This window comes from Callospermophilus lateralis, chromosome 7, assembly GCF_048772815.1.
Source record: "Callospermophilus lateralis isolate mCalLat2 chromosome 7, mCalLat2.hap1, whole genome shotgun sequence".
Classification (NCBI taxonomy): domain Eukaryota; kingdom Metazoa; phylum Chordata; class Mammalia; order Rodentia; family Sciuridae; genus Callospermophilus; species Callospermophilus lateralis.
This window is the reverse complement of record NC_135311.1, coordinates 119,094,137-119,164,550: the sequence shown is the minus strand read 5'-3', so window position 1 is coordinate 119,164,550 and position 70,414 is coordinate 119,094,137. Positions and strand designations below refer to the sequence as shown.

Here is a 70,414-nt window from a genome sequence, read left to right as displayed (position 1 = left end):
TAATAGTATTTATCTTATAAAGTTAGGGGGGAAGATTAAATAAGGTCATTAATTCATTCAACAAATGTACATTGAATGCCAACTATGTGCTTGAAAAAGACAACAAACGACTCTACCTCCGTGGAGCTTATAGCTAAAGGCAGAACGATATTGATCTATAAATAATTTAGTGCCTGGCACCTAATACCACTCCACAGCTATTTTTATTGCTGCATTTGAGGAGCTTATGGCACCCCCACGTGGAGAGTTTCAATAGTCAATTCGATATTCAGTCTGGCTGTCCCAGGAGTGGCTCTCATTTCACTGAACACCTACTAAGGGCCAGGCACTGAATCAGGCTCTTTCGTATCTGCTAAGCTCCTAGAGCTTCCAAACAGTGGAGCTGCCAAGAGTTTGATTCCTCAGATGCCAGGATGAATAATTTATACCAGGCACTCAAAGGGCTGCAGACTCTGGCCTCTGATGTGTCACAGGCGCAAGTGGGAAGGATCAAAGCAGTTTGTCACACCCTCTTCCTCTATAATTTATATTGAATGTGGTGCCCACATGCAGGCCACCATTTTAAACAGTCCGTGTGTATCAGCTCCTTATATCCTCACAAAAACCTTATGAAATAGGCACTCCTGTCATCCCCAAATTACAGATGAGAACCATGAGGCCCAGCCAGAGTCACAAAGCTAGTTAGTAATTGGCCCACCTGGAATGTAAGCCCAGACGGGGGACTCTGGGCTCTGCTAGCCTTCAGTGCCATCCCTCGGATACCTGAGGATAGCAGAAGACCCCGTGGCCTTCCCTATCACGCAGGCCTCTCTGAGCCCAAGGCTGCCACTGGCCAGAGACAGCACAATGTCTTGGGGGAAGAAAGCCAGCCAGGGAGTGACATCAACTGGGAGCCAAGGTCTGGCCTATGGCTCAGCCACCGACCTCAGGGAAGAACCTGAGATTCCCTGGGCTTCAGCTTCCTCTTGATGAAACAGAGGGCCCATTCATTCATTCACTGGACAAATATGCACTGGGAGACTTCATGTCCTAGGAAGAGTGCCACCAGTGAGACACACACTGTCCCCAGTCCCCCAGAATCTGACATTCTAGCAAGGAAGACAGAGGAGAAAACACGGAAATAAGCAAAGTGAGATGAGCCATAAGGAGCCCCCTGGGAGAAAGCAGTAAGGGCTGAGGGGGAGGGCAGGGGTGCACGCCTATTTTGAAGGGGACCTCCTTCTCACCTGACCCCTGAGAAGGAGCCAGCCACTCCCCGGGGAGGAGCGAGAGCACTCCAGGCAGATGGAAGGCGTGTGGACACGGAGGGGAGCCCAGGGGGGCCCGGGGGGGCAGTGTGCAGTGCAGGGACCATCCTGGGACGTGCTGGTCTCTCTTCCTAGCTTGTGGCAGCACCAAAGAGGGCTGTGCCGACAAAGCAGCAGACAGGATGCCTGACATGTGGCAGACACTTGACAAATGTGAGCTCTCTTCCTCCTCCCTCCCCCAGCTGGGTGCCATGGTGCCAGAATGGGGCTCCTTCCAGGGGGACCCACATCCCCAGATGTCCCAGCGGAGAAGCTCCAACGACTGCACGGGGTCTCCGAGCTCCCAGACCGTCTCTGCCACCATGGAAGTGCACACTTTCTCCCTTTGTCTAATTATTCCTAATTGGAAGAAAAATTGTTTGGTAAATCAACTGGCATCTCCTTGGCTCCCGTGTCCTAGCAACCCGACTCTGGGGGGGGGGGGGGTGACACTGGAGAGGAGGCGACTTGCCGCCTCCGCGCTGCACGGAGTAGCAGGGAAGGGCAGACGCGACAGCTACACCCCCAGACTGGCGTGTCCCCTCCCTGTGGCCCCTGCCTGCCGCCGCACCCAGGCAGCACCCAGGAGCACGCGAGCGCACGGACATGCGCACACGCTCCGCGGAGGCCACCGAGCTCGCCCAGCCGGCGACGCCACCTCGGCCTTTCTGGAAAGCAGAAGGTGTCTCAGAAATAGATTTCTAATTTTCCAGCCACCTGCTCGGCTGAAAGATATTCTGGAGTTTATAATTACTTTTCAGGCACTTAACTAGAATCTAGTTTCTAGGGCAACTTGATGCATCTCTTAATGTGTTGATGGGTAAATTTCAGCTTCCTGCGCAGCCCACGGTGGCGGGAGACTGGTCCGGCCAGGGTCCGGGGAGGCCACCGCTTCCCTGGTTTGGTTTTTGAGGCTAGTAATCCTCATCTGATAGCATCGGAGAAGGAGTAAATGAGATAATTGGGCTTTGACTCCTGGCCCAGCCCCGGACGTTTCCTGAGAATTTTTCATCAGCAGATTTATAGTTCTAAGGCACACAGAGGGCATGACCTTCACCTTCCGGGGGCTCTCGGATCCTGGCCATGCCTCAGAGGCAGAAACTGCCTCCTCCCCCTCTAACAAATGGCTGGAGTTTGGTGGTTGGCCAGAGTTTAAATCCTACCCACACCAACTCTGGGCTGTGTGAAAATGGGCAAGTTATCCACCATCTCTGGGCCTCAGTCTCCCTAACTGGAAAGTAGAGGTGTAGTGGTTCCCACCTCAGAGGCTGGCTAAGGGGATTAGAAGAGTTCATCCATAGCTGGGTGTGGTGGCACGGCAGGCACCTGTGATCCGAGCAACTTGGGAAGCTGAGGTTAGAGGATGGCAAATTCAAGGCCTTAGCACCTTAACAAGGCCTGTCTCAAAATAAAAAATAAAAAATAAAAAGTGGGGCTGGAGACTAAGCTCTGTGGTAAAGCACCCCTGGATTGAATTTTCAGTACAATAAAAGAGAGAGAGAGAGAAAGATAATTCACATAAGCACTTGGCATGAGGCCCAGTTCATAACAAGCACTGATTCTATCACTGTTGTTAGGGAATAATCCCAGAGCTGTTGCCCAGGGTCAAACAAGTCTGGTTAGGGATACAGGAAGCAGGAGACAGTTCAGGGCACTTACCAACTGGGACAGAGGTCTCCCAGGAAAGGAGGGTGTGTATACATTATAACTTCTATTTGTAGTTCTACCTCGTCATTCTTGATTTCTATTTCTGTATGTCTGACCATGTGTGTATTTTACAAATATATATTGAGAGGCTCCATTCAAGAAAGTTTCATGGACAGGGGATTATCATCCAAAAGACGGCAGGAGAGAGAGAGAGAGCAGAACAAATGATTTGAGATGGAAGAGGGCTGAGATGCCATTTAACCCATCCCCACCCTTATCATTACACAGGGGGACACTGAGGGTCAGAAGGGGTCCTAATTAACCCAGAATCACATCAGAAACAAAGAGCCAAGCCCTGAGAAACCCACAGAAAGTCCAAGAAGCTGGAGCCTCAGAATTCCCAGGCCCCAGGGGTGAAACAGTCCTGGAAACCTTCCTGGAGGAGGTGACAGGACCTGACCTTTGAGCAGAAGAACAAAGTCACATCTGGGCCAAACCCAGAAAAGATGAGCCATTGCTTACAAACCTAGTCCCACACCACTACCGCCCAGGGTCTTGACATGGTCTGAGGACTTCCTCTGGGGCCAATTTCAAATCCTCTAGGGTTGGCAGATTTCCTGAATTACCTAATAGCTGAGCAGGCGTGAGCAGGTGTCAGCTCACCTGGGAGAGCTGTCTGTCCTCACACCGGCTCCTGGTTGCTCCCTCTGGATTGCCACCTGCCTCTCTGTCGTCCACTCTGTCCGTCTCTTTCTCTGTGTTTCTGGTGGCTTGCTGGTCTTCCTGGGTCAGTCCATCTCTCTTGCCTGAGGGACCTGGGCGGTGTCACTGTCTCTGGCCTTCAGTGGACTCCTCCCTGGATGTGTAATTGGGGTCCCTGTCTCCCCCCAGCTGGGCTTTTCGCCTCCTCTGTGCCTGACTCATAGCGTGTCTCTGGGTTTGCCTGCCGTCTTCTTTCTGGGCCTGTTTCTCTCTCCCTCTCTCTCCCTGGCTCTGGCGTGTGTGAATGGAGGTGGTACAGATCTGGGTTTCTGTCTCGGGTCCTGTCTGCCTGCTGCCCGCCTTCTTCCTGGGCCTCTCTCTCAGCCAGTGGTTCTGAGTGTAAACCCCAGGGGCCAGTAGCATTGCCTGGGCCTTCGGTACAAATGTACATTCTCAGCACCACCCCAGACCCGCGTCAGAAACTCCATCCAGGGCTGGGGGCCCCACAATCTGTGTTTCAACAAACCCTCTCCCTGGGGGCTTCTGATCAAGTTCAAGCACTAGTTTAGTCTCTCTTTCTGGATCTGCCTGAGGCAAGGGAAGAAAGGCAGAAATGTCCCTTGGCTCTGGTATGACTTCGTCCCTTTCATTCTCCCTGTGGGTCACACCTAAGGCCACTGGACCTAAAGCAGCTGTATCACCCTGGGCACACCTCACCCTGACTGCTGGAACCCAGACCAAGAGCAGAGAGGCTAGGAGAGGAGTCCAGTTAGAAGCACCAAGGCAGCATGGGCACCAAGAAGGCTGGGGGAGGCTGTGGTGGATTAACGGGGACACACACTGTTCCTCAGCTGGAGTCCGTCACCAGGCTGTGGATGTGTTACCAATCACGGGGCCTGTCCCTCCACTGCACCAAGAATCTCCTGGGTCACTGGAAAGCATCCTGGACGCAAGGGATGCACTCTCAGGGATCCTGATTCCTCAGGATATTTCAGACACTACCCTAGAGATTCTGATGAGCAGAGAGCAAAGTCCTAACGTAACCTTGACAACCTCTTTACAGACGGTGATCAGGATGCACCTTTTGCAGAAGGAGAAACTGGTACTCAGAGAGTCACATAACTTCAAACGTTAGGGCCAGGATTTGAACCCAGATCTGTGAGGCCACAGGCCCACCCTTCTCATTTGGCTCCGTGTGCGTTTTGCACCTGACACTATCATTCTTCAGGGTCTTCCAGAATGGCTGTGTCTTGCCCACCCACCCCCAACCTAAAGGCATCCCCTACCCTGTTTCCTCTGTGCAGCTCTGAAACCCTGGTCCTGGGCAGCCAGCTCCGCCCCTCTGAAATGGCTGGCCTGTTACTGCACCCCTCTCCTGGAGAGGAAGCTCTCACATCCCCCAGAAAGATTCCTATATTCCATCACACTCCCAGGTCTCCCCTGGACCCTGCCCAAAGTCCAGCCAGCAGTCTTCTGGCCACATATGACAAGCTGGAACTTGCTTTCTCTCCAAATCCAGCCAGTGCCCTGGTTTTGCAGCCACAACACCAAAAACAGAGCCGTGGGTGGGCAAGAGTTTTCCAGACCCTCTCACAGAAGCGCCTCACCCACAGGAGCAGCCTGGCCCCTGCAGGAGCCTGAGCGTTCGGGCTTTGAGGCCTTGTGTGTTCTCTTTAACCTTCGGGATAACTTTACATTCTACCCCATGATGTGTGGAGGTTTGTTTCAATATAAAAATAATGCCTATTGATTGAATTTTGACAAGGAACATGTATTACTTTTGTAATGTAAAATATTCAATTAATAAGTGACTATAACCTTTCTAATTCCTCACTATCACGAACAATTGATGATCCCAAGAGACACCGGGTTTCCTCCGTGGCTTTACGCATCCCAACACCTAGCATGTTCCTGAGGTGTCTGTAATTCTTCCTTCTTTTCCTTCCTTTCCTTGTCTCATTCAATAGGTATTTTTGGATTGCCTCCAGTGCCCCGGGCACAGTCTAGGAATGATGAGGAAAACAGACATGCTTCCTGCCTCCAGGGAGCTTCCAATCTAATCAGGGGATAGAGGGATTAAAATACACACAGTCATTGTTACACACACAGTAAAGGTGCAACAACAAGAGGCAGGAAATGCACAACAGGAAAGCAAAGGGCATGTTGAGCAAGAATAATGGGGGTATTAAAACTGTTTCCAAGGAAGTGACATTTAGAGGGAGACGTGAGGAGGGGTTGGCCAGGTAAAGACGAGTAGCAGGAGATGCTTCAGACCCAGCCGCAGAAAGGAAAGGCGCACAGACCTTCTGGAGGCCCAGTCGTGAACCTATCGTCTGCAGCAAGAGCTGGAGGCCAGAAGCAGGTGCAGGCCCTCTTCCAAGCCCTGGGAGGCAGCCAGCGATCTGCTAGACCCAGCCCAACTGCAGTCTCTGGGCACGGGGCCACCTGTGATCACACAGCCAGCTTCCAGGCTGACACCAGGAGGAAGACCTGGAGCTGGGAGAGGCGGGGACTGACAGACAGCAGATGCAAAGGCCCATAGGCTCTGGATCAGCCCATGGTGGCCAAGCATAGAACTCTGGTCAGACCAAGCCCAAACCAGTCCTCTGGGGCTTCCACGCAGGTTCCCGTGATGCCTGGTGGCAGCACCTGTGGGGCACCTGGGCATGGGGGAACGGCTTGAGGGATCTAGGGCCCATCTGGCAACCCAGGTCTGTCACAGATGCCACCTGGGTCCAAGGCTATCACCTCTCCTGTAGTCTATTGAGGGTCCCTGGCCCTAGGCACCCTTCCTGTCAAGCCTGTCCATCTAGGACTGGTCCCTCCTCTCTGGCCTGCTGCCACCCCAGCAAACCAAAGCCCATTCGGCCTGGGCCCTGTGTCCTGAGCCCTCAGCCACCACGGCTTGTTCTAGGACTGACACAGCCCCCTGCTTGCCCAGATGCCCCCCAGGATGGCACCTGTCCTCCATGGGGCCTCCCTGGTGTGCGCCCCGAAGTCTAGCTGCTGCCCTTCCCCTCCTGGGCCACTGTGCCAGCTTCCTGGCTGCAGTCTCGTATCGTGGATTCCCTGCTTCGCGCATTCCAGGGAGTTTCTATTGCCCTTGAGAAAGAGACCAAGTGCCTCTTAAAAGGGAGACAAGTGTCCCTACCCCAACTCCCCCCTTTCCCCTCTCACCTTCCAGGAAGACTTATAGAGGAGGAAAGGGCACGATGGGAAGGTCAGAGGATAGTGGACAGAAGAACTCAGGAGCAGAAGCACAGCGTGGAGCACCCCAAACCTTTGGCCTGGGTGCCCCACCAGCAGGGGCAAGCTCTGGTGGCAAGAGCAGAGAAAGCTCTGGGCTCTCATGGCGGAGGCTGCAGGAGCCCAGCAGCAGGTGAGCCCGGGCCTCTGCTGCCACCCAGAGGCTGGATGGGGAAACACAGGCGGTGAGCCAGCGAAGCAACCCACCTCCCCAACAGCCCCGCAAATGAGCAAGGTCTCGCCAAGTGTCAGGCCAACAGCAAGGGCCTCTGTGGGCAATGACAGCATCAGGTCCAGCCTGAGGAGTCCTGAACACACTCCTATTATGCACCTGGCATAATATGTTTCCAGTTACCTATTCTCACCTCTGCCTCCCCCACTCCCCCTCCTCTTCCCTACAGGATCTCCTTCCCAAGCCCCTGTGTCCCCGGGAACTATCCCAGGGCAACAACCCGCCTTATAGCCTCAGCCCCTCTGCATGCCCTGCCCCCAGAATACACCTGTCTGGAGTGGGGGGGACCCCCCACCCTACTCAGGCTGGCACTCACTCCCCAGGTGCTTACTGGGAGCCCAGTGGGTGCAGGCTATATGCTGGACCCCGGGGCCACCACTGTGGACAGATGGGTCCTCTCTCGAGCTTACCTTCTTCTTGGGGCAGAGAGCCAGTCAGATTAGCGAACAAGGTGATTTCAGACAGTGATAAACAGAAGGATGTCAGAGGGGACCAGAAAGGTGTCAATGAGGGACGAAACTGCCTGACCTGACAAGGCCTTTCTAAAGCTGGGTGTGGTGGTTTAGAAAATCACAAGTTCTTTAAAATAAGTCCACTGCTCTCAAAAAGGAAAATCTAACTGTCCCCCCAGTCAGTGCCTTAAGTGCAGGGGGTGCTTACTGATTCAACTTTCAGTCAAAAGAACATAGCAGAAGCATGGTATGTTGATACGGAGGACTTACACGGTAGGGTGGAAAGGCACCATGGAGTCCTCTCTCCCCTGACCCCCATGTCACTCACTCCACGAAGGTAGCTGCCACCTCATGAGGACACGAAGGTGCTTCCCTGGGGAGACACCCAATGACTCAGAGCCAAAGCCTCCTCCAACCACCATGTGAAGGAGCCAGCCTGGAGGTGGTCCTCCAGCCCACTGCAGCCTGTGCCAACCCGCATGAGAGACCCCAAGCCAAAGCCACCAGGCCAGGCCACTTAGGGCCGGCTCATCCACTGGATGCCCTGTGCCCGGGCCACAGCACTTCAGGGCTGGTGAAAATGGTAGAGTTTCTTTTCAGATTAGAAGACATAAAGGGCTTTTAAGTCTAAAACGTTTTAATATGTAATATTAATATATGTATCTTTATACCAAAACAATCATCAAATGTAATTTTTTAATCCTCTTAAGAGGAAGGGGCCAAAAAGACAGAAGTGTATCGTTTCCATGAAAATCATCACGTGGCCCTGAAGCTGTACTGAGTTTCCTGGCCCACAGAAACTTTGACATAGTAAGTATTTGTGTTTGTAAATTGGGGTGATTTGTTATGTGGCAAGAAAGCACGAATATATCAGCCTTGTGAAAATTCTAGGCCCCGCCTTTCTTTCCCTCTCAGTCTGCCCAGACCTCATGCCTGGAGGCCTGAGTCATCCTCCCACCAGCCTCCTCAGCCTCCTCCTGCCTGCGATCTGCACACTGCGCCCAGCTGTTAGGTCCCAAGAGGCTCCTGTGAGATTCAGAGCTGGAGGAACGGGCATCCCACAGACCGGGAGGCGCAGGGGGCTCACAGCTCAGCTTCTCAGCGCCCCTGAAGGTGCCCCAGCCTTTCCCATAGCCCCCTCTCGGATGTGCCCACGTTCAGCAAGAGTCTCCTGTCCTGCAAGCCTCCTGGATATCCTGGAAAGGCCCCTACTTTTCCCCTAAAAACCTATCATGGGCACACACACACCCGTGCTCTGCTGAGGCGGGCCCAGCCCCAGCAGGGGGAGGGCCACAGATACACACACTTACACCCACGATCACACACGTGACGCCTAACCCCCAGGGTGGGCGCTTCCCCAGGACCACGCGCAGGTGAGGAGCGGGCTGGGTGGAGTCGATCTGTCCATCACTCCTTGCCCCGCCCCATCCCTCTCCGCAGACGCCCCCTGATCTATGATGGTCGTAATGACTGTGCTCAGGGGGAGCAGGGCGGTCCACAGCCCAGCGCTCCGCTGGCGTCCGTGCGCACTGCGGCGCGGATCCTCGTGTTCCCTCTGGTGACGCGCACAGGGCCCCAGAGGCGAAGTGACCTACCTGGAGCCACTCAGGCAGAGTGAGATGCAGACCCGAGCCGTTCCTTGGCAGGGTCCAGGCTCTCGGCGCTGAGCCACACTGACCAGTGTGTGCGGCCCACCCTGGTCATAGCAGCCAATACCCGGGGGCAGCCGATCCACAGAGGAGGAGCTGGCCCAATCCGTCACTTCTCAGCTAGATCAGGAGCCACGGGCACAAGACCAAAACTTCACTGCAAGCAGAGGGGCAGAGGGGACAAGCAGCCTGCGGGGGGGAGTGTGGCAGAGGACAGCCAGGATGGGGAGACCAAGAAGCTCCCAGGACCACTGAGAGCGGATCTCCACCCAACTGGCTCCCAAGCTCCAGGCTGCCAAGAGCCTGGTGGGCCCCTGGTTCTTGCCCTGGGAGACCAGGAGGTATTGCTGCATCTGCAGTCAGCCCTCTTTGGGGTGACAGGATTTCAACAGTCCCTGTCCTGACTATCAGAAAAGCTCTGGCGAAAATATAGTCTGACCTTGGGCAAGTTACTTCATCTCTCTGAGCCCCCAGACTCCTCGGTGAAATGGAATGTTATGAGAATTCAAATCAGTGCTGAACGTGAAACCGCTTAGGAGATTTGCCAGTATGTGACAGTACACTCAACTCTACTGTTGTGTGGCTCCAGGAAAGTAACTGAACCTCTCTGGACTTCGATTTCTCTGTTCTTTGCCTCCCTCTCTGTTTCAGACCTTGCATCTCAGACTCTTTCCGTCAGACATCATCTCTGCCTGTGTCTAGTTCCCAGCCTCTCAGCTTTGGCCCTCCCCCATCCCAAACCCCTTGGAGTCCCATTAATTTTGAGAGGTTGTCTGTATGGGTTGCTGCCCAACCCAGTCCTGGGGCTCGGAGAGCCGTGTAATTATCCACTTGGAGCCAAGGGGAAGAGATAACCAGTCCGCCCTCCTCCTTCCCCGCCGGCCTCATGCTCTTCCATTTCGCTCAAACATCCCCAGGGAAGCCGATTATGGAGGGGCCCGCTGGGTAAGGGGGGGAGGGATCCTCATTACCTTGCAGAAGGTCAGAGAGAGGGAATGGGGGGCAGCCCTCCAGCCTCCATCAAAGACGAGGCTGCAGTTGGGACAGCCCGTCCTGGGCCCCGTCTCTGTGCCCGGCAGTGCAGTCTAATCTCTGGGTCCTCATCTCCAGCCAGAGCCTCCTCCTGTGCCCAGCCTCCCAGTGCAGTCGGCTCCCCCTCCCCTCCCCGGCACATCCCATGGGCCTCCAATCCTGGATGCACGCCCCCCACACCATCCCTCCCTCCTCCCTTCAAACCCATCTCCTCAACACCAGCCACCCAGGCTCTCCCTGGGCTTAGCAGCCACCAAGTCCCCCAAACCTCTTCAGCCATGACATCCAGTGCTCTTTGACCTCTGAGCTCCCTGGAGCAGGGCCAGGGCCCTTCACCTGGTCGGCCTATGGGCCCTTCCCAGGAGCAACGCCAGGTCTGACGGCATGCTGTCCCCTGCCCACCCCACCTCTATCCACACACCATGCCCCCTGCTAATCTTCTCCCCACTCCCCACCCCCTGCATACAGTGGAGGAACAGGGAGCCGAGGGGTCAGGAAAAGCCGAGCCTCACTCTGTCATCCCCTAACCGTGTGCCCGGAGCAGCTCCCAGCACCTCTGACCCACAGTGTTGTCATCTATAAAATGGGACTACCTATCCAGGGTTGTCAGGAAGTCCTTTGAGCACGTCCAGGGTTACACTATCAAAGGACTTCAGTGGCCAGGCCAGGGGCCGACACCAGGAGGGCTCCCTGGAGACCCGTGGAAAACCAGAGAGCAGACGCCCCCTACAAGGGGACCTGCTTGTCAGCTCCAACAGTGGGCAGGACAGGGAACAGAGGCCCATGTCGCTGATATTCCAGTTTTTCAAGATCATCCCCCCAAACGAGTTTTGCTGAGGAATCCCCAGATTTGAATATGCTGGCGATTAATTGAAATGCTTCTCGAGCACGGTGAAGCCCAAACAAAACATTTGCCTGCAGGTCACCAGTCTGTGCTCTCTGATGTATGGAGGCGTTGGGCCCAGCACAGGCTCCAGAACAGAGAGTCAATAAACACTGATTCCCTTCTCTGCCCTCCTTATTGATTCTCTCAAAGGAAAAAAAAAAAAAAGTCTCTGAAGTCACACCATCATCTGCATGCAGCCTCTTCACTTCGGAGTTGATGAGGCCCTTGTTGAGATCCAGAGGTGTCCCCCAAATTCAGCTGTTGAGATCTTAATCCTGAATGCAGCAGTGCAGGGCGGAGGGCCTCTCCAGAGACATTGAGGTCAGAAGGTCATGATCAAAGGGCAAAATGGAGGGAAGCTGTCCTTTTTTTTCCCCTTCTGCCTTCCGCCATGTGAGGACCCGGTGCTCCTCCTCTCCAGAGGACACAGCATTTGAGGCACCGTCTAGGAAGCAGGAAGCAGGAAGCAGGCTCTCGCCAGCTCCCGCACCTTGATGTTGGACTCCTCAGCCTCCAGAACCTTGAGAAGTAAATCCCCATTCTCTATAAATCACCCAGTCTATGGTATTTTTCATATCAGAGAACCAAGACAGCCTTCTCCCTTTCCTGTTCTCATTCTCCCCGGGCAACAGCCCCACAAGGTAGTTATTATGAACTCTGACGCCAAAGGGGAAGTGAAGTCAGAGAGCAGAAGTCAGTCGACAAACTCTGTTCCACTCCAGCTCTGCACCCGTCAGTGATAAGTGGCAAACCCAAGGTCACACAGAATATTTTTGGTTTGCAAATGACAGAAACTGAAATTCACCAGGCTGAGGCAAAGGGTGACGTGGTGGCTTCCATGCTTGCAGGAAGGAAAAGGGTCGCCCGAGCTCTGAAGATGAATAAAGTGGGGGACTCAATGTCCCCTGGGGTTCACTTGTCCACCCCTGTAGCAGACTCCCTTCCTTTTTCAAAATCATCATCTCCTTCAGCATTTTCCCACCCAGGCCACCCGCAGGGGGAGACCCTCCCCTCCCACCACCAGACACTCTCTCTTTCCTGGGTTCCAAAGTCCCACAGAAGGTCTCAGAGGGTCCCTGAGCATTAAGTTGTCATTCTGGACCAATCAAGTGAGGAGCAGGGAGAGCAAGACTGATTAGCTCAGTTTGGAGTCAGTTCCACCCCCAGGGCCAATCGACAAGAAAGCAAGCTCCGTGTGAAGAGGTGAGAGCAGAGAGAGAGGAGTCCCCAGGAAATGAGGTTGCTGCTCTGTGCAAACAAGAGATGTCTTAGTTTCGGCTTTCCCCAAAGCCAGGCCTGAGACAAAGATTTGCATGCAAATTGTTTATTTGGGAGGAATATCGGCATGGGAACTGGGAACGGGAAGTGAGCAGAGAAGGGAGAGAAGTTAATGAGGGCTGTGCGGGGGACACGGTGACTTCCATGGGCAGCCGAGCTGAATCCTGCTGCGGGCCTCTGAGGGACAGTAGAACAGGGCCTCTTGGTTGGGTCAGCCCAAGAGTGAGAAGGCTGGAGAATCTGTCCCCTCGTTTTATCACTCACAGCTCGATGGCTGTTCCCAATGGGGCATCAATTTGCTGACAGGCAGAGAAGTCCCAGAAAGGCAGATAGCCCCAGGCAGTGTGGCAGGTGGTGGCCACTGGACGCGGGACCTGCCTGCTGTCAATCAGCACGCTTGCAGAGTTCCTGTCAATCATCGAAAGGAAGCATTCAGGGAGGTGGTGGGGTGGATACCCAGCACCTGCGCCACGGACTGACCACTCGATGAAACGGGTTTTCAAATTCAGATCTGAATGTTTCCAGCAAGTCACGAAGTCCCCATCCTAAACCACGACTGAGCGGAGTTCTGAGCACCCACGCCAGAATCCAAAAGGGAAATCCTTGGCCCTACAACTTCTGGTCAGCAGAGGGGAATGTAGTGGCCAGAGCCCAAAGCTTCAGGAACTGCCCACAAGCCCCCAGTGTTCTACAAGGAGGTCACTTGCCGCAGTCTCTGACTGGGCACAAATCACGAGTCTCCACACAGCTTGTAGATTCAAACAGCAATTCTTTATTCCCGAACTCACACCGGCCGTCTACAAACACGTTCTGGGGGAATCCACGTTCTCTGCCCAAATCCACACTCTGCCCAAATCCACTACTCCTGGGCTTCTGTCTCCCAAATATACTGTCTGACCCTAAGAACTCAAGAGGAACTCAGCAGCAGGATACGCCCTATTCTAAAGGGGGAACACCCTAATCTCCTATTATGCTAAACTGCCCTATTCTAAAGGGGGAACACCCTAATCTCCTATTATGCTAAACTGCCCTATTCTAAAGGGGGAACACCCTAAACACGGATCCTGCCCTGGTCCTTGAGCAAGGTCACCTTGCAGAAGTCCTTCCACTAGACAGCATGGGAGTAAGCTGGCAAGGAGATTGTCATACCTACTTGGCTGATGGCTCCCAGCAGTCACTTGTTACAGAGGGCACTCGCTGCCTGAGACCATGGATTCACTGGGCCTCCAGGTTCAAGGAAGTGGGTCTGGCTGCTGCCACACTCCAGCCTACCCTGAGCCTCCCAAATGGTAGGAAGAGACCCAGGGGCACTCCCCAGTCCCAGCCCCCTCGAGCTGTGCTGGGAGCATAGACAGAACTGGAGGGGTCAGCCTGGAGGCCCAGGAAGAGCAGCAGGTCTTCTCCCAGGAGAAGAGCAACAACACTAGTCCCCACTGTAACCCTAGGGGGGCGGGGGGCGGGGGCGGCCTGCAGACCAGAGAGCAAACTCCTGGAGCTTGCCAAGTGTCACCCTGCTGTCCAGGGGCCCTGCCCTCACTCCCCACAGCCCCCTGCACCCAACAGAAAGGAAACAAAGCCTCAGAGAGGAAACTGACTTACCCAGGGCCACACAGCCAAGGAGGAGCAATGGGATCGGCCGAGGTCTGTGTGGAGCCTGAATGTCCGGGAGCTCTGCCTCTCCTCTGCTGTGTCTACCCCCTCCCTTCCCACCCACCTCCTTCCCACCCACCTCCTTCCCACACCCCTATGCCCCCTCCCATCTCTGCACAGGATCCATCCAGGAGCCTCCCAGGAAGCCCCCCAGGGGAACACCCCATTCCCACTCGACCATTTCCCAGAAGAAACCAAAGCTGCTTCAGCACAGGCTGAGCCGGTCTCTGTGAGGAGCAGGCTCTGGGGCTCTCCCCTACCCAGCCCAGGCCCAGCACAGAAGCAGATCATTTGCAAACAGAGATCTCTGGAGGCTGGCCCTACCCCATCCGCCAGACCCTGCACGGCTGAGCTGCCCCCACTCTGCTGCAGGATGGAAGCAGCTCTGAGGCAGGAGCATCGGCCTCTCTCTGTCCTTTAGGGATGGCCGACTGGACTTCTTATGCCACGGTGGGCCTCCCTCTCCTTCCATCCCCTCTTAGTAGAGCTGCACAGGCTCATCCAGACCCATCACCTGATAATGACAGAAAGAAAACAGGACGAGCCGGGCACCGTAGCACACGCCTGTAATCCCAGGGGTTTGTGAGGCCGAGGCAGGAGATCGCGAGTCCAAAGCCAGACTCAGCAATTTAGCAAGGCCCTAAGCAACTTAGCAAGACCCTGTGTCTCCAGGTAAAAAACATTTTTTTAAAAAAGGACTTTTGAAGTGGCTCAGGGGTTAAGCACCCTGGGTTCAATCCCTTGTGGAGAGCAGTGTCTGAGACTGGGGTCTCAGATGACTTCATGGCTGTGGCATGCTTGGTGCCTGGGAAAGTTTCTGTGCAAAGGAGCAGGATCCTAGCTGCTATGATAATGCCCTTCACCAGGAGACTCTGAGCTAGAGTCTTATCAGCCTCAACCTTGATCTCAGGCACTCAGCTCCTGGCAACAGAGGAAATTTCTTGCTAAACAACTACAATGTTTCACCAGCTCCCTGCTCCTGAACCTGCCTGCATAACAGTAACTTTAAACAATGGCCTTTCTTGAGAGCTACACAAAGCTCCTAACATTGCATATTGCAACTGTAGAATGTAACTGCAGAATAAGCTGCGTGGATGTTTCTAGTTCTGTAACTTTCATCCCTGCAAAGAATGATGCTGAGGCTGGGGTTGTGACTCAGAGCCTCTCTAGCATGTGCAAGGCCCTGGGTTCGATCCACAGCACCACAGAAAAATAAACAAATAAAATAAAGGTATTGTGCCCAGTGACAACTAAAAAGTAAATATTTTAAAAAAGAATGATGCTTGCATAGTCTTTAATCTGATCATGAGACATGTAAATAAAGGTTGCTGGAAGAATTCTTGAGACCTGCTTCTCCATCAGAGAGCAGGGCTCCACCTGACCCCAACTATATCCTCACAATCTACTTGTGTGAGTCTTTATTTTTCTTATCCCCCTTTGCCCCTTGCCAGAACCTGCTAGATTGACCATGCTGGTCATGGAAATTCCTGGTACCAAGGAAGGAAGGAGAGAGAGAAAGAAAGGAGAGAGAAAGAAGGGAGAGAGAAAGAAAATAGAAAGCAGCATAAATCCAGTCTTGCTCCAGATACTGTCCCAGCTGACAATAACAGCTCACATTTATTAGGTACTTATTACCATCCAAGCATATATGTTTTACATATTTCTATTTATCTAATCCTCACAATATTCCTATGGAGTAGGAACTTTAGTGGCCCCACATTCCAGATGAAGAAACTGAGGCCCAGAGAAGCTAATAAACTTGCCTGGATTGCACAGCCTGCAAGCAGAACTGCTATTAGAATTCAGGCATCCAGGCTCCAAGGCCCATGCTCTTTACATAGTGATGCTTCAACACTTGGGCCTAAGGATCTGGCAAGGTTCCTGGCTCCTTTACTCTTTTTGGGGGGAGGGGGAGTGGTAATAGGGATTGAACCCAGGGGCACTTAACCTAAGCCACATCCCCAACCCTTTTGATTTTTTTATTTTGAGACAGGATCTCACTAAGTTGCTTAGGGTCTCACTAAGTTGCTGAAGTTGGTCTCAAAATTGTGATCCTCCTGCCTCAGCCTCCCCAGCCACAGGGTTACAGAAGTGTACCATCACTCCCAACTGTCTCCTTTACTTTTGATAAACAGTATTATTCATTCATTCATCATCAAATATTCATTAAGCACCTACTATGTGCCCAGTAAAATACCTAATGGTTGAAGGAAACATGATTCCACCTCTAAGCCTGGGCCTCTTAAGATCAGTCTAAAAGAAGAGGAAAGACATTAAGGACACAAGCACACCAATAACTCGGAGAGCCAGGGGATTGTGTATCAGAGAACTAGACTTAGTTTGCGGGGCAGGAAAAGCTCTTCTGAGAGAGCAACATTTAAATTGAGGCCTCAATTCAATGCTGGCTCAGAGAAAATGAGGAAAGCACATCAAAGCATATGCAAAGGCCCTGAGGTGGGAAAGAGATGCTGATATTTAAGTCAGAGAAGGCAGCCAGCTTAGCTGAACCGTGAAGACTAAAAATGGCTGAGGGCAAAGAAGCCAGCTCATGTGGGACTGTCCCACATGAGCAACTCAGAGCCTTGGGAACCACCAAAAGGCCTTGAACAGATTTTTTAGTACGATTTGCATTTTCCAAAGACGGTTCTGCTGTATGTAGGGAGCTGAATGGAGATGAGCACAGCCGGAGAGAAATGTTGTTATGTAAGGCATCAGGCCTCCTTTGGCACAGGGAAGGTGCTCAACAGTGGGGTTGGTGTTACTCCAGCCGGCCCCTGTTTTCCAGCCTTTCCTCCTGTCCCAGGTGGGGGAAGTGGGCACCACCCTGGCATGCCACCCTAGGCCCACTGCCTCATTCCCCAGGAGCAGAGGGTCACTTTCATTTGGGAACAAGTGCTTTCATGGTGGCTAGCCAGGAAGAGGCCAGGGAGCACACGCACACCACCCTGGCCTGGCGCATTCACAGGGAGCTTCTGAGGATGGGGCAGACCAATTCCCACCCACAAGGGAGGATCAAGGAGGAGCAGCAGGGTGCCCTTGCCCTTGCCCTGCCCCCGCCTGAGGCTGACCCTGGGGGTGGGGAAGCCAGGGTCACTTTTCAGAGCAGAGCCTGGGGGAGTAGGTGGGTCTCATCCTAATGCACCAGCACTTTCTCTGCCTGGCCCTCGTCTCCGCCCATCTGCTGACACTGCTCCGGTGAAAGTGGTTTCTCTGCGGCCTGCATTCCCTTCCGTGATCTGCTCCCCTCCCCGGAGCAGATCCTCCATCTCTGATCATTCCTTCTCCTCCGCGGGCTCCTGTTTCTCTGGAGCAGATCCTCCATCTCTGATCATTCCTTCTCCTCCGCGGGCTCCTGTTTCTCTGCGGCTTCCTCACAGGGCAATGCTCCCCAGAGCTCTGCTGGGGCCCCACCCTTCCAGTCCTGTGTCTCCTCCAGCCCAGAGGTGCTGCCTCCTGCTGGCCGTGGGTGGTCAGTGCAGCCCCCACTGCACCAGAGCTTACCCACTCCACCAGTATCTGTGGCCGATCTGGGCCTCTCCTGCCCACAGCCGCTTCTACTCCCACAGTCCTGCTTCCTACCAGTGGACCCACCACCTGCCCGGTCACCAACACCAGGCCCGCCCGAGCCTGCCAGTTGTACTTACCAGCTATTTTCCAAATCTAGCCCTCCTCTCACCTCTGCCTTAAATCACTGCAGCAAGGACAGACGGTGGCTTCCATAGTGACCTTCGCAGGTTTCCATACTGTGAATCTGCCCACTCACTCAAGTTTGTTGATGACCCCAAAATCGATACCCGAGGCATTTTTGTGGCCATACACCTCAGGAGAAGAGGTGAGGAATTTGAGCACCTCCCCCGCCCCCATGAGATGGACTGTCCCCAGCTAAGGTCGCCCAACTGCCTTCTCTCTGCTCTCGTTCTGTAAATACGTGTCTTGCCGGAGGTTCGTTTAGTACCACATTTTTCTCATTTTTGTGCTTTTGGTTGGTGATTTTATTGCTTCAAATGGCCCCAAGCACAGAACCGAAGCACTGTGGGTGTTCCCAAGCCCAGGGAGGCTGGATGCTCCTCGGGGAGGAAACCCGTGGGGTGGATGAGCTCCGTCCAGGCCTGAGCTACTGTGGTGCTGGCCTTAGTTAATGTTAACGAATCACCGATCTCTATTAAGTAGGATGACTTTAAACAGAAACACGGAAGACAAGGCTACCTATTGATCAGCTGGATACCTTGTAAACAGGTTTACAGGAACTTAACCTTGTACTCCCCGGGAGCTGTGGTCACTGTGTGCTAACTTGGTACTCACAGTGACTGCCTTGACTGATGAGAACCCAGTTACCAATGTGTCCACGGCTTAGAACTCCCCATGTCTCTCTTTGCACCCAACAGGAATCCAAATTCCTTGGCATGACATTCCAGGTCCTCCACAGCCCAGAGGCTCTGCCGACCCACCGGGCACATTGCCATATGGTTCCCTCACTGTGGCCCCAGCTCCCTCCTCCCTCACATTTCCCAGAGGCCCTCTGCACACTGTCCAGGCCTCGAAGGGCCCTCCTCCTGAGCGCCTCTTGGTGAACTCCTACACATCCTTCAAGACCCAGCCTGGAGGTCACCACTCTGGGTGTCCCTCTGACAGAAACTGACACTCGTTCTTTGTACCTTTGATAGCTCTTCTCACATATTGTAAAAATCTGTTAATGTGTCCTTCCTCCTGTGTGTGGCAGTAGTTTTTTGGGAATGGGGTGGGGGGTGTACGTGACTCTCCAGGCACTGCTCTGCCACCAGGGGTACAGCCGTGGAATCAAAACCAATCCCTTGGCCCGTATGTGAGAGCACATATGCACGGGGCTCGCCGTGCCTGCTGTGGACACTCCGTGGACTTCACTCCAGCCCCATGTAACATCTGCTGCCAGGCATAAGACCAGCGGACTGCGCCTGCGCACAAGCCAGGAGCCGCCCCAGGCGCTCCGCCCCCTCCCACAGCCCCAGCCGGGCTCCGAGTTGGCCTTTTAAGCCCAAAGACAACGTCTGCCCAAATGAGGTGCTCTCTAGTGAGCACGTCCAGCTGTCCTCCTTTCTCCTCTGCCTTCCCCACACCTCAGAAGAAAAGGTGTAGACATTTTTAAAGGGAAGAGGAAGTGACATTTTTTGAGTACCCCTCCCCCCCACGTGCCAGGCTGGGCAGTCTGGGAGGCAGTTGTGGGAAGGCCTTCCTTTGAGTCAGAGGCCCTGCTGAGCACTTCCGCGCCCAGGCTGCGTGGATCACTGCACCCACCCTCTGAGGCAGGCGGTATTTTCCCTTTTTAGGGTGAAGTGGCTGAGATGCCACAGCAAGAAGGTGGCAGAGCCAGGACTCAGGCCTCACCATCTGTGCATCCAGTCACTGCACCCCACAAAGGCTTCTCAGGACACCCCTCCATGTCTGTCTGTACAGGGGAGGAACCAGATAAATCACCCAGGTCAAAAACCAGGAGTGAGATTTAAAACCTGGGGTGAGATCCAGCCCAGGAGTGTGGACTGCAGAGGAGGAGATGTGGACTCCAGCTGCGGAGACATTGGGCACAGACTGGACCCCTCCAAGGTTCACAGGAGTGGCCAGTTAAGGAGGAAGTGGGGAGAATGGCCTCCTGTGGGGGGCGGGGACAATTGGGAGAGACCAGAAACAAGAGTCAGAGGCGTAGGATTTCCAAAGCCCCTGAGCCCCTGAGCCACTGAGGAAGGAAGGCCACTCAGAAACAACCAGAAAGAGACAAGAACCTGACCAGCAGCCCACAGAAGCCAGAGGAGGCCTAAGAGTCAGCAGTGAAGCACTTCAGAAGAATGAGAGGGTATGACAGGCTCTAGATGCTCCCATACAAGCCCCCAGATACCATGAGCAGAGGGTCATAGTGGACCTATGTTTCCCCCCTGAGAAGCCAGGATTCTGGGTTCAACACCCTCAGAGGAGTGAACCCCTAAGTTTCCTGAGCCTCATGAGAGGCTGTCTGGGAGGCTGAAGCCCATCCAATGGCAGTGCCGGCTGCAGCTCCTCCTCCCGCAGCAAGTCTGCCACACCCAGGCTGCTCTGGAGGCTCTGACCCAGGAATGAGCTTCCCAAGAAACCCTCCTGACATGAAGTCAGGCTGCTGGCTGAATCCCACCGCCCGCTGCCAGGAGCGGCTACCAGGAGAGCCCTGAGGAGCAGCCACTCAGGTAGAGGCTTCTAAGTCCAGATGTGCCTGTCCCCGGCCCACCTGGCAGGGGAGACTTCTCTGGTGCCCTGTGGGGAGGTGGGCTGAACACATGGGCCACCCCGGTCATAGTCATGGGGGAATGAAGGGCTCCTCCCTCTTCCCTAGGCTCTTCCTGATCTCCCCAGCCAGGTCTAGGTGGGAGCCAGGAGCTGAGTGGGAGAGGGGCTGAGAGGGGGCCTGGAGCTCAGCTCTGCCTGGGCCTGCAGCGTCCCGCCCACCCCACCCCAAGCCGGCTGGACTGGGAGAGAGCCCCTGGGGGCTCAGGGATGGTGCTCCTGGGAACCTGCCCGGCCCACCCACTTCAGGCAGGACTGAGCAGACACACAGATGACTCAGAGCAGGGGCCACACGGCCAAGAAGTAGGTGGTGAGGAGACACGGGGTGCAGAGCAGAGACTCCCAGCCTCCACCAGGTGGAGGAGGGCTTGCTCATGGCAGGCAGCCCGCGGAAACTTAAGGACAGGCCCAGCCCCATATAGGGCAGTTCCCAGAGGGTGGGCTCCTGAGCCAGCTGCATGGGTTCAAGTCCCCGCTCCAGGGCTTACTAGTTACAGTGAGCAAACTGATAACATACCCCCACCCCCACCCCGCCTTCGGCTTCCCTCCTCAGCAATCATGCAGGGCCCATGATGGCCCGGGACCTCCCACTGGACTTGCATTGCGCCCCTTAGTGCAAGAGGCTGAGCCCACAGGCTCCCTGAGGTCCTGGGTGTGCAGCGGGTGAGACCACAGTGCATGAGTCTCAGGCAGAGGCCTCCCGAGAGAGGAGGAGGGCACCCCTCGCCCTGCACAGCAGTCCCCTTCCTTAACTGGAGGCCAGTCTGCCTCTGTGTGTTTCCTCGTGCCAAATGCACCAGCCTGGTTAACGGGAAAGCACTCCCGTGCCTCCATCAGACACGTGTCGGGAAGGAACGGGGTTCTGCCGTCAAAGGAGTTGAGACAATACTACGTATTTTTGGTCCCTCTTTTGGAGAATCACACAGGGGATTTATTAGCATGTTTGAGTAAAGGGACCTCTCTCATGCCGCTGAACCCAGGGTTTCACCAGCTTTTCGTGAACACAGAACCCTCTTCTCTGGCTACTCATATTGCCAGTATTGCCAGCGGGTGGGACAGGGTTCCACGGAACACTGGTTTGGGAAACGCCAGGCTACTCCCATAGGCCCAGGGCACCTCCATGTCAGCTGGCTTCCCGAGAGTCACACCTGAGCAGAGGGCACTGCCTGGATGTACTGAAGGCTGGACTAGATGGGGACAGGTTCCCCTTTGGAGGGGGCTCTCTGCAGGGAGAGGGCCGGGCTAAGGGCTCAGCAAAGAAAGAGGTCACCCAGGCTGAGGCCCCTGAGGAGGGTCAGGGTTGGAAGAGAGAGAGGGCAGCAGGTCCTAACCCCGCACGTCTTCACTCTTTACAACCTGAGAGGAGTGAGCGGCCCCGGGACGCACCTTGGCTGCCTTATGGGTAGAGCTGGGTTCTGGCTTAACCACCTGTGCCCAGGTCCCAGTTCTGCTCTGACTGGTGTAGTCTTCTCTACCCCTCTCCACCTCAGTTTCCCTCATCTGTAAAATGGGGACGATATCAGACCCCAGCTCTCTCCGGGGTAGAAGGAGTGGAACACGTAGAGGACGGCGATGTCCATGCCGCATTTCTCTGACGGTCTCCCAGTGAGTATCCGCAAATGTGGGAAATGACTCCTCTCATTTCCCTGCAGTGGCATCTGACACGTGGGTCCACCATGAACTGGGGGATCTTCGAGGGAATCCTGAGCGGGGTCAACAAGTACTCCACAGCCTTTGGGCGCATCTGGCTGTCCCTGGTCTTCATCTTCCGCTTGCTGGTCTACCTGGTGACCGCCGAGCGCGTGTGGAGTGATGACCACAAGGACTTCGACTGCAACACCCGCCAGCCCGGCTGCTCCAACGTCTGCTTCGACCAGTTCTTCCCTGTGTCCCACGTGCGCCTCTGGGCCCTGCAGCTCATCCTGGTCACCTGCCCCTCGCTGCTTGTGGTCATGCACGTGGCCTACCGGGAGGCCCGGGAGAAGAAGCACCAGGAGACAGCTGGGGAGGGCGGCGGGCGCCTCTACCTGAACCCCGGCAAGAAGCGGGGCGGGCTGTGGTGGACCTACGTCTGCAGCCTGGTGTTCAAGGCCAGCGTGGACGCCGCCTTCCTCTACGTGTTCCACTCCTTCTACCCCAAATACACCCTCCCTCCCGTGGTCAAGTGCCACGCGGCCCCCTGTCCCAACACAGTGGACTGCTTCATCTCCAAGCCCTCGGAGAAGAACATCTTCACTTTCTTCATGGTGGCCACAGCCGTCGTCTGCATCCTGCTCAATCTCGTGGAGCTGGCCTACCTGGTGAGCAAGAGGTGTCGTGAGTGCCTGGCAGGGCGCAGAGCAAGGGCCACACACGAGGGACATCACCCGGACTGTGTCACCTCGAAAGACCTCCTCTCAGACGACCTCATCTATCTGGGCTCAGACCCTCACCCCCCTCTCTTGCCAGACCACCCCCAAGACTACGCGAAGAAAACCATCCTGTGAGGAACGGGCTGGACGGGACTGGCAGGAGCCCTGGGTCGGAAAGTTCCAGCATCTCTCATCGATGGGGGCAAAGGGAGGATTCAGAAGGCCTGGGATCCGGTCCCTACCCCTCAACTCTGGCCACTGCTCCAGCAGGTGGCTTTAGGCACATCTAAAGATCCTGAGGGCCACCTCCCAGGACCATAGTGAGGAGGGGTGTCAAAGGAGATCCAATGGGCCAGCCATCCCCCCCATGCACATGGCCCACCAACAAGGCTTAATAAAGGTCAATGCATTTGTTGATTCAAGGTACCCTTGGTCATTTGGGCTTTGTATCCCTCCCCAGGTCACTGTCTCAGTCTCTGGGATACATTTGACTGGGTCAGATGAGGAGTCATCCTCTCCCCCAGAGAAGGGGTGCTCCGGCTCTGCTGGAGAGCAAGCCACGGGCTCATGCTCAAGGCTACCCTCAGCCCTGGAGGGTTGTCTACAGAGGTCATGGAGCTCAGCGTGGGGGTGGCTGTGCTGCAATGGGAAGTCCCCAGATTGTAGGTGCGCACACCTGTAGTCAGGCACAAGCACCAACAGGACTCTGGGGAGGTGGCTTCAACCCTTCTCCAAAATGGGTTAATAACGCCCAGCCTGTCGAGTTCTGTGAGCACTCATGAGTTCATGGCTGTGGACGGGGTTAGCTGGCTGTAAAAGGCCACATAAATGTTAATCATTGCTATTAGGAAGCACTCGATAAATGCTTGTGGGAAATGAGGCACAGGGGCCCCTCCCTGGCTGCTCATTAACCTTCACCATGCCAGCCAGACGCAGGCCCAGGGTCCTCTGCAGCCCCAGTGGGTACCCCACGTCCCTGAAGGCCTTACCCACTTACCCAGAAGCACAGAGGCCCAGGTCCACAGGGAAGGGAGAGTGAGGCTGTGTCTGGGCCCCTGACAACTGGGGCATTTCATGCTGCCAACCTGCATTCCTTGCCTCAAGCAGGGCAGCAGGTGCCCATCTAGAAAGGCCACGGCCAGCCCCTCCCATCCCCCCGGTGCAAGCCAAAGGCAGCTCAAGATTTAATCCCCAGAAAAATCCCCACCAGAGTAGGACGCGGTCCTGGGCTGAATCAAAATTGCTCCTTTCTGTAGATGTCAGCTGCTGAGGACATCAGAACCAGGCTTCCAGAATAAAGGGCAGGAGAGGGCCCTGGGGACAAGGGGGTGGGGGAAATGAGGCAGAAGGAAGGGGAAGGGTCAGTGCCGCTGGTGCCATCCTGGGCCTGGGCATGATCGCACCAGGTCCTGTCCTCTCACTGCAGTCTCACCCACATGCCTCCGCGAGGTTAGAGAGAAGGCGTAGGCCAGGAGAGGAGTGCCCCGGTGTTTGCTCTGAATGTGCCCGGGGAAGTCCGCCCGCCGACCTGCCCTACCCACCCACCCGGATCACTCTCGCCTGGCTCATTGGCTCAGAAAGCCCCACCCCACTCAGAAGCGAGGATCAAAAGCTGCCTCCGGGAGGCCCTCAGGCAGACGGACAAGCCAGGGACAGGAGAGCAGCCACTGGACTCGAGAAGGGTGAGGACCTAATAGGGCAGGAGACAGGGCCAGGAAGATGGGGCCAGCAGGGCTGAGGATACCCCAGGGAGCTGGGGCTGAGGGCCAGAGTACAGGGGTGAGGGTCCCTGGAGAACCCCAGGGGAGCTCCAAGGAGGGGAAGGAATACCCTGCCAGACCAAAGGGAGGCCAGGGGACCAGAGAAGAGATAAAGAGGGATCGGGAAGGCGTGTGGGGCTTCGCTGCAGTTTAACCAACATGTATTGCGTGTTCACTGGGCCAGACCAAGAGCTGGATCGTGGGGACAGATGAATGAGATGCAGTCTGACAAGAAAGACAGGTGAACGTGGCCTGCCATGGAAGGGTGCTCGGCAGGTGTCCCAGGGGTTTGGTGCCTAACAAGGCCGAGATAGAGACAGGAGAGGGCAGGCCGTGGGATGGAATAGGATGAGGACTCCAGATAAGAGGCGGTGGAGGTTGACAGACACAGAACAGGGGCCTGGACGAGGAGAGCAGGAGAGGTAGCCAGCCAAGGCCGCCAAGCCGTCAGAGAAGGGGAGTCTCGGAGAAAGAAAAGCAATGGTGGGCTACACACCATGCCAAGGTCCAGCCAGTGCCCATCCCTGGCCTTCCCTGGAGCTCAAACAGTTGGAATTCCAGAGAAACCCACTTGTGGTCGAGACCGTCAGTGTTCCGGTGCCAAGGCAGGGAGGTGGCAGGGATGATGCCAAGCCACCACAATTTCAAAGGGCTCTGTTTAGTGTAGGAGGGGATGTCTGGGAAGCTTCCTGGAGCCAGGGAGGAGGAGTGAGGATGGAGATTGTCCTGGGATCTACGTAGGCACAGATGCAGACATGCCCGGTGTGGGGCCTGGCACCTGTTGGCATTCAGTCAAAGCTGGATTCATCTGACAACCCTAAAGGATGCACCCCCACACCTCCTGCCTGGTCCAGCCTGGCCAGGGGTCATTCAGGAGAGGGGGAGTCATTCATTCTCTTTGCAAGTCCTGGGGTAAGAGAGGCTGGCCAGCCTGTGGGGCAGCATGATTACTCTCACGTGTATTTATCACTTTGTAGAATAAAATAATCGCTGATTCCCGAACCTGAAGACAAAGGTTCAAGACCAGCTCTGCTACATCCAGCTGTGGGACCCAGGCAGGTGCCTCTGGGCTCACCTCCCTGTGACATGGGGGTGATGGCGATGCCTCCCCCTCCAAGTCCTTGGGAGTGAGGACACCATGACCCCGTGGTTGTGAACCGGTCTTATCCCCCACATCGTACTCAAGGGTGCCCATCTCCAGGTCTTCCCAGGCTCCCAAGGCCTGAGTGGGTGGCACCCAGGTGTAGACCCGCCCGTGTGAGGCGCCGAGGAAGCCATCAGCATGAACTGGACCTTCCTGCAAAGCCTCCTGAGCGGCGTGAACAAGTACTCCACGGCGCTGGGCCGCATCTGGCTGTCGGTGGTCTTCATCTTCCGCGTGCTGGTGTACGTGGTGGCCGCCGAGGAGGTGTGGGACGACGAGCAGAAGGACTTCATCTGCAACACCAAGCAGCCCGGCTGCCCCAACGTCTGCTACGACGAGTTCTTCCCCGTGTCCCACGTGCGCCTCTGGGCCCTGCAGCTCATCCTGGTCACCTGCCCCTCGCTGCTCGTGGTCATGCACGTGGCCTACCGCGAGGAGCGCGAGCGGAGGCACCGCCTGAGACACGGGCCCGGGGCGGCGCCGCTGTACAGCAACCTGAGCAAGAAGCGCGGCGGGCTGTGGTGGACCTACCTGCTGAGCCTCATCTTCAAGGCCGCCGTGGACGCGGGCTTCCTGTACATCTTCCACCGCCTCTACCAGGATTACGACATGCCGCGCGTGGTGGCCTGCTCGGTGGATCCCTGCCCCCACACGGTGGACTGCTACATCTCCCGGCCCACGGAGAAGAAGGTCTTCACCTACTTCATGGTGGCCACCGCTGCCATCTGCATCCTGCTCAACCTCAGCGAGGTCACCTACCTGGTGAGCAAGAGGTGCCTGGAGATCCTCGGCCCCCGGCGCCGGAAGTCTCGGCGCCGAAGTCGTCTGCCCGACACGTGCCCACCATATGTGGTCTCCCAGGGAGGGCACCCCCAAGATGGGAACTCTGTCCTAATAAAGGCAGGGTTCACCCCAATAGACGCAGGTGGGTATCCATAACCTGCAAGATCAGCAGATAGGATCCCCAGACCCCCTGGCTGTCCCCTAAGGAAAATGGACAGGGCAGGGTAGGTGGCTGTGGGGGCACAGGAAGCTCACCCAGGAGCCAGGATGCAGTGGAGGGGTACGGTTTTGGTGCCGGGGTCCCGGTGGGGATTTTGTATATGACAACAGGTTATGTCAAACCTGTTAATAAACATGATTTTCCAAGTACTTGCAGCCCCAGTGAAGAGTGGTGGGTCAGGAAGGACGGGAGTTCCCGTGGACCTCATCTGAGCCCCAGAACCTCAAATCCTCCTGTCACTCCCCACCCCACCCACTCACACACATGGTGCCACCAGAATGTGGAGGGGAATGCCCAAAGGCAGGGGCTACACCAGGAGCCTCATGTCCCTGCCACCAGCTGACCAAGGCAGAAGAAGAGGGAGGCATGGGGACCCTGTGCCCACAGGAGCTCCTTCCCAGGGAGTGTCCCTCAGATGAATGCAAAGCCTGTGACTCCAGAGGCCTCTGCCTCCCATGTCTGACCTCCCCAGCTCAGCCCAGTATGGGTCCCTGGTAGGGGAGTTCCTGAGGGTGGGAGAGAATGGAATTTCCCAGGCTGTCCAGGAGATGTGTCCCCAGGCGGATCCTTGGATCGATGGCAGTTCCCTTCTTCTCACCCCTGTACTGCCTGAGCAGCCTCATCCCCCCCCAGTCCTCAGGCCTCCATGATTCAGGACCATGCCTTCAGCCTGAACCTGCCCCTGAGTCCCACCAGTTGCCACTAAACAGCCCTCTAGGGGACCCACAGTCACCTCATACCCCCAGCAACTCCAAAGGGACCCCGTCATCTTCCCCCAAACCTGCCTCCTCTCAAAGTCCTCACTCCACTCATGAAGGGCATTGCCACCCCCCCACCCCACTGTCCAAGCCGGGAGCTGTCCTGTCCTGCTGATCCCCCCAGCCTCCACACCTGCGTCCCAACACAGCACTCCCAGCTCCAAACAACCCCCAAATCTGCCCCCTTCCACCCCCAGCCTCACCCCCGCCTCTCAGGTCTGCCCGCCTCTGCAGGATGGAGTGATGGGTCTCTTCATGAAGCTGACCATGCCATTGTTCTCACTTTAAAATTCTCCCACCCCATCCCCGTTGCCCTCAACCTGGCCCCACAGCCCTCCACCTCGCTGGCTTCCTCTCTTCCCACCCACAGTAATACCAAAGGCAGGTGGCTCCCGGGCCCACAGTCATGCTGTGGCAGGCCTCAGGCCTCTATCGCGCTCCTCCCCTTCCCTGGGATGTCCTTCTGGCCTCCTCTGTGACCTGTCCTCAGACCCCAAGGACAGCCTCCCCGTGCGCCCGCCCAGGTGCTGCTCTCCTCTGCCCTTCTCCCCGAATCGGGGTGGCCAGTTCCCCCCAGTGTCTCCCATCAGCCTATGAACCCTTGAGGGCAGGATGCTGAGTCACCAGGTCCCTGCTGGCCTTCAATAAATGTTTGTTAAATGAGTAAATGAGCTGTGAGGTGCTTGGGGGAAGGACGGTGTGTCCTGTTTATCTGAACCTTCCACCACACCTAGCCCGGGAGGTCAGCAAAGTGGCTTCGTGTTTGATTGATTTGTTGTTTTACCTAAATCCAGCCTCAAAGTTTCATTTCTAGATGAGGAGACTTGGACCTAGAGAAGAGAGGGGTCCCTCCAGGCCCACTAGGTAGCCTCCATGCCCACCCGAATATGGGACAAAATCAGAGGTCACCCCCTCTCGAGTCAAGTTCGCAGAGGCAGGGATCTGGTTCCTGTGAAAGAAGCTATAGGGAAGCCAGTCAGAGCAGGGGCTGAACTGAGCAGGAAGGGCACCAGCCCGCGGCCTGATCAGTGCGGTGAGGGGGATTCAGATCATAAATCTCACCACCAGCTTGTCTCCCCCTGGAGGCCAGGACACTGGGCTTGTGATAGCGGGTCGGCCAGCTGAAAAGGGTGGGGGGTAGCTTTGGCGCAGATGAGGCTAATTCTCCAGGGTCTGCTATAACCCACGAGCAGTTAATAGTCACAGCAGCTGGGAAATGGGTGTCCTCCAGTAAAGGGGACATGGGCAGGGCACCATTTCCATCTATTGTTGCTGAAAGCACCTGTCCCCGATGCCAATCCAATAACAAGGACACGGTTTTGAGAAAAAAGGATAAAGAAAGTTTGTTGCTTTGCTAGCAAAGGAGAAACACAGGGGACCCCTGTCCCAAAGGCTGTGATTCTGCCCATCAGCAGAAACAGGGGGCTTTTAAACAGTGACTCAGAGGCTACATTCCGCATGTTCTCCGTCTGGAGTTGTAATTCACTCATTAATTTGGGAGACTGTCATTTCTGAGATCACTAGTACCATCCCCAAAGTCTGGATTACTTCATTCCTATGGTGGGTGTGTACTCAGGACAGATAACGCTGTTTACATGGGGAAGAAAGGTAATCTCGGTTCCCCTGAGATGAGATTAGGGAGGAGAGAGATTAGGGAGGAGCAGAGAGAGAGGGAGACACAGAAACTCATCCATTTTAAAAATCTGCTGCAGTGGCAGAGCAGCAAGGTTATATTCCAAGCGTAAAGTGGACACTGTGACAAGGGCACCACCTGTTAACTCCTGAGCCCAGGAGACAAAGGCAGCTTTCACCCCCAATTCAAACCAGAGCTGTGACCATCCAACCCAGGAGAGCAGGGCAGCACTCTTGACCAAACCAGATGGCCACACACTGCTCAGGCAAAAATAGCTCCCAAGTCCAGGCCAGAGGCCCAGACGCAACCAACTCGCATGAGAGTTTAGGAGTCCATTCCAGGGGCTGCTGGGGGGTTCTGCCTATGATGAGATCATCTTCTCCATGGATACTACTCCCCAGAGGTCTCAAGTCCTAAGCCACAAGCCAGGTGGAGGCAGAACACCACCTGAGACTGGCCAGAAGCTTCCAAAGGGAGTTGAAACTCAACTTGTAGGCCACACTTGGGCCATCGGACTGTCTCATCCTCAGCCTCACCCAGGATCTGAAGCCCTGCACACAGCGCTCTTCGCCACTCAGACCCTGATCCTCCCCCATCTTCATGAAGAATCCCGACTTGTTCCTGTTACTGCCATTTTCCTCCGCCACGCCCTTTCCTGTGCCCTTTGCTGCTGTCTACTCCTGACCCATGGCCAAGGGTCTTCTGGTATCTTCCTGTGATCTGGGACTGTGGTAACCCCCTGTGCATTACTCTGTCCTTTTCATTCTGTGGCCTCCTCTCCTTCCAGAACATTCAGCTGCCCACTCCCAGGACCACAACCCACTCCACCCTACCATCTTCCATTGGATTCGGGTCAACAAATCCTGATTGCTAACCTTCACCTGAGAGTTCTGTGTTGAGTGCTGGGAAGAATCCGACAGGACTCCTGGCCTCGTGAAGCTGACATTCTAGAGAAGAGGACAGCTGCCAATCTCATGGCACACTGGCGGAAGCACAGGGCACTGGTGGAGAGAGAAAGGAGGCTCTAATAGCCAGGCATCCAGGAAAGGGCTCCCTGGGACCTCTTACACTGACGCTGAGAGAAACAGGAGGGTTTCTCCCAGCGAAGGAGGTGGGATTCCAGATGAGGGGACAGGGTATGCAAAGGAGAGCAAATCTGATGACAAAGATTGAAGGAAACCCAGATGGCTGTCAGTCGGGTGAGGGGCTGGAATCCGGGGTCGTGCAGGATCATGCAAGTTTTGTTTATAAATCTCTGTTCATGATATTTTTTGGACTTTAACAATGACAGGCCCCGGAGAGATTTAGCAGGGAGAGGACATGATCCAATTTGCAGTGTCTCTGGTTACAATGTGGAGGCACAGAGGCAGGGCTACCTGTTTGGAACCTGATGCAATTGTCTGAGAGAGAAAAAACAAGGCCTGAACCAGGCAGGGCGTGTGCCATGGGGATGGAAAGAAGCAGCTGGATTTAAGAAATGTTTATGGAGATAGAATCACAAAGATCCAGTGATTCCATTGGGTGTGGGGATCAAGACAAGGGAGGAATCAAAGTGACATCCAGGTTTCTGCCTCGGGCTGGTGGTGCCATTGACTGGAGGCGGGAGCCCCAGAGGAGGAGCAGGTTTGAGGGAGACGCCATGATTTCAGCTTCAAACACGTTGAGTTTGAGATTCAAAGGGAGGCATGGTTATTCCCTTCCATTCCTGGGCCATCAGAGCCCTGGCTTGTTGCCTTTCCATGACTACACTGTTATCATCCCTAGGGATCTCATGTCCATCAGCAAGGCCTCTCAGTTCCAGGAGAGATTAGACTTCCTCACTCCCACTCCACCCGTCCCACCCTCCCACATGTGTGTGTTCACACCCTAGACCTTGTCTGTACCAGGAGCTGCCTCATCTCCCATCTGGCTAGCCCACCCAGCCTCGTTCCCACTCCAGCAGTCCTCCTGCCCATCCACTGACCTGCCGGTCACCCCCTCCACAGCCTCTCTCCCCTCCTGTCCAGCTCAGACACCACAGGCCCCCAGACAGGCATGAATCCCTAGCTATCCTCCACTCCTTTGCCTTTGTGTGCTCCTCCTGTGCTCACAAAGACCTGGCAAGACCCTCTCCATGTGGCATTTCCACGTGGCACCACCATACAACCAGACCGACTGGTCTCAACTTAGACTTCTGACCACAAAGCTCAAATGGACACTCAGCATCTCAAAGAAATCCTACATTTTTCTAAAACTTGAATCCGATTCTCCCAGATGACTATATATTCTACCTTCTCCTCTTTCCTCAAACTGCATTCTCCCAATCCACCATTCCAGCCGACAGACCGTGTCCTGTGTCCCTGGGGCACAGGAGCAATAGCTGAGTGCTAGCACAGCGCCTCACTTCCACAGCCGCCATGCCACCTCGCCGGCAAGCGTGCCTCTCTGCTATGCCTTCTGTGACAGGGACAAAGCATCCCTGCTCCTGTTACAACCCCTCCACCAGGTCGCCAGGCTCCATCGCCTCTCACCGGCTCCAGACTGTGCAGCACAGTTGGTACCCTCTCCCCCGACTCACGATTTCCCTTTCTGCAAATATCCTATAATATGTTCATCTCTTTCTCTTTTTAATTCTCTCTTGACATCAACCCCATCCTTCTCCAGCTACTATCCCATTGGCAAAACCCAAAAATCCTCTAAAATTTATCTACAAATGTCTCCATTTCCTCATCACTTCATTCCAACCCATGACCTCCAAGTTACCAAATCCAGTGGCCAGTTCTTCTGCCTCATCGTACTCCTGCAGCGACATCTGGCCATGAGAGCTCCTCCCTCAGCCCTGTCCTCTCTTGGCTCCCAGGCAGGTCAGGGCTTCCTCCCACCTCACCCAAGGCCTCGATGCCCATGGGCGACTCTTCCTCCTCTCTAAACAAAGACCTCCCTGGACCCAGTTCTCTGTACTCTTTCTCCTCGCTGATGTCGTCCAGTACATCTATAAGCTGATGACTCCCACATCTATGAGTTTGGATGTATCCTCTCCATGAGTATCAGACTCACGGATCCGCTTTCGTCGAACCCCTGATCCCCGTCACCAAGGACAGATTTATATTCTCACCCAGTCTTCCCCACTTTGGAAGATGTCATCTCCATCCACCCAGCTGCTCCACTCAAAAGCCTAGGAGTCTCTTTCCTCATGACGACACCCACACCGTTGCCAAGTCACGATGGCTATAATTCCAACATCCAGTCACTCCCTACCATCTCCAACCCCAGCCCAAGCCACTTGCTGTTTCAACACCTGGACACCTGCAGCAACTGGTCTCCCTGCCCCGACTCTTGCTCCTTTGAAATTCCTCTTCCACAGAACAGCCTGAAAGATCTTTCTGGCAAGTAAATCAAATCAATCGAGTCACTCCCTTGCTTTAAAACCCTCCAAGTGGCTTCCCATCAAGACCAGAAAAACAAAAATCAACCAAACCTTTCCAACCGTGGCCTGCCAGACCCTGCGTGGGTGGGCCCTGGCTTCCTCACCAAGCCCACATCCTTGGCTCCCCATTTTGGCCACACTCCCCTCCCAGTGACCTTCTCCTTCTCAGGGTCTCTGCACCTGCTCCTGCTGGCAAGGTCCTTCCCCTAGAGTCTCACACACCTGTCTCCTCGGCTTTCACATCGCACATCAAACAGCCCCACTCCCCGAGCCTGCTTCTGACCGGCCCTCCCCAGAAGCGCGCACCACACCAGCACTCTCTATCCCAGGCCTCATTTTGTCTCCTCTGTAGTTCATCCTAGCTGACGGAATTTTCTTATTCGTTTACATGTTTATTCTTTTTATGTCCCCACAGAAATGAGCTCCTAGAGCGGAGGGACTGACTCTGCTGTGCTCATCACAGGCTCCCCTAGCACCTTGACAGCGCTTGACATATAGTAAGCACTCAATAAAAAAGTGTCGACTGACTCACTGACTGATGGGCACCCAGGTGGAGACATCTAGCAAAAGGATCAACCAGGAGATACAGAGTTGGGAGTCAGCACAAATGCCTAAACAGAAGGGAAGATTTTGTTCCAAAATTACTCCTCTTGTAGGAAGGGTTTGACTTACAATCAAGTCCCTACAAAGTGTTATGCATTATGGGGCATGATCTCAATTATTGCATTTTGAACAACAAAATGTTCTTTGGGGGAAACTCATTAGCCTGAAATAACCTCAATCAATGAAGTCTGGGATATTCATGGAGGTCACTTGGCAGAATCGGAAAATATGGAGGCAAAGACATTTCACAAAATCTCATCATTATTCCTAGGGTAGAACCTTACAACTGCAAGTTTTGTCTTTGTAAGCAAGCCCTTTAAAAAAAAAAAAAAAAAAAGACGTACTTTAAAAACCATAGAGGAAGTGGTTATGTTGTGGAGAGAACAGACACACCTCCTGGATGATTTTTAAAATTTACGCACCTAATATCATGCAGCCTTTTGTGGCCAAGAATAAAACCTCCAGCTTCTCATAGAGATTCAGAAAGCATTATGACACAAATAACTTGGACAGAAATAAAGTTTTTGTACTCTGTAAAATGTCAATGAGAACAAAAGTCTAATATTGACCAGAATTGATGTTAATTGAGGTTATTAAATAAAATGGCTCCATAAAATATGAGGAGAGGAAAAGCAATACTTCTTAATGTATTTTATACAATATATGACTTTCTAAAATATATATAGCAAATGAAGGTAATAGAGTACCTTCTTATTCTACCCACACTAGAAGGTCATTTTTTTTGGTTGTTTGTGGTGTGTGTTTGGTACTAAGGATTGAGCCCATGGGGACTTAACCACTGAGCTACATCCCCAGCCCTTTTTATTTTTTTATTTTGAGTCTTGATAGTTGCTTAGTGCCTTGCTAAATTTCTGAGGCTGGCTTTGAACGTGTAATCCTCCTGCCTCAACCTCCCACGTCCCTGGGATTCCAGGCATGTGCCACCACTCCTGGCCAGAAGTTTATATATTCAGTTAGCCCCAAACTGTCTGCAGCGTCTTCTTATTGGGAGGAGGGAGGGCTGCCCTCTGTGGTGGGAGGTGATGAGCCTGGAGAGCGGGTGATGCTGTGCAGAGATGCAGGGAGACCAGAAAAGATGCCCAAGGATGGAGGCTGAAAGGCCAAATGGAATGCAGGAAAGTCAGCCGAGCTTAGGTCAATAGGTGTCAACAAAGCCAAGGGAATGTGAGTGTCACAGAGGAGGAAGAAGCCCGAGAGAAAGAAGTTTCTAGAAGGTGAAAGTGATCTTCAGAACCAAATGCTGACGTGGGTCAAATTCAGTGAGGGTTGAAGTGAACTCAGTAGATTCACACAGTGGTACCTGAGGGAGTAGAGTGGTCTGCAGAGCTGGGACACAGGAAGAAGCCAGGTCCCAGTGAAGTGGGGGGGGGACAGTGAGGGCCAAATAAATAGAGATGGCAAGCATGGAAGAGAGCGTTGAAAGGGATGTTTAAGAATATTTAATGGTATGAGGTTGGTAGGGGAAGGTTGAGGTCCCAAAGGGAGCCCAAGGGAATGGGATCCAAAGCCCCTGGGAGGTTCAGACTCAGACCAGAGAAGGACAGGTGTGAGGCAGGTGCAAGGTCAGGTCATCCCACTGTGGACTGCTGCTGCCGCCCAGCGCCCCCCACTTAGCTCCTCCACTCAGGAGCTCACAGGCAGCACAGCCCTTCTCCCCGTCCACCAGCCGCTCCTCTGTTGCCCTCCTTCTGTATCCGGGCGAGGCCTGAGCACCACAGCATCTCTGACATCACCCTCATCTCACGTGCCAACAGATGCCTGCTTCTCTCCTGGACCACAGCAGGAATGGCACCCGCCCCGTGCCAGGCATACAGTAAAAGGGTAACAAACACGTGCCCAGGTGAAGATTGCAACAAATTCCTGTCCCAGCAGTATCCCCATTGTCCTGCTGAGCAGAGCGCCTGGCCCCCTCAGTCCTCATGAGTGTTTCCATCCCTTCTCCCTGTGCTGGGCTCCGTGAGGGCAGCCCACAAAGCCAGATCACTGCCAATTCACGTCCTCCAGCCCTGCCCATCTCCGTGACGCCCTGCCTTAGTCTCCTGACCATTGACCATGGTGGCAGTGTTCTCAATGTCTCTCCTGGCAAGTTTTCTGGCTCATTCCATTTTATTTCTCCGAGAAAGCAGAGCTGTCCAAGAAGCATACTCTCCCTGTGACTGTCACCAAGCCCACAGACCACCCGTTCCCCTTCCTCCCTCGCCCCCTGAAGCACAGTGGGGGGACGGGGGCGGCGAGGATGCTGCACCTGTTACTTCTCTAATCTCCCTACAAGTGCCAAGGAGCCTATTCTCCCCACTTCCTTGCTGTCTCCTAAATCTGTGATCTTGGCCTCCCCGCTAGTTCTCTGAGCACATAAGCAAGTTCAGATCTTTCCCATCATAAAACAAAAGCCCAACCTTTCCTCAACCCTAACCCCCTGCAGCGACCTCATTATCTCTCTCCTGGCTTTCACAGCCATTTCTCCTCCCTGGCTCCCTACCCTCTCGCCCACCACCCACAGGCGGTGATCCATCTCTGCCCCGCCAAGACACCCCACAGCCCTGCCTGTGCCAGCTTCACCTACAATTCCTTTGTCATACATCGAGGCTTTCCATTTCTTGTCTTGATGAGTTCGCAATCACAGCACGCCGCCTTCCTTCTCTACGCTCTTCCCGGTTCCATGGGCCCTTTGTTCTGTCCACCCAGGACTGCTCCCCCACTATACTGGGGTTCTAAAGATGACCGTCAGTCATGCATCGGGGACCCTTGGAGTGAATTTAGGGTGAATACATGCTTCAGGTGAGGCCTGAAATAATCTTCAGATTATTTCAATTGATTCTAAGTGAAGCAAATGGTGGCAAAACTTGGGAAGGCATGAGTCCAGAGCTGCTGGTGACCTCATGCAAAGTCTTATGCAAAATCCCACCAGTACCCGGAAAGGCAGGAGGCAAGGGAGAGGGGGAGGGCCTCGACACACTCCAGAGCCAGCTCCAGGTGCTGTTGGGAGCCCAAGGCATCCATCCCTGCCCTTCCTGTGTTTCTATGAACCCATACATTCCCCTTCCATGCCCAAACTAATTCAAGTTGCATTTCTGTCTTTTTTTTTTTTAATTGTAGTTGGACACAATACCTTTATTCATTTTTTTATATGTGGTGCTGAGGATCAAACCCAGGGCCTTGCACATGCCAGGCAAGTGCTCTACCGCCGAGCCACAACCCCAGCCCTGCATTTCTGTCCTGCTCAGTGAAGAGTCCCAGCTAAGGCGCCGAGGCTTCTCAGCACCATTCTCTGGCTTCCTTCCAAGCTCTCCCTGTCAGCCTCAGCCCACCTCTGAGCTGGGAAGGTCCTGGGGCTCCATCAAAGACCCTGCGCTCTCCTCATTCTCCACACCCTCCCTGGGTGATCTCATCCTCTCCTGTGGCCTTGACTTCCCACCAGGACAGTGTTGAATCCCAAGTCCATATTTCCACCCTACTCTCTTCTTTCATTTTTTCATGTTGATAGAAAACACATTCCATCAAAATGACCACCTTAGCCACTTTTAAGTGAACAGGGAGTGCCGTTCATGACATTCACAACGTTATACATCCATTACCAGCATTTAATTCTAGAACTTTTTCATTGCCCCTAATGAAGACTCCGTAGCCATTCAGCATTAACCCCCACTCACCCCTCACCCTAGTCCCTGGTCACCTCTCACCTCCTTCCTGTACCTATGAGTTTGCCCACTCAATATTTCACAAAAGTGGAGTCATACAACATTTATCCTCTGGCATGTGGTCCATGTCACTTATCATAATATTCTCAAGATCCATCCCTGTTGTAGAACTCTATTCCTGTTTATGGTTGAACAGAGTCCCACGAGGGTTTAGACCACATCGTGTTTATCCTCTCATTCCTGGTGGACATTTGGGTCGTCTCCACCTCTTGTCTATTGTGAGTGCTGCTGCGAGGAACATTCAAGCCCAGTATTTGAGTCCCTCCGCTTGATCCTCTTGGGTGTATACCCAGGAGTGGGCTCGCTGTCTCAGGTGGTAATTCTGATTCACTTTTTGAAGAACTGCCAAACAGTTTTCCACAAAGACTACGCCATGTCACATTCACACGGGCAACACTGAGGGTACAGAAGACAATTTGGCTCTGTGAAGGCAGCCAGCCCAGAGCCGCACCCCACCCCTGAGGCTCCGGGATGGGCTAAGTGTGGGAAATTGGGTGAGGCTCAGGGATGGGGGTGGGGAGGTGAAGCTGTCTATTGTGCGCGTAACACCATGACCAAAAGGGTCTTTTCAGGACTGCGTCAGAATGTCCCAAAGACCTGATCAAAATGGCTGCACCAGAATTTCACGACAAGTCATTGAGCCAACTCCAGGCACAGTGACCCTCCCTTTGACCCCCGTTTTCTCTTTCCCTCCCAACCTGCTCCTTCACCCACACTTCCCAGCTTAGCCTTGGCAAGCCAGTTCTCCGCTGCTGAGGTCAGGACCTCTCCCATGTGTAGGGACAGTGATCACAAAAAACACATCCCTGCAACCCAGACCCAACCAAGCCTCTCCTCTGTGATGTCCAGTGTCCCTTCCTTCCTTGGCCAGGATCGAGGCTCCAGAAGCTCCAGGAAGCTCCCACACTGAGGTGACAGGCTAGCGTCAAGGCCTGCTGTACACACTTCACCCCCCGCTGGCTTCCCCAGCCATCCTGATGTCCCACACTCTGGCCACGCGAAGCACAGGCCAAGCAAAGAGCCCTCCATCCCCCACCGCTAACCCAGAGGGAGCAGAGGCTGGATGAACAGATGGACTCCAGCCAGCCACTCAGCCCCCTGGGATTTCCGCCTGGTAGAGGGAAGGAGGGGGCAAAGGAGGCATGGTCACCGAAGGCTTCCGGAAGAAGAGCAGGTGGTCAGGGAGAAACCCTGGAGATGGGGCGCTAAGCTAGAGGGGGACTGATTCAACAGCTGCCATGAGCTGGAGCAGGGACTACAACTCCAGATAGGAAGGCCAGGGCAGGTCGGCCAGGCTGCTCCAGACAAAGAGTACGTCCACTGCTGTTCATCCGTGGCCGCCAGGACGCCAGTGAGCCAGGAGAGGAGGGAAGGAGTGTGCAGATGAGGCCTGGCAGGCCTGCATGCATAGGGTCCTACAGACCACCCTGATGCTGTTAGCTGTCAGTCTGAGTGAGCAGGGGAGCAGGGGTGGGGGGCGGGGGGCATTTTGAACAAAAACATGCCCAGCCCTTCAGGAGATTGCATTATAATAAATGAACGGGGACAAGGACGAAAGTTGGGGGAGCAAGTTATGAGACTATTGGATCAACCCAGGGGTGATCCGGTCATGGATTAATCCAAGAAAGATACGGCTTATGCTTAATGTTACCAGGGCAACACGGAGATGATACAGGACCCTGCAAGTCCACTCCTGGGTACAAACCCAAAAGGATGGAACAGTTTGGTCAGATTCTGAAAATGTTTTGAAAGCAGCACCAAAATTCCACCCATTGAATGTTGGGTAATTGAAAAGAGGGTGGGCAATGACTTTATTCATGGTCTGGGGCCTAAACAAGTAGGTGAGTAAAAATGCCCACTTACTGGAAGAGCCAAGTGAGAAGAGACTCCTGGGGGAGAAGCGAAGGAGTTCATGGCCAGATAAACAGACGTCACCTAAACAGTATGAGATTGTTTTAATACAAGCATGTCCCACGTACAAGCTAAAATTCAAATTTAACCCAGCGTGTTGATCTTTGCCTCTTTGGTTTGGGATTTGGCTTGGCTTTGCTTCTAAGTCTGACAACTTTCTAAGTAGAGAGCTTAACTTGGGACACCGTAAGGTGTGTTTCCCACTGAGCATCCATAGGGAAAGTCACTTAGTGACTGGATACCTGAGAATGGAAACAGCCTGAGCTGGGGACCAGTGTCCAGGAGTTGTCCCCCGAGTTTTGGTGTTTCAAAGCCTGATACTGGTTGGCATTACCAAGAGAGTAAGTGAAGACAGAGAAGAGGAGGAGTCCAAGGACCAAGCCCAAGGATGCCCCAATACTTAGAAGTTGGGGAGATATGGAGACTGAGAAAGGAAGAGGGGAAAGTCAGGGGAGTGGGATGTCCTAGAAGCCAAAGCAGCTGAGGGAGAGAGGAACCAGCTTCATTCCATGCTGCTAAGAATCCAGGGAAGGATGAGGACCTGACCATGGGATTTAGCCATGTCTCGACAAGAGCATGAGGCTTAGTCAAAACTCGCTTCCTGGAGGAGGGCAGGTCAGGATCTTCTGGAGGATGTTATAGGGTTATCTTGTTTTGTTTTGTACTGGGGAACTGGATATTGAACCCAGGCATGCTTTATTGCCAAGCCATATCCCCAGGCCTTTTGATTTTTTTATTTTGAGACAGGGTCTCCCTAAGTTGCCGAGGCTGGTCTTGAACTTTTGATCCTCCTGTCTCAGCCTCCCAAGTTACTGGGATTACAAGTGCATGCCACTGCACAGAGCTGGGGCGTAGAGTATGGAAAGCAAAAACCTAACTAGAATAACTTCAAGAGAGCATAAGAAGGGGAGAGAAACGGAGATGATGAATCACAGCCACTCTTTTGAGGAATTTTTCAATGAAGAAATGAACAGACACCAGAAGAAGAAATAGGGCCAAGGAGGGATGTGTGTGAGAAGATGCTTCCTGTAGCAGGGAAACGAGGAAGATCCAGTACAGAGCAAAAGGCTGATGGCGGTGGAGAGAAGAGGTGGCCAGCAGGGTGGATGAACTTGTAGAATCCAGACAGCAACTCAGTAATCTGTCCATTACGTCCACAGTTCTGTGGATGCAGATGTCTCAAGCAACACGGGGTGTCCTGGAAGAAAAGCACATTCTAGCCTGGGTCCTGGGACTTGGCTTCCTCCCGTCTGCCACCCCAGGCAGGAGTAGACAGCCGCATCCCTTCACACCTGACTTCCTGGTGGCTTCTCCCTGTCCCATCTCTCTGACCAAGGGATCAAGCAGTCTTCAGGCTTCTGCTGCCGATGTAGGAACACAAGGGCAACCCCAGGGGAGGTCCTGCCCATCCTGGAAACCCCTGCCCAAGGCCAGGGCAAAGACCGAGGGGCAGCCTGGGAGAAAGACGAGACTGGACCAGGGGCCTGGGCCGGAAGAGATGCAGTGGCTTAGGGCCTACCACCCCCAGATGGCAGGTGTATGGCCTAAGGGGCGTGGAGGTGGCAGAGGCAGCTGCCAAGCCCTGGCGCAACACAATCTTGCCCTGAGGCAGGGGGATGGCCTAGATGGCCTCCCACACAGTCCCCTTCTCAAGGAGCAGAAATCTAGGGTGAGGCTTCAAGGACTTCAAATCCTCAGAGCCTTTCTGAGGAATGGGGAGCTCTCCCTGCTCATTTCCCCAAAAAGCAAAGGCCAGATTTGGAGGTACCTCCTGATCACAGGAGGAAAGGGCAGCCTCTGGCAGGGTCAGATTAACAGGACCTATGCAGTGAAGTCACCAGGTCACTAGAGCAGAGTGACCCAAGTGCGCATGCACACACACAGACACACACACACACCCTACACACCACCGCCTCACACACAGCCACACACACACACACATAACCTCCCAACCACACACATCCAAACACACCCACTCATGCCGTCCACACTAACCCCAGAAGCACACCGTCTCCCCCACACTCAACCTTCTGCGCACCCGGCATTTACTTTACAAATAGGAACAGTGTCTGCCGCACCCCAAGGCCTGGGAGAGGCCGCAGCGACCTGAGCCCTGACACTGGGAAGAGCGCCTGCTGGGGCAGTGCTGAGGAAGGGGTGAGGAGGCTTTGGACAGGGTGACCAGAGGAACCTGCCCGGTCCAGAGTCGGGAACGCACAGTCCAGGCCGAGAGAAGAGCAAAGGCAAAGGGCAGCACAGCTTGTTGGAGGAACAGAAAGAAGGCCACCGAGACTGGAGAGTCAGGATCAAAGGGATGGCGTGTGACCGGAGGTGAGGGGAGACTAGGTCATTTGCAACCTTATAGGCCAACCTCAGGAGAGTGGGTACTAATCTAAAGGTAATGAGAAGTCACTGCAAGGTTTTCATAGGGAGTGACATGATGTGGTTTATATCACTAGAAGAAACCATGGGAGACATTTTTATTTAAATATTCTCAGAGTGGCAAAGGCATTTCTAAATAAGACCAAACCCAGAGGGCATTAAAAAAAAAAGATTAATGTATTTGACTACATAAAAATGTTTAATTCTGCTTGAAAAAAAACTCCGTATATAACTTAAAATGCAAATGTCAAACTGGAGAGGGGAAATTCTATTCCTATTTCAGACAGAGGACTGGTTTCCTTAATATATAAAGAGCTCCTAGAAAATCAATAATAAAAAGGCAACCATCTAATTATAAATGGACAAAGAACAATTCACACGAAAATGGCTTTTAAATGTATGAAAAGATGCTCAATCTCACTCCATGATAAGAGAAATGTAAAATAAAAGTAATAATGAAGTAACACTGGCAATGATCGTAAAGTTTGGGAACACTACATGACAAGGGTATAGAGAAACAAGAATTCTCATGTCCAAATTTTTAAATGAGCATACACCTTTAACCCAAAAGTTCCACTGCTAGGAAAGTATCCTATAAACAAAATTTTTAATGAATTTAATAATATGTATTCAAGGATATTTGTTGCAATGATGTTTGAGATAGAAAGGAAGACTAAAACAGCCTTAGTTTTAATTAAAAGAGGATTGATTAAATAGATTATCGAAAATATACTATTTAGTTCTTTTATAAAAAGGAGGAGGAGGAGGAGGAGGGGAATCTGCTCTTTACCTACGGGTAGGGGAAATGTCCAATATTTTTCAAATGAAAAAAGCAAAGTGCCCAATTACCTTCCTGGCATCCTTCCATAGATTAAATGAAGGCTGTCTCCATAGTTGAAGGCGCACAGATGACTCAGGAAGGAAAAACATGAGGTAGGCAGCCATCGCCACTCAGGTCTGGCCCTGGAAACATTCACATTGTCAGTGAACAAATGGGAGTTAAAGTCCCCAGAGCTCACCTGAGAGAGAGAAGGGTCCTGGGACTTGCCTACCTAGAGCCCAGGACATGAAGGTTCCCAGGTGTGAGGACATAGGAATGGGTGTCAAGGAAGCCCGGGAAAGAAAATGCTCTGAGAAGAAAGGAGGGGCCAGTTTTTTCAGGTGCTTCTGAAGGTCGAAGAAGATGGAGACTGAGACATGGCTGTCAGGGTTGGCATCATGGAGATTCATGGTGGCCTTGACAAGCTGTTTTTAGTAATGCAGTAGGGACAGGAACATTGTTCCGATGAGTTGGAACGGGGATAGGAGGTAAGGAGGTGGGAAGCAAGCTTCCACACGGAGCAAAGCAACAGGAGACAGGCAGCAGGTGGCAAAGTCATGGTACCCCCACCATCACACCCACACACCCTCAAACACATCCGCACAGAACCACCCAGGCCAGCCACTGTCGGATCTCAGCAGAGATTTTCAAGGGTAATGGCCACAGCAAGTAAAAGGTGGCCTCTGCCCTATAGCTGTGCCCTATATACAGGTACTTAACCCTGCTGAGACCCCCAAGCTGGCTCTGTTACTTATTATCAGTGTGACCCTGAGCAACTCACCCAACTTCTCTGTGTGTCAGTTTTCTCGCTCACAGAAGCAGGAAGAATCACACCTGCCTCGTGTGCATGAGAGGATGAAATAAGGCCTGTGGGGCAGAGCCTGGCACAGAGATGTTTCCGGGCCGCCAATTTAGGGTAGATCTCTCACAAAATGAGTAGTGGCAGGGGAACCATAGTTGATGCATTACTTAGGAGGGTTTTTTCCTGTTTTGTTTTGTTTTTGTTTTCCGGTGCTGACCATGGGACCCAGGGCTTCATGCAGGCCAAGCAAGCAGTCTGCCACTTCCCCAGCCCAGGGGCCATTTTTTTAATTACAAAGTGGTGCTGTTCATTATGCCAGGACCGCAGGCATAAACCAGTGCAAATCCGGGACAAATGCGATGTGCCGTTCCCACAGTGGCAGCCATCTCTGTCCAAACAGGGAGGACTCAGGCCTGAGGGTGACTAAGGGTGACTAAGATTCAGGGATTCCCGGAGTCCGTAAGCCAGGGGGTTCCCAAGGAGTCTGGGACATCATGGGCTCTTGTTAGGTTCCTCATCATAGCAATAAGTCAATAAGAAAAGCATCTTTGTTCCCAGAGCCCAGGCCAGGGGCCACCCAGCCACAGGCCCCTGACTCTCACCAGAGGGTGCAGGGCGCAGGTCTGACCCGGGACAGGCTCTGCCCCTTGACGTAACTCCAGGCAAAGACCTCTCCATCCCGCCTTCACCCCTCACTTCTCCCTTGCAGGCATAGGTCTCCCCGCAGCCCTTCCGTCGAGGGCACAGTCTGGCCCCACTGTGGCCCCCCAAAGTGCACCTGGCTCCGTCCACGCTGTCATGGGGGGGGGGGTGCCGGGGGAGGCGGGGGCCGGCTTCCTGGAGTGTCCTCACGCAGGGTTGGGGCCTTGCGCCGGGCGGGGACCAGGATGGGCAGGGCACTGGCACAGAATCCGTGGTACCGCGCGGGGGCGAGTCAAGATTGCAGCGTGTCCCACGGCCGCGGCGCTTAACAGTTTGCCGAGGGCCTCACGCCTCGAATCTCATTGGCGCCTTTGCCACAGCCCTGCCCATGGCCACCGACGCCCCCATTCCACGGGTGAGCAAACCGAGGCTGGGCCGAGCCGCGAGCTCCTCGGGAGCGTGCCCGGGGCGCGTGCGGCGCAGGGATTAGAACCCCGGGCCGCCACGGGCGTCTGGGACTCCGCCCCCGACCCTGGACCCTCCCTCCTCGACCTTGGACCCTCCCTCCTCGACCCCGGACCCTCCCTCCTCGACCCCGGACCCTCCCTCCCCGCCCACCCGGGTCAGCCCGCCGCGCGCCTCCGAGACCTCAGAGCTGCGCTGGTCCTGCCTCGGGCCTCCTCTGCTGCGGGCCTCGGGGACGCGGGGCCAGGCCCCCAGGTGGCCGAGCTGCTGACGGTAAGAGCGAGACAGGGGCGGTCCCCGGGGGTGCGAGTGCTCCCGTGCGCTCCCCTGCGGCGGGGCTGGGGGCAGGACGCGAACAGGCGGCAGAGGGAGAGACACCCCAGCCTGCCTCCGCCTGCTCGCCCCTCGGTTCTTGGCGGGGTGACCGTTCCAGCGGCTGGAAGGTTCCTGGACTAACACCACCACCCCAGAACCACAAGCTCCTGAGCTGCCCGGGATGAAGGGAAACGGTGGGAAGGGAAGGGGCTTCTGTCTTTGCAGGGCATTGTAGGGGTGGCCAGCAAAAGCTGGGCGCGGTCCCATCCCCGGCACTCAGTAGACTGTGCTGGGAGCTAGTGGTGGAGGACTGCAGGGGTCCAGAACCGGATCCGCCAGTCCACAGCGCGGTCTGAGAGGGAAATTCTTTCCCCATGAGTCCCTCCCTCGGGAGTGTCTGGCAGGCGGGACTGGGCCGGCACTGGGCCTGAGCACCTGGAAGGTGAAGGTGGAGGCAGCGGTGGAGGGCTTCAGGTGGAAGCAGCTCTTGGGGCTCCTCTTCTCCCGGGCTAGCAGGTGATGCTCCCCTCTCCACCTCAGCCTCCTGAACTCTCCCCAGGTGAGTGGGGATCAGGGAGGGAACCTTCTCTTGGGATTCTTACAACAGTCCAAGAAAATAGGACTTCTTTCCTTTGGAGGTAAAGAAACCAGTTACATTAGAGAACTCTTGGGCAGCTTTCAGCTAGTAAATGGCAGAGCTGAGGTCTGATTGCAGGCAGGACTTTATGGTCACTGCATGGTTCACAGTCCTCCCCAAAGGCCAGGCTTGGGGCCATGGGATGGGGCACAGAGATGAGTCTCCAGATTTGAGGTCTTCCCAGTCACCCCAGCTGTGGGAGATTGTGCTTCCAAGGGGCAGGCGGTCAGGAGGGTGTTGTAGGGAAGGAGTCCGCACCCTCCCTCTCTCCTGTCCAGGCCCACGCAGCTCCTGCTGAGCCTTCCCACCCCTTCTCTGAGAACTCAGCATTCACTTGTTTGCCCATGGAGCATTTAGTGAGTGCCTACTATATGCCAGGCACTAGGCACTAAATATGAAGCCCTGAACAAAATGGAGTTGACATTTTAATTGGGGCGCCAGACAATAAATATGAACAAAAAAATGATAAATACTTGAATTTCAAATGGTGATTAAGAACTGTGAAGAAAAGAAAGGGGGCAGGAGCAGAGCGACTGGAGACAGGTTCAGATCCAAGGTAGTCCTTAGAGGTCCTAATGTTTGAACAGAGGTAAATGAGAAGGGCCCAGCTATGTGGGGTTCTGGAGGAAGAGCATTCCAAAGCAGAGGAATCAATGTAAAGGCCAGAGGCCTCAGTGCAGCTGGAGCAGGGAGAGGCAGAGCAAGCGAGTGGGAGAAGACAGTGAAGATGTAGAATCTGGGGTTCAGTTCTAAACAGTGAGAAGCTAGTGGGGGTCCTAAGCAGGTGGCATGAGTGTGACTGAATGGACTCAGGGGCGCACAAGCAGTAGCCTCAAGGCCAGTGAGGTGGCCGAGAGTGACGGTGGCTCAGAGCAAGGCAGTGGCCCACACATGCTCAGAGCACAGGCCCAGCTCCAGGGCGCTCACATGTGCACGCAGGTCCACACAAGCACCTGAAGAGGTGTCTGCTCTCACACCCATGGCAGCGCGCCACCAATACAAGGTACACTCAGTGACTCACCCAGCCCCACCCTGTGAGTCACTCCAGGGCTGGGAGAAGGATGTGTGATTTAAGGACAGACCAAAGCACACCTCCTCACCACAAAGCCCTGGCAACCAGCACGGCTCAGGGTGGCCGCGACTTCCCCAGGCCCAGCATGGGGAGGAGGGGATTGTCTCTACAGAGTCCCTGGATCTGGTGACCTTCCAGGAGCAAAGCCATAACCCTCCATGTGCACGCAACCCAAAATGGTTCCCATCGTCACTAACCGCTGGCCAGGAGAACTTGGAGGCTCTGGCTCCTCTCCCAGACTTCGTTTCCTCTCTAGAGATTGGGGCTCATAAACCCCAACTTCACAGGCTGATGTGAAGGCATGGACAAGGTGACAGGCAGGTGTGCAGCACAGAGGGAGGGGAAAGGTGGAGAGCACAGGCCCTAGCAGGACAGCCTGGCCTTGAGTCAGGCTTAAGTGAGGGACTTGACCTCTCGGGAATTCACAGTAATAAATAGCTGGCATTTCATGAACATTTACCTTGTAGTGTGTGCCTTGCAATTTTATGTCATTTGATTATCAGCTTTTCATCTGTAAATGGGGAGCAGAGTCTATCTGCCCCGTGGGGTCATTATAGGATTAAGTGAGCTTCTGCACACGGGGTGGTTAGCTTCATACGTGGCTCATAGTAAATGCTCAGTGAATGGTCACTGTTAGCAACAAGCACACATTCCCTTCTGCTGGCTTACTAGCTCTGACTGTGAGCAGGTTACTTCTCATTGTATCTCAGTTTCCTATTGGAAAGGGAGGAATAACATGGGAGGAATAATAGTCCCAATCTCAAAGGAACACTGTGATGATTGAACTTGTCTGTCTACATAAAGAACTCAGAACAATGCCTGGCACCTAGTAAATGTTCAATAAATGTGACTGATTCATTAACATGACAGTTTTTCCAATCATTCCCTCAGGTGGGCACAGTCCCCCTTGTCCCCACCAGGCACCATGGACTGGAAGACGCTCCAGGGTCTCCTGAGTGGTGTGAACAAGTACTCCACAGCATTTGGGCGCATCTGGCTGTCGGTGGTATTCGTCTTCCGGGTGCTGGTGTACGTGGTGGCCGCAGAGCGCGTCTGGGGGGACGAGCAGAAGGACTTTGACTGCAACACCAAGCAGCCCGGCTGCACCAACGTGTGTTATGACTACTTCTTTCCCATCTCCAACATCCGCCTGTGGGCCCTGCAGCTCATCTTCGTCACCTGCCCCTCGCTGCTGGTCATCCTGCACGTCGCCTACCGGGAGGAGCGGGAGCGGCGGCACCGCCAGAAGCACGGGGACCAGTGTGCCAAGCTGTACAGCAACACCGGCAAGAAGCACGGGGGCCTGTGGTGGACCTACCTGTTCAGTCTCATCTTCAAGCTCATCATCGAGTTCCTCTTCCTGTACGTGCTGCACACGCTCTGGCATGGCTTCGGCATGCCGCGCCTGGTGCAGTGTGTCAGCGTGGCGCCCTGCCCCAACACCGTGGACTGCTACATCGCGCGGCCCACCGAGAAGAAGGTCTTCACCTACTTCATGGTGGGTGCCTCCGCCGTCTGCATCGTACTCACCATCTGTGAGATCTGCTACCTCATCTTCCACAGGGTCCTGCGAGGCCTGCACAAGGACAAATCCACAAGGGGCCTCCCATCCTCCAGCAGCCGGGCCTCCACCTGCCGCTGCCACCACAAGTTGGTGGAGGCCGGAGAGCTGGGTCCCAACCCAGACGATGACACGCTGCAGGCTTCGGCACCGAAACTGACCCCTGTCTGACCTCGTCTGGGGGCGAGGTGAGAGGGGTTGCATGGTGAAGAGGTCCTGTAGGTGCTGGGAACTCCCACTTTGAACTCACCAAGCTCTCCAGTTTCATTTGGGGCAGTTATTTTTGCTGCTGGGTGCTGTGCTGTCCACCTGGATGTAGCTCACACTGCACACCCCCACGGAGGAGGAAGACATTTAAACAAGCAAATGAATCTAATATAAGCATGCCGGGGAGCGGGGCTCCTTCCTGACCCCTAAGGGGACAGTCAAGCCAGGCTTCCCTAAGGGTATAGCATGCTCCCAGCGGAGAGACTGTGGCCTGGGTGCCGCCAGAGGAGAGATGTTTGCCCCAGGCTGGGTGCACCAGGCTCCATAGGTGGGAAGGTCTCCTCCAGCACAGGAAATCTGCAGGGGGGTGTGGGAAGAGGCAATAGTTCTAGACACCCAGGGACCCTCCTGCCTCAGCAGCAGCCCCCTGCCCCCAAACCTTCCCCCAGCCTCAGTCAGTGGTGCTCTTGTCTTCCTCCCCACCCCAGGTGTTCAGCCTGGTACCCTCTGTCCCCAGGAGCTCAGGTGGATGTGACAGTAGGAACACCCGCAAGGCAGCTCCTTGAAACCAATAAAGCTGTGTTTTATACAGATTGGCTCCATGCTTGGTACTGCCACTCACAGCTCCCTGACAGCAGGGAAGAGCCGCGTGGCTGGTGGGTAAAGTTAGGGTGGAGATGGCTGGGGTCAGGTAGAGCTGGGGTTGACAGGCTGGAGCCAGGGAACATGATACACATGTTGGTATTCTAACCATGGACACAAGAGGGCGCTGTCCTCCCTCTACAACCGCTCCTCTAACCTTCAGAATTAGACTCTGCCCTGAAGATACACAATCACTGTGCTTTTCATTAGGCGAACCACACTCCCTCCTCCCTTGTCACCCAATCACTGCCATCACAACCTGTGTCCGCACCCTGAGTACACACAATCCCTGCTGTTCACACTCATAACAGGCCACGTAGCCTGCATGCAGTCCAAGCCAGCCCCTTCCATTTTCCCCACACCAGACCTTACCAGGACTCTGAGACTGCACAGAGGAGTAGGACCCAAGCCCAAGGGGCTCAGAGCCTGAGGGACACAGAAACAAACTCACCTACTCTGGCCCCCGTCAGATGGCTCACAGCCCCACTTCCACATTGACTGACCAGGCATTCAGAGGACACCAACATCCCAGGCCAGACCAGAATGGGAAGCAAAAGGGGGTACAAGGATTAAACCACCCCAGAGGAACATTTAGTGACCATCAAGGCCAAGGTCAGGAGCCAGAAAAGCCAGAGCCAGTGCAAGCAGAGGCCAGGGCACTGTGGAGACAGGCTGTGGCTCACCTTTGCTGTCCCATGTGGCCCTGGCAGGCGGATGAGCCAGCTGAGTTTAAAGGGCCCAGGGCTGGGCCCTTTACACCGTTCACCACACTCCCAGGACTGATCGTTACCGCTTCTCAAGCACAGGTTCACCGCCCTAATTAACCTTGGACTGAGCTCTCAGGACCTCAGTCTTGGCATCCATACAAAAAGGAACTGGGTCCCAGCAGAAAACAGATGGTAGCTTTAAGGAGTTTCCAAGAAAGACTGTTTTCAAAGGTGTGGACATGATTAAGGGAACCCCCAAGGGATACTGCAGTACCTTGGGGCTAGCAGCAGGGTAACATCAGCCAGCAGCTAAGAGATGCATCCCACGACAGCAACCAGACAAATCCCTCCTGCTCTCCCACCTCCTGTTCGCCTGCCAGTGGCTCCCACTGACCCAGGAGACATCAGAGGGGAAGGGAGCCTTTGAAACAGCCAATACAGGTCAAGCTCCCAGGCACAGCAGGGTGGAGAGTAGCTCTCAGTGTCTGGGGGACTTTACTCAACACAGCACTAGGGACAGTGCATACCAGTAGAATTGTTATAGGGATCAAAGGAAACACTGTAGATGAAACATAAGCATGATGTGTCTCATAAATACCTGTGTGTGCCAGTGCTCAGGAACATCTCTGCCTGATGCTCAGGCTACATGGTAGGTCAGGACTAGAGGGTCATAAAGTCTCTGAGAGGCGTGATCTTCGCCTACGTGCTGCTGTGCATTCCAGTATCTTCCTGGGTGGTTCCAGTTGCCTGGTCAAGGGTGGCCTGGAAGTCAAAGCAACCAGAAAACATAATTGGCCCTCTGAGTGGGACCTGAGGGCTCGACATGGGCTGAACTTGCAGTCCTGGCCACATTTCTCCAGGATGCAGGCCAAGACCACAAAGGAAGGAACATTCCAGCTCTGCACATCCCATCTTTGGCCTGAGAGCTGTTCTGAGCAAAGCCGCTCACTGATTTCATCCAGCTACTGTTCACCAGAATCCCCACAAGGGACTCGCTGTCACCACAAGGTGGCTCTCATATCCCTTTTGGTGTTCTCTTCTGAGAATACACCTCTACCTCCCTGTTCCCCACCATACCAGGATTCACTGCAAGTCTCCCTGAATTGTGCATATGATGGATGGAGATGGCACATAGTCTTGTAAGTTCACATCTACTGCACACAGTCACGGCCACCCTGCAGCCCAAGGTAAACAGGAGATCATTTTGTCTGCATTCACCCTGGTCAAAATCCCTTGTATGGACCGAACTACTACACTCTCCCCCAATGCCCTATTTGAAATCCTGTCCTCCAGTGTGATGTATTAAGCAGTAGGGACTTTGGGAGATGATCAGGTCATGAAGGTGGAGCCCTCTTGAGTGAGTTTAGTGCCCTTATCACGAGAGAGGATCCAATGAGAAGGTCACCATCTGCAAACCATGAAGAGGGGCCTCACCAAGAACCTGACCATGCTGGTACCCGATCTCAGATTTCCAATCTCCAGATTTGTGGGAAAGAAGTGGCTTTGTTCCAGCTGCCCAGGCTCGGGAACTCTGTTATAGGGACCTACCTGACTAAGACACCCTGTCACCTCTCACCTAGATTGTGGCTTCCACCTCTCTGCTGCCTGCCCCGACTCTGGGAGGCAGACTCTGAGAAGAGGTGGGGAGTGCAGAGAGAGTGCTGGGGAGTTACCCCTGCAGATGGGAAAGGGAGAGCAGGATAGAGCCACAAGATCCACCACAGGAGTTCTGAAGCTAAGACTGGCCTTGAGGCGTCCTGCACTAGGCAGAAATGCCTGGGCCCTCAACCACCCCAGGGCTCCATTATTGCCCAAGCTCAGCCCAAGAAGCACTGGGCCACCTGGACAGCAGAAGCAGACCTGAAAGTACTAGCTATTGGAGGCCAGCTGACCAAGCTCCACGCTGGGCAGAGAGTGGGAGATGTCTATTTGCCACCCACCCTCATAGTCTCTTCCTAGCCCTGTAGCCAGGGGGATCCTGTCAAAATCTAAGCTAGATAAAACCTACAAAGGCCTCTTATTTACGCAAGGCCTACAATATCTGCCCAACCCTAACCCTCCACTTCCTCCATCCCACAAGTGCTTTTCTGTCCTCACCTCTCCTTGCTCACCCACTCCAACCACATCTTGGCTCTTCCTCAAGCAGGACAATCTCCTGCCTCGGGGCTTTTGCATGTTCAGTTCCCCAAAGAGCCACAGCGCTTCCTCTCTTCCTTCATAGCTCACCTCCCATGTCTGCTACTTAGTGCAAATCTCTCCTCTCTTCTGAGGGTGAAACTGGCCAACCTTGCACTTTCAAACCTTTTTACCTGACCCATAGCACAGATCACTAACATGTCCCAATTTTATTTGTTTGTCATCCCCCAACCAGAATGTGAACTCCTTAAGGACGGGCATTTGTGTGGCTCCCCTGTTGAGTCTCCAGTGTCTAGGAGAGTGTCTAGGACAATGCCACTGCACCTGGGAGGTGCTCAGTATATATCTGTTGTGTGGTGTGCTGCTACGTGCTGGGATATAAGTGAGACCTGGCCACCTGCCCTCAAGGGGCTCACAATCTAATGGGAGCAGTATAAAGAAAAAGGAGTTGTTTGATGAGTATAGAATTTCAATCTTGCAAAATGAAAGGATCTGGAGATCTGTTGCACAACAATGTGAATATACTCAATATCATTGGAATGTGATTTTTTTTTTTTTTTTTTTTTTTTTTTGGTACCAGGGATTGAAGCCTAGGGTGGAGGATGGGAGACTTAACCACTGAGCTACATCCCCAGCTCCTCTTATTTTTTTTTTTTTTTTAATTTTGAGACAGGTTCTCACTCAGTTGCTTAGGGACTTGCTAAATTGCTGAGGCTGACTTTGAACTTGGGATCCTCCTGCCTCAGCTTCCCTAACTACTGGGATTATAGGCAGGAACCTATAATTTTGTTCCTGGTGCAATTAAAATTTTTAAGATGGCAAATTTTATGTTTTAACCACAATTTAAAAAAAAAAAAAAAAACAATAACAGCAGCAATGAACCACAGGCAGTACCTGAGCCACTGAGCACACACAGGTACACCTAACCCAGGGGCAGCGAGCGAGCAGATTGCTGGGAAAAGTGACATCTGAGCAAACACCTGAAAGACTGGGAGTCTTCCGGAAGGAGTCAGGATCAAGTTCATGTTCCCCAGAGTCAAAGAATGAACACTGCAAACAAGGGAAGCGAGTGAGCAGGAATTTTATTTTAAAGGAAGGTGAAAGAAATACTCAGAACTAAGCACAGTGCACCTGAGAGAAGGAAGATCACCATCTAAGTCTTACAGCTCCTCCTTTGGAAGGCATACGTGAAGTTGATGAGCTCTTCCTGATTGGTTCTTTTGCTGTTGGTGTTCTAATTAGTGATACATGACAAAGGAGGATGCATTTTTGACACATCATACATAAATGCAGTATAACTTCCCGTTCATCTGGTTGTACATGATGTAAAGTCACACAGGTCATGTAATCATATATGCACATAGGGTCATGAGGTCCAATTCAGCTATCCTTCCTGCCCGTATGCCCCCTCCCCTCCCTTCGCTCCCCTCTATCTAGTCCTCTATTCTTCCCCACCACTGTCACCTTATTGTGAATTAGCATCCACATATCAGAGAAAACATTTGGCCTTTGATTCTTTGGGGATTGGCTTATTTCACTTAGCATGACGTTCTCCAGTTCCATCTATTTACCAGCAAATGCCATCATTTCATTCTTCTTTAAGGCTGAGTAATATTTTTTTTATTTATATATATATATATATATATATATATATATATCCCACAGTCTAGTTATCTTGATTGGTTCTTGATATTTCAATTGTTCCACTTTCGAGAGTGCAGGCCGGAAGTACATGTTGGAGCATGTTAAATGGCTGTTCTCATGTCTGCCCTCCCGTCGACCTTTACCATCCCTTCCCTACTCTCCACTGCCTATCTTCTTCTATCTCAGTAGGGACCCGCATGTGAGGGTGCTCCAGGCAGTAGGAACAGCATGGACGAAGACAAGCAGTCACAGAGAAACTCAAATAATTAGATATGCCTGGGCAACGGAGGGCTTGAGGGAAAGGAGTGGAAATGGAGAAGGGGTCGAGGCCTGGATGGGGGAGAACATAAGCCTCACCTGGAAGACAGTGGGAGCCATGGGAAAGATTTAAACCAGGCAACATTATGGTCAATTCTAGGCAAGGGTGGAGGCTAAGTGGAAGAGACTAGTTGGGAGGCTGCTGGAGAGTTGGGAGGGCCAGAGGCAAGGAGGACGTGTGGGGTTCTAGGAATGTTTCCCTCACAGAAATGTCCACAGTCTGGACGGTGTTGTTTTGGCTGGTTCCAGCTCCTTCTTCCTCTGGGGAAGGGACCAGGTTACTGAAGCCCTGACCCCTAGGACCCCTAAGGAAGGGGTCAGAGCAGGGTGAGGGCAGCTTTGACATCACCCCATTCACCCACTTTCCCCTCCCTCCCCTTCCATTGGGTTAGGAAGGCCTCAGGAGAGCCAGGCACAGCTGCAGCAGAGAACACTGGAGCAGAGGCAGGGAGGCGTATAAAGAGCCAGTCTCTAGAGGCCTCCATTCCCATGCCCTCAAGGGTCAGAACTAAGTGGGCGCAGTTGTCCGCTTTGGAATCCCAGGAGTCTGGGCTTGCCTTGGCCCTCAGAGAAGGGCCTAGAAGGGAAAGCCAGCTCAGCCCGAACCCCAGGGGCAGCTGGAGTTCTGAGGCCTGAGCCTGCACACTTGCTGTCCCAGACAGACAGAAAGAACCTCTGGGGCTGTCCCTGAGCTTCCTGCCTTTTCTGCCCCCTCAGAGACCACCCCGCAGGACCTTCTCATCACAAAGGTCTCATCACAGTGTTTTTAGACACTTGTTTGTATGTACTATTCAGGCACAAAGTGCTTAGATTGGATCCACCATCAACCCTGCACCGCAGGTCCTATTACTAGCCTCTTCTGTAGAGGCAGAAACTGAGGAACTAGGGCTTAAGCAACTCTGGGAACAGAGACACCATCTCAAACCTCACAGTGCTGGTCCCTACCCCCCTGCCCTGGAGCGCTCTTCTGCTCCACCTGGCTACCCGCAGTCTCCTCCAGGAAAAGTTCCTAACCAAGTCCCGTGACTTCCCTGCTACCGTCACCCAAGGGATGATGCTCTCAATTTCTGCACCAGCAGTGAGAACTGGACCCAGAGACCAGGTCAGTCTGGTTTCTCATGGTTTCTCCAGCGGTGCACTTAATCCTCATGGATCTTATTAATGTTCATTAATCCACACAGGAAGCCTGAATGAATGACCATGTGCTCTGCCTCTCCCTTTAATTTCTTTGGATGCCCCCTCCTGCTTAGAGGCAACCTAATGGGGAGGAGGTACCCCCCCACCCCCAATCTCAAGGGCCTCCAGGGAATTGCTTAGTGCCCTGATTCTGTAAATTCGCCCAGGAACAGGGATGGTTGAGACCTCGGGAAGATCATGTGCTAGGTGAAGACCCCCAGATCCTCCTCGGACTCTAGGTAAAGTCTGGAGTAAAACCCCTCCCTCCCAGACGGTTCCCATGTCCTAATGAGCCTTGATTGCCAAATCCTGGCCCATACCACCGCCACCTAATAAGTGGTCCCCAGGGCCCATCCCTCACAGCCTCTCAGCAGGCTGCTCAGATCCGCAAATTCTTAATATAATCCTTGCAAATCCAGCCACCCTAAAAGCTCCTGGCCTTGAACTCCTATCCCATGGCCAAAGACACAGGCGCAGAATTTGCCATCGGGAATTCGATGGCCAGAGGCAGCAGAGGGGAAGAGGACTTAGCCCTCCGTGGCCCCCCAACTCACAGTGCCACCTCCCGGGGTGAGCTCAGGGAGTCTTCCCCTCCCAGTCCCCGCCCCGCCTCCCCAGCGCCCGCCGCCCTCCGGTGGCGTTTCCTGCCCCCACCCCGCCCCCTCGGCGCTATTTAAGGCGCCCGGCGGCCAGCGCGGTCCAGCAGGGCTCCCGCGGGCGCCGCTAAGGCCATCGTCCCCACCTCCAACTGGGCGGGCCCGGCAGGCTGGCAGGCGGTGAGTCGGGGCAGGGGATGCGTGACCCGGGTCCAGCCACAGCCAGGGGCTGGGGGTTGCTGCGGGGCGCCCGCCGCGATCCCAGCTACACAGGCAGGCAGCGCACACCTTGCCTGCCTCTGGCCAGGCTGCGCACCAAGAGCGGCTTCCCCCTTCCTTCACTGAATCCTGACGGGAGGGGACACGGAGGTGCTCAGCCGGTTAGTAAGAAGGAGGGGAGATTTGAACCCTGGTCCGGTTCCAGAGCCTGGCGCTCAACAGCTTTGCCCCCCGGAAGAGGCACTCCCTCTTCTCTCCCCGCCACCTTCCTTCCCGCTAAATGTTCTGGGAACATTGAGGCCCGTGTCTCCACCCTGCAAAGACAATTCCTTTCAAAAGTCTAAAATTTGACAGAAGCAGCTTTGGAGGTCAGGGGAGAGATAGGACAGAGGAGAGGACAGGACCAAGTAGCCCTATTTAAGTGGCAGGTGCTCACTATTGTTGCCAGGTGAAGTTAATGCAGGAAGCCACCTTCAGTTTCTAAAACCTCACTCAGGTCCGTTCCCCATCCCCACTGCAAGCCCAGAGTACAGTGAGGCCAGCTGGGGTGGGGGGGGGAGCCTGAGAATCTGAGCCCCCTAAGAATCTGAAATTAACACCTCTACCACCCACCACTCACCCACCCTGCTATCTGGGAATAGCCAGCCTTGGGCAGGAGGGAGGAAGGGTATGGCACAGCTGTGTGACCTTGGATAAATTCCTCAAATTTTCTGATCCCATAGGCAAAGGAGCTTCAACTCAATCCAGATTTCCTTGGGTCATCCTGGGGCTCTGGGTGGGGACAAGCAGGCACAAATACATGAATACCCCTTGCCCCTGCCATTCAGATAAGTAAAACAAGGGCATACAACTTAGCAGCCATCATCACAAAGCTCTGCTTCGGGCCCTGACTCCTTGCTGAGCCTGAGTCTCCTTGCAGGTAGAATGGACATGGGAGGACCACACTCCATACATACACACACACACATGAGGCTTGTTGCTAGGTCAGACTGAGCAGAATGCTCCGTTGCCATGCTGATATGCTCTGTCTCCCCGCAGACAGAGGCCGTGAGCCATGGGTGACTGGGGCTTCCTTGAGAAGTTGCTAGACCAGGTCCAGGAGCACTCGACTGTGGTGGGCAAGATCTGGCTGACAGTGCTCTTCATCTTCCGCATCCTCATCCTGGGCCTGGCTGGAGAGTCGGTGTGGGGCGATGAGCAGTCAGATTTCCAGTGTAACACGGCCCAGCCGGGCTGCACCAACGTCTGCTACGACCAGGCCTTCCCCATCTCCCACGTGCGCTACTGGGTGCTGCAGTTCCTCTTTGTCAGCACACCCACCCTGGTTTACCTGGGCCACGTCATTTACCTGTCCCGGAGAGAAGAACGGCTGCGGCAGAAGGAGGGTGAGCTGCGGGCGCTGCCAGTCAAGGACCCACACGTGGAGCGGGCTCTGGCAGCCGTAGAACGTCAGATGGCCAAGATCTCCGTGGCAGAGGACGGTCGCCTGCGAATCCGTGGGGCGCTGATGGGCACCTATGTGGCCAGCGTGCTGTGCAAGAGCATGCTAGAGGCAGGCTTCCTCTATGGCCAGTGGCGCCTTTACGGCTGGACCATGGAGCCTGTGTTCGTGTGCCAGCGTGCACCCTGTCCCCACTTCGTGGACTGCTATGTCTCCCGCCCCACGGAGAAGACCATCTTCATCATCTTCATGCTGGTGGTTGGAGTGATCTCCCTGGTGCTCAACCTGCTGGAGTTGGCGTACCTGCTGTGCCGCTGCCTCAGCCGGGGGATAAGGGCGCAGCAAGGCCGGGACACAACCCCCGCCCAGGGCACCTCCTCAGACCCTTACCCTGAACAGGTGTTCTTCTACCTCCCCATGGGTGAGGGGCCCTCATCGCCACCATGCCCCACCTACAACGGGCTCTCGTCCACTGAGCAAAACTGGGCCAACTTGACCACCGAGGAAAGACTGGCTTCCTCCAACCCCCCGCCGCTCTTCCTGGACCCACCTCCCCAGACTGGAAGGAAATCCCCCAGTCGCCCCAGCACCTGTTCTTCCAAGAAACAGTATGTGTAGGGGCCTGGGACTTATGACATTCAAAAGAGGGGTCCTGAGAAATCCAACTGCTGTGGAGGCCCCCTCTCCAGGGCTCTGCAGAGATGGCCGGGATGAGGATGCTGTCTGGCCAGGGGGCCTCACTGCAGGTAGTTCTTGGTTTCCTGGGGTCTTCCTGGTGACCAGAGGGCACTATGGCTTCCACACCCCCAGGCTCAGACAGAGCCAGCCCAGGTGCTCTTGGACAAGGGTGTTGTGGGCCTTTTCACCTATCTGGAGGGACCCAGAGCCACCTTGTTCTACACCTACCCTTCTGGAAGAGTGGCCTTTACCTAGGTTGTCCTCTCAACCTCTCCTTACAGGAAAAGGCTAATGGAGGCTGCTGGGTCAGCCTTGATCACACAGTCAGAACCTGTGCTGGCTCTGGCCCTGTCCAGGAGACTAGTGCCTTATTTTTGTCACTCTTTCCTAGTTCCACTATTTGTGCTTCTAAAATAAATGGGACTTGGACACAACTGAGGTGTGTATCGATGCTGTCCTGACGCGCTTCTGGGAGGGGACTGTTACTTTGCCTGGGACGACTTCTTTTTTTTTTTTTTTTTTTTCTTTTTTCAGTCCTGCACAAACTGTCTTTGTCTCTTCAGCCTCAACTCCAGCCAGTACCTTAGACCTCAAGCTCCTGTGTCCTGCCTGGGTCCTAACTTTCTGCCTTTTGAAACGTCCCAGGCACTGGCCTCCTCTCTTCATCCCACTGCCTCAGCCCATTTGGGACCCTGGTAATCAACAGGCCCATCAACTGGTGGCCAAAGCAGTGTCTTTTCCTATTCTTCCCCAGCCACACTGCCCGCCTGCAGTGTGCTTCCAACTGGACACTTTGCTTCCCAAGCATGCCCACCAGCCACGCCCTCTACAGCCCAATTCAAATGCTTCCCATGCACCCTGCACCTGTCCCACCTCATCCTGGACCCCGTGGGGTTTTGGAAGGGAGGGTTACTTTGCTTGTCCTTCCTGCCTTGGCCTTCTCTAGCCCACCCTCCGGAAGGAGCAGCTGAAGGGTCTGCATCTTAGCCGTCCTCCATGCACCCACACACCCAGGGAGATCAGACCATGGCAGGCTGGACAATCCTTGCCCCACACTTCCAGAGCCATGGTTCTTTAAACACCAGTAGACCTGGAAAAGGTAAAAGCCTTAGTGCAGAAGGAAAAGGAAGATGAGCTTTGGCATCAGAGGGTCCTGAATGTGAATGCTGCCCCCAACATATATAATCCAACAATTTCACTCCTCTCAGTTTTCTCATATCCAAATGCAGATCACATTGCCTGCCTCATTAGTGATGAGAAAACAGAATTTGCCTGTCCCTGGCTCATGATAGTCAAGCAATAAATCAATTCACACTTCTCAGCAAGGCTAAGAACACCTCCTCTGAGAAGCCCTCCCTGACTTCTCCAGCTCTAGTCTCTCCCTCTCAGGCTCTGGACCACTATTCCATACATGCCTTTCTCAGCAAGATAGTGCCAAGGAGATACTTGTGTTCCCCCAGAAGCCCCACCGAAGCCGCACACAGCATTGGTTCTGATTGTAAAACTGGGGGTTAAGTTAAACTGGGCAGAAACGAGGCAATGCATACATTGGAAAAGGCTGGGAGGTCTTCTTCAATAGAATCCCTCAGCCAGAGGCTGTGAGCTAGAGGTTGGTGTCTTGGAGCCAGCCCTACCCGAGGGCCCTGGGAGCCTGTGTTTCTGGTTTCCCCTACCTGTCCTAGTTTGGAAAGTAGCAGGAAGATTTAAGAGAGAAAAGAGGACACCCTACCCACCCCTCAAAGCTCACCAGCTCTGAGTTTGGTGGTGTGCGTGGGGTCAGGCTGGGGCTCAGGACTTGGACCTTCTGCAAGACTGGAATTGGGACCTCGACTGGTGGTCACACAAACCCACAGGCAAACAGACTTGGGTTTAAGGTGAGGACAGTGTGGTGGGGTGGGACATTATGGTTTGGGGAGGGCCAGGATGGTAGGAAGACTTCTGCAGGGAAGAGTGGTTCTGAGTGCCCTCTACCTGCCTTCGCTCACTCGAGCTGCCGTAACAGTACCACAAGCTGGTGGGGTGGCTGGAATGGGGAAAATCTGTTCTCTCACAGTTCTGGAGGCTGGAAGGCCAAGATCAGGTGTCTGAAAGGCTGGTTCCTATGAGGCACAATCTGTTCCATGCCTCTCTCCTAAGTTCTGTTAGTTTCTTTCAGCTTTTCTTGGCTTCTAGAAGCATCACCCCATCTCCCCCTCCATCTTCATACGACATTCTCCCTGTGTGTCTGTCTCCACCCCTCCCTACCCCACCCCCACCTCTAAGCCCTGGTCAGGGAGGCTGAGGAGAATGGTCAGTGTCTGTGAGACTCAGGCACCTGCTTGGTGGTGTGGCCCAGATGGAACAGCAGGTGCAGGTCTCACTTATTCCCTTGCTTCTCCTTCCTCTCACTGGCCTATCCCTGACTCCCACCCAAACCTAAGTTGATAGCAGGTGGTTCTCAGCCCCAGAAAGATCCACCATCTGGAGACAGGAGACCTGGCCCCCACCTCCCACCTCTCGGACTCACTGGACTGTGGTTCTTTCCATTCTCTAGGCCTCGGTCTCCCTGTTGTGAACAAAAGGTCTGTGTGAGAAACAGCAATTGGGTACAGGAGTGCTGTATACAAATCATTGATCTGAAGCTCATGAGTGATGTGTTGTTTTTTATGAATCAGAACAGATTCAAGGTTATTTCTATAAAAAGATGAATTCCAGGCACTTGAATTTACATTGCCTTCCTGAGTAGAAAAGAAAGGCACAGGGTTATATAAAGTGCACTGGGAATTTTGCATAACCCAAGGTCATCTTATCTATGGCCCATGGGAGCATGTGGACGTCACGAACGTCATGAATGGCAGAGAGCTGATGGGCCGGGTGATGTCTGAACTTCTTCCCCATCTAATATGCTGCTCACTGGCCGCTGGGTGCCTGACCCCACGGTTCTACCACTGACCTCAAGAGCCCTTGTCTGGGGTCCTTCATGTCCTTTTCACACCAACCTCGCCTGACTGTGCATGCTTTCAGGAAGAGGCTTCCAACATAGGATTGCCCCAACATCTTTCTCCACCTTTAAGCTTCTCCAGACAGCCTTGGTCTGACCCCAGGAGCCACGTGACACTCAGCTGTTCTGTCCTTCCGCTAGGCCCTGCAGGCACATGCAGTAACACCAGAGGCCCTGCTCCTCCCATCCCCTCAGCTGACCCTTATTTCCAGAAGTCTCTGACCCACCTGCTGTTTGTCCTCTTTCCTCTTAACATACGTCACCCTCCCCTATGTGCTGGACACCATTCTTCAGGTGATCAGAATCCAGATTATACCCCGCAACCCAAAATCTCTCCCTCTATTCATGCAATCTGGGATGACATTAACCTTTTAATTTCTTTCTATTTTTCTTATATGGAATTATTTTTCTAGACTTTAAAGGTGATGTGACATTCTAAAGTCATTCCTTCCAGTCATCTTTCATTCCTAGATCATTAGTTATATTCTAAAAATCTAAGGTTGAGGTCATGGTTAAGTAACTGATGATAAAATCTTATGAGCTTCTACAATAAATTGTACTGTGATGTAATTGCCCTGTACATAAATGTTTTCCAAATTTCCATTTCCCTAAAAGAGAGAGATTCCAAGAAATGAAATCACTGGGTCAAAGAAATTTTAAAATTTCTTACCTTTTAAAATTTAGGGACTTTTTAAAAAAATTTAGGATTTTTTTTTTTTTCTGATGGTGAAAGTGATTCATTGTAGATGATCCAGAAACACAGAGAAGAACAAGCCCAAGATAAGAGTGAGGGCTCCAACTCCCCCAGGGGAAACGGAGGTGGAGCTATAAAAAGAGGACGGCTGACCTAGTGCAGTTATGCCCAAGTCCCTGCTCCATCAGAGCAGAGGTGATCACCCTCTCACGGTGGAAGGATGCAAGTTTATTCTCTAGAAAGGACAAGACTGTCTCAGGCTGAGGAAACACCATGGAGATGAGGATAGGAGCTCAATTAACAAATATAGAAGAGTTCAGTGGAAGTTTAAACACTGAATGTCGGGATTTCAGCCCCCACCTGCCCCCACCATTTGATTCTCCAGAACACTGCTGGATAGAAAACTAAAGAAAGAAGATCTGATCTAGCCTGGAGGTGGTGGAAGCCTGCCTGGAGGAGATGAGCTTTCACACCTGAAGGGTGAGGCCGGGGTGATCTAGGGAGAGCTGGGGAAGAGTGTTCCAAGCAGAGGGAACTTTCTCCAAGGTTCTGAAGAAGAAAGGGGCTTGAGGCCAGTTGCAGTGGCTCACACCTGTGATCCCAGCAGCTCTGGAGGCTGAGGCAGGAGGATTGCGAGTTCAAAGCCAGCCTCAGCAACTTAGAGAGACTCTGAGCAATTCAGCCAGACCCTGTCTCTAAATAAAATACAAAACAGGGCTGGGGTTGTGGCTCAGTGATTAAGTGCTCCCGAGTTCAATCTCTGGTACAAAAAGAGAAAAAGAAAGGGGCTTGATGTATTTGTTGCTCAGGGTTGTTTTCGGTATGTACCACCAAGAAAAAAAAAATCACTTGTTCAATGGTATTGTATGAAAGTCCTCATTTTAAGGCACTTGTACTAGCTTTTTAAATTTTTTCTCAATGCTGGAGTCTAGTACATGCTAAGCATTATTATAACTTTTAATTATTATTAAACAGCAAGAAAAAAATGGTATCACCTTTCATTACTAATTTCATTACTAATCATCACCATGTTTACTAATGAGGGTTAACATTTTAACATAAGGCTTCAACACTTGCTTTTTCTTTTATATAGATATATGTATATATTTTTCCCCATTTTCTACCAGGTTTTAGAGCTTTCTGTCATTCTGTACATGTTCTTTATAGACAGAATGCTATGGTCTGACTATGTCTTTCCAAAATTCACGTGTTGAAGTCCTAATCCTGAGAGATTATTGGTATTGGGAGGTGGGGCCTTTGTCAGGGGGCTAAGTCATGGAAGTGGATCCTTCACAAATGGAATTAATGCCCTTATTTTAAAAAAGAAAAAAAAAGAACTAAAATGGTTCACCCCTTCCACCATGTGAGGACATCAGAAAGCTCAAAGAGGAAGCAGGCCCTCACTAGACATCAAATTTGCCAGTGTCTTCAACTTGGACTTCCAAGCCTCCAGAACAGAGGGGGAAAAAAATAAGTGTTAGTGTTTTGTTTATAAACCACATAATTTGTGACCAAATTGGTGAAGGCAGGGAAGATATCAACCCTTTATCTGGCATATTATTAAAAAATTTCTCAGTGTGTTATTTTGTCTGCAGAAGTTTATAATTTCTATGTGGTCAAATTTATCAATTTTTCCCTTTCCACAAATAGTATGCTTTAGCCTTCCACCCTACATTAATTTTAGCATATAATGTAAAGTGAAGTGCTAAATTTACCTTGCAAATAACCCATGATTGGGCGGGGGATGGTGTTCAGTGGTAGAGCACTTGGCTAGCATGCATGAGGCCATGGTTTCCATCCTCCGTACCACCAAAAAAATTAATTCATTAAAAAAATTAAGAGTCCAGCAGTGGCAGCAGGAGATAGAAATGTGTTAGGCAGGCAGGATTAAGCTCCCCCCGCCCCCAGTTTATAAATGGAGTAGACAGCTCGTGACCAGTGGCTCCACTGGGGCCTGAAAGTCTGCCCCAGAACCCTGAGCCAGTCCCTGAAGCAAAGCAGCACGTGATCAACATCCTGATTGTATTGGGAACCCATGAACACCAGTGCCCTGGTGTGACTGGACTCAGAGACCCACTTCTTTAAAAAATCTCCATGCCAAACTGGGCACAGTGGCGCACACCTGTAATCCCAATAGCTCAGGAGGCTGAGACAGGAGGATCTCAAGTTCAAAGCCAGCCTCAGCAAAAGTGAGGTGCTAAGCAACTCCATGAGACTCTGTCTCTAAATAAAATACAAAATAGGGCTGGGGATGTGGCTCAGTGGTCGAGTGCCCCTGAGTTAAATCCCCTATACACCCCCCAAAAAAACTCCAGGCTATGATTTTCACTCTACCATTGGACCACATTTTCAGCCCTAGTGACTCTTAAAGAAGAGCACACAATTGAGGATCTCAGTTCCCTTCTAACATTATCATATAAACCCCTAGACAACAGCCACTTGGTGGCAACCCTGTCTTGACAACCTGCCCCTGGGTGAGCGCTCCTTTCTTTCTACTTAATAAATCCTGTTACTTTACTCTCATCTTGGTGTCAGTGGGTCTCATTCTTTGAATTCACAAGACAAAGAACCAATAAATCCTGTGTCTCAGCAGTACCTATTGGGTAATCCTTTCTACACTCATCTGTGATATATAGTATATAGCAGTATATAGACCTTGCAGTATATATATTAGACTTTCATACATAAAATTGTCTACCAATTATTGTATTCCTTTGAGCTATCATTTTATAATATCAGTCTTTTCATTGCTGTAGCTTTGTAAGATACCTTAATAAATACCTAGTAGAAGACATTCTCCTTCTATTACTTTTCCTTTTCTTGAGAGTCCTAGAAGCCAGAGATAGATAGATAGATAGCTATAGATATATACATTTTTTTCTTCAGACAGGTGTTCACAAGAGTCTTCTCAGTGGAATCTGACAGACCCACAGAAAAGATATATAAAAATAAGTGGCCTGGGAGTTCCCCCAAGGAAGTAAATAGCTGGATAGTTAGACTGTGATGATCCTAATCAGAAGGTCCCAATCATTTACACAGTGTCCAAAAAGCTCTTTTTTTTTTCCTTCATTAACTTAATTTTTATTTGCTTTACTGCACTTGTTAGAACCTCCAATACAATGTTTAATTTCTGTTTGTTTGTTTAATAGTCTTGTTTTTTAGAGCTCATAGCAAAAGATTGAGTTTTTCCTTATATCCCCTACCCTATACATGCACAGCCTCTCTATCAATACCCCCCACAAGAGGGGTACATTTGTTTATCATGACCAGTGAACCAACAATGACATATCATTATCACCCAAATACCAGCGATTACATTAGAGTTCACTCTTTTTTTTTTTTTTTTTTTGGAGGGGGTGCGTTGAGTGAGGATCAAACCCAGAGGCACTTTACCACTGAGCCACAACCCCAACCCCTCATTTTATTTTTTATTTTGAGACATGATCTAAGTTGCATAGGGCCTTGCTAAGTTGCTGAGACTGGAGTCTGGCCTCAAACTTTCAATCCTCCCTCCTCAGCTTCCCATATCATTGGGATTTCTGGAGTGCACCAACATGTCCAGTTACAGTTCGGTCTTAGTTAAACAGATTTTAGTGATTCTTTCTTGAGGGGGTGGGGTGGGTAGTTCTGCGGTAGAACTCAGGGCCTTGTGCCTGCTAGACAAGCCCTCTACTATTGGACCACATTTTCAGCCCTAGTGACTCTTAAAGATGAGCACACAATTGAGGATCTCCGGCTTTTGAGAAAATCATCTTATCTGAAAGAACCTGAAATAAGCAAAATAAAGCTGTCCAGAGGAAGGAGAGATTTTGCATGGAGAATTTTTTAAACTCAATGTTTTATTCAGGATAAAAGAGGGTCCTTGCATCCATGAAATAAGAAGATGAGATTCCACAAAACACGTAGAGAACAATGACAAACCAAGTTATTGGAAAGTAAAGACAGGACAGCAGAAACAAAAACTTCAGTAGATAGATTGGAAGTTAGTTATGCAAGTCCCAAAAGCTAGAGTAAAATATTAAAGATAGAGACATTAGAAAAAAAAGATTAAAAATGATCAAAGGATGAGTAAAGGAGGTCCAACTAGCAGGAGTTCCAGAGAAGGAGACAGAAAATATCAGGAGTGTAAGTAATCAAAGAAAATTCAATTATTTCTAGATTGGGAGGCCACTAAGTGCCAAGGAATGAGCAGAGGTCCACCCTATTGAAGAGTTTCAGAACACCAGAGACAGAGATGTGCCTACATGTTCCGAGAGCGAGCCCGTAGTTCCATGTACAATCTCAGGACTCAGAATAGCATCAGGCTTTGCAACAATATTGAAAGCTATCAGACAATGGAACAAAGCCCTCAGGATTTCAAGGAACCTGATTTTAAGCCTGGAATTCTATACACAGGCCTGCAATTGTTTTAATGCCATGATTCCTGGAAAGTTTTAACAAATATGCCTATAAAGCCAGCTCGACTTGGTGCCTTTTTTCAAAAATTGTTTGGCAACAAATTGTCTATTCAAGTTTTCTTCTTCATGAATGTAATTTGTATTTCCTCACCCAAAATAAAAGGAATGCCTATTGGAATTAAATGTTCAGACTGCCTTATTTCTTCACATGATATATCTTCATTCTGTTTGTGCTACAACCAAAAGCATGAAATAAAACTGTTCCTCAGCTTCTGTGGGTGCCACGTGCAGATGTTTCGTAATCAGGGTTAGGCTAGTTTGGTGATATAATGAGATTTTTTCAACTAAAACCCCTGAGCTTTTTGCAAGTAGGAAGCCACTAAGCTATTACTAAGCATGAGCTTATGTGATTAGGAATTTGGGCAATAAAAGTGACGATCTGCCATCTGCACCCATTCAGTGTCATCATGTCCACCTCAGCTCACTGATCTGACTGACAAGGATCATCCTCTTAAACCTAGATTCTGTCCATCTGGAGTATTAGCCACTCCCAGCTTTGATAAATCAGATTTCTCCTCCCTCTGATAAGTTTAAGGAGCTTAATGTAACGGCATTCCCTGGCAGAGAGGATGCTGATTCTAGAGTCTGGTTGGTTGAGGTTTTTGTTAAGCTCAAAATATCATTTCCAAAAAAGCCATATCCCTTGCTCCACCTCAAATCGCAGAATGGGAGGTGGCAGAGGAAAGTGATGCAGGGAGCCCAAGTTGAGGTGGGGGGACTTGACTATCTAGGCATTCAGTCAGCCCAGCTGGGCCATGCCCAGAGGAATCTCTGGAACCAGAAACAGGAGCTCTCCAGAGGAGAGAAGGCAAATCTTCAGGAGGCAAATGAGGGCAGGAAGACACAGGAAGCAAGCCCAGTATAAGTCCACACAGCTTCCCCAGCGGAGCTGGCCAGGCATTTGGTTAGGATCATGGGTGCAAATGCCAAGCTCTAACCATGGTCAGTCCTTGCCCAGACAGAGCATAATAAGCCAGGGATCCCAGGGTGACTTCCCAGGAGGCTCTATGGTGGCCTCTAGAAGGACAGCAGAGATGACAGCAGGGCCTTCCAGGGGCAGACACACTGAGAGTACTGAGAACTCTACCATCCAAGCCATGGCATCAATGGGACTTTGGGAATTATTTCCAAATAAGATTAAGCATACAATTGTGTTTCATCGTGTTTCAGCTGCTGGGTTTACAGGAGTGTGCCACCACACCCAGATGACAATCAATTTAGAAGAGAACCCCAAAATATTGCATGTGAGGCAGGTATGTGACAGAAAAAGAAAGGAAAGGAGGCCACCTTTCTGACCCTGGGGTGGAAACAGGCAGGGAGGCTAGAAGACAGAAACTGCCTACACAAGGGAAGAATCTTCTCTGGGTGGGGAGCTAGCTCTGAACAGACATCTAAGTACCTTCAATTTAGGGAGGAGGTCCTAGGACACATGGAAGTCAGGGTCTACCTCCCATAATGGAAGCCAAAGTGGGGAGACTGTACCTTTTCCCTGGAACCTAGCAGCCAGGTTTGGCCCTAACTTACATTCAACCAAATCAGATGCTCCCATCAAGGATTCTTCAGAAAGTGGCAGAGAGAAGCCCAATGCATGCTGCAGAGCATCCAGGGACTCCAGACTCATGACCACCACAGGAAATTCCACCCAGGGACAGCAGCACCAGTGTGGGAGTTTTAAGTGAACATTTCTTGGAGGGCTTGTTGGCTGGGTGTCTTTAGTCCAATTCTGCTGCTATAACAAAACACCTGAGACTGGTCTTGAACCCAGGGCCTCATGCATGCTACCCAAGTTCTCTACCACTAGGCTACACCCCCTAGCCCCAACCAGAAGACATTTTAATCAATAAAAACAGACCCCCCAAAAGATACAGATGATGGCATTAACAATGAAATTGAAGATATATATTATAAATATAAAAATATATTCTTGAGGATATAAAGGAAACTTGATTGTTCTGGAGAAAAAAATATGAAATATTTTTTAAAAGACCAAAGTGTATTTTGAAAGAGAAGTAAATGTGATATCAGAAAAAAATACAAGGGATGAAATTTACATAAGAATAGAAACTAGTAAAATTTTTCAATAAAGATGAAGACATGCTAAGAGAAATTAGCCAAAATGAAGTACAAAAAGAAAATTATTCAAAGAAATTGAATGACCATGGGATAATAATAATAAGCCATCTAATAATGAACAGGATAATCCCAGAAGAAGAGAGAGAACACAGAAAAAGATTTTGATTTTTTGTTTTCTGGGTCGCTGTTTGTTTGTTTTTATATTGTTGTTGGTTTTTCATGTTGGCGATGGAACCCAGAGCCTTGGGCATGCCAGGCAAGTATTCTACCACTGAGCTACATCCCCAGCCCAGAAAAGAAATTTTTTTAAATGACCAAAAAATTTCAAATTTGATGAAAATCATAAACTCACAGAATCTCAGCTAAGAAATTCAATGAAATTGAAGCAGGATAGGTATAAACAAAACCACACCAGGGCACATCATAATCAAATAGTTGAAAAGCAGAGACAACCAGAAAATCTTAAACACATCCAGAGAAAAAAGAAGCATTAAGAGGAGCAGAGGGCTGGGCACAGTGGCGCACACCTGTAATCCCAGCAGCTCGGGAGGCTGAGGCAGGATTATGAGTTCAAAGCCGACCTCAGCAAAAATGAGGTGCTAAACAACTCAGGGAGACCCTATCTCTAAACAAAATACAAAATAGGGCTGGGGATGTGGTTCAGTGGTCAAGTGCCCCCAAAATTCAATCCCCAGTACCCTCCTCAATACACAAAAAAAGGAACAGAGGTAAGAACAAAAGAAGACTTCTCTTATGAAACTAAGCACGTGAAACAAAACAGGACATTTTTTAAGTTAAAAACAAGGCTATTAACCTATTGCTCTAAATCTAGAGGAATACATTTCAAAATGAAATTGACAGATGCCTACAATGCATTTGAAAATATTATGCTAAGAGAAGAAGCCAGTCACAAACACCAGGTTTTGTACGATTGCCTTGACAGTTAATGTCCAGAACAAGTAAATCTAGAGACAGAATGCAGCTTAGTGTTACCCAGGCTGGGAGCTGGGGGGTGACAGTGACTGCTGAGGGTTACCCCATTTCTTTCTGGGACAATTAAAATATTCTGAAATTGACTGTGGCGTTGGCTGAACAGCTCCTCGAATGTACTGAGAATCATTGGATTGTACACTTTGAATGAGTGAATTGTATGGTAAGTATCTCATCAAAGTTGTTATTTTTTTTTAATGAAAGCAAAACAAAGGTATTTCAAACAAAGAAAAACTCATTCATTGCCAGCAGGCTTGCACTATAAGTTATGTTTAAGAAAATTCTTCTAGCAGAAGCAAAAGGATACTAATGGAAATTTGGATCTACATGAATGAAGAGAGAAAAAATGGTAAATATGTGAGGGAACATATGCATTTTAAAAATCTCTTTTAATCTTTTAATCAAATGAAGTCAAATCTCAATTATCTTTTAATTGACTGAAGTCAAAAATAATGACATTATAGTATGTGGTTCATAGTGTATGTAGGAATAAAACAGAACAGCAGTAACCCATAGGCCAGGAGTAAGAGAATGGAAATACATCGTTACAAGGTTCTTACATAATACACAAAGTGGTAAAATAATATTTGAAGACAGACTATGATAATAAATTAAAGATATTGTAAACCCTAGAGAAACCTCTACAAAAACATGTCTTAAAATAGAGATACAGCTTCTAAGTCAACAATGGAGATAAACATAAAAACATAGCTTCCACTTCCAGAAAGAGGCACCAGAGACCTCCAGAACCAGAGGAATAACGTGATAGTGACTGTCTCTAAATTTTCTTTTTGTCTCAAAAATCCAAGATTGGGAGGCTAAGAAGGCAGAAAACGTTAAATGCCAACAGGCACAGACCAAAAAAGAAAAAAGAAAAAGGTCCAACAAACACTGCTCTCTCTAGACAAAAGCCAAAGAAAGAGGCAGCCTGGTGAGGCAGAAAACTTTGAGACAAACACCCAGACAAACACCACGGAAAAAAACTGTGCAAGTCACAAGGCTGTATGTGTGTACATTTGCACACAATGTTGTAAGGTGAGGCCACACACCCACCCACACTAGCAATGGCTGGGTGGGGAGCCTAGACTTCCACCCTCAAGATGCTAAAACAAGCTGCTCCCAATACCCTTCCAGGGTGGTGTAGAGAAAGCCAAGTAGGGAGCTAGGAAATATAAGTCACATATTTGAAAGAAAGAAAACTGTATTTGCTGATAACATGATTGTGTATGCAGAAAATCCCACTTGTACTTCTGTATGTTAACAATGAACTTATGAACTTTAAAATACAATACCATTTAAAATCACTGAAAAAAATGAGGAGTGAATCCAACAATATGCATGTTTAAAACTTACACAATGCTAATGAAAGAATTTTTTAAACATTTATTTCTTTATTTTTTAGGTGTAGATGGACACAACACAATGCCTTTATTTTTATGTGGTGCTGAGGATCAAACCTGGGTCCCGCCCGTTCTGCCGCTGAGCCACAATCCCAGCCCCTGAAATAATTTTTTTAAAGAATTAAATAAAGCCAGATGTGGTGGTGCATGCCCACAATCCCATCGGTTTAGGAGGCTGAGGCAAGTTCAAAGCCAGCCTCAGCAACTTAGTGAGTCCCTGAGCAACTTAGTGAGACCCTGTCCAAAATAAAAAATCAGAATGGCTGAGATGTGGCTCAGTGGTTGAACAACCCTGGGTTCAATCCCTGGTTCAAAAAAAAAATTAAGAAAGTGGAGAGATTTATCATGTTCATGGATTAGAGGATTCAATATAGTAAAGATAATAATTCTGACTGATCATAGTGGTGCATGTTTGTAATTCCAGCTACTCAGGATGCTGAGACAGAAGGATCTCAAGTTTAAGGCCAACCTGGGCAACTTAGCAAGACCTTATCTCAAAATAAAATAATAATGACTGAGGATTGAGTCAGTGACAGATCACTTGCCTAGCATGTGCAAGACCCTGGGGTTCAATGCCTAGTAATAAAAGAGAAAAAAAAAAAAAAGAAGATAATTCTCTCCAAATTGATATGCAGGATTAAGGGGATAACTATCAAAATCCCAATAAGTCTTTTTATTCATATTGATAAAGTTATTCTAAAATTTACATGGAAATGCAAATTTACTA

General features: G+C 52.0%; 4 protein-coding genes across 4 annotated transcripts; all 4 read left to right on the top strand.

The window, feature by feature from the left end:
* Positions 1-22,021: 22,021 nt before the first annotated feature.
* On the top strand, positions 22,022-22,831 carry Gjb5 (gap junction protein beta 5). The gene has a single exon (XM_076862995.1). The coding sequence runs from the start codon at positions 22,022-22,024 to the stop codon at positions 22,829-22,831; it is 810 nt and encodes a 269-aa protein (XP_076719110.1).
* A 2,907-nt stretch (positions 22,832-25,738) lies between these two features.
* Gjb4 (gap junction protein beta 4) lies at positions 25,739-26,539 on the top strand. Its single transcript, XM_076862994.1, has one exon. The coding sequence runs from the start codon at positions 25,739-25,741 to the stop codon at positions 26,537-26,539; it is 801 nt and encodes a 266-aa protein (XP_076719109.1).
* A 20,154-nt stretch (positions 26,540-46,693) lies between these two features.
* Positions 46,694-47,500, top strand: Gjb3 (gap junction protein beta 3). The gene has a single exon (XM_076862993.1). It carries the CDS (start codon positions 46,694-46,696, stop codon positions 47,498-47,500), a length of 807 nt encoding a protein of 268 aa, XP_076719108.1.
* Positions 47,501-54,851: 7,351 nt separating this feature from the next.
* On the top strand, positions 54,852-57,527 carry Gja4 (gap junction protein alpha 4). The gene is made up of 2 exons (XM_076862991.2): positions 54,852-54,935; positions 56,013-57,527. The coding sequence occupies exon 2, from the start codon at positions 56,029-56,031 to the stop codon at positions 57,031-57,033; it is 1,005 nt and encodes a 334-aa protein (XP_076719106.2). The 5' UTR covers positions 54,852-54,935; positions 56,013-56,028; the 3' UTR covers positions 57,034-57,527.
* Positions 57,528-70,414: the final 12,887 nt, after the last annotated feature.

Excerpts from the sequence above, each read along its gene's own strand:
- Gjb5 (XM_076862995.1), top strand. The coding sequence starts at position 22,022 with ATGAACTGGGGGATCTTCGAGGGAATCCTGAGCGGGGTCAACAAGTAC.
- Gjb4 (XM_076862994.1), top strand. The coding sequence starts at position 25,739 with ATGAACTGGACCTTCCTGCAAAGCCTCCTGAGCGGCGTGAACAAGTAC.
- Gjb3 (XM_076862993.1), top strand. The coding sequence starts at position 46,694 with ATGGACTGGAAGACGCTCCAGGGTCTCCTGAGTGGTGTGAACAAGTAC.
- Gja4 (XM_076862991.2), top strand. The coding sequence starts at position 56,029 with ATGGGTGACTGGGGCTTCCTTGAGAAGTTGCTAGACCAGGTCCAGGAG.